General features: G+C 53.1%; 1 protein-coding gene across 1 annotated transcript; it reads left to right on the forward strand.

Annotated features, from left to right (window-relative positions):
• Window positions 1–18,098: 18,098 nt before the first annotated feature.
• Window positions 18,099–19,205, forward strand: LOC100907294 (innexin shaking-B-like). Its single transcript, XM_003747296.1, has one exon. The coding sequence runs from the start codon at window positions 18,099–18,101 to the stop codon at window positions 19,203–19,205; it is 1,107 nt and encodes a 368-aa protein (XP_003747344.1).
• The last annotated feature ends 52,687 nt before the right edge of the window (window positions 19,206–71,892 follow it).

The raw sequence follows: 71,892 nt of genomic DNA on the forward strand, positions 1-71,892 counted from the left end.
CGCAATTTCGGTGATGCTCGCCCGGGGGACGACGTATCTCAGCAGTTCTGGAATATGGGTAGCAGGAGAGCTCTGGGAAGGCTTCGTCAGCCGAGCGAGTCCGATTTTGGACGCGAATACAGACCTCAATATTAGCGTCAGGATTCGCCTTTCTGTACGGAATCTAGTTTAATGGCGACATTCCCCCTGTCCCCCGCCGCCTGAGTGTTTCCTGGATTGATGAGTCGCGGAAAAGTACCCGTCGGAGGAGGTAAGGTTTGTTCTTCTCCATTAGGAGCTTCTCCTCGGAAGGGGTGTCCAAGTCGCGGGAAGTCTGACCGAGAGACGTTGAGGACGAGATCCGAGCTAATGATTCCTGGCTTCCGATTTCCTCACCCTGTTGGTGAAACCGTCGCGCTTTGAAATGGTTCCGTCGAGGAAAGAGGGATGAGACCAGCAGCGTCCCCCCAACCGTCGGGCCGAGTTCCGGGCTGCTTAACAACAAAGCCGAAACAAATGACCTGATTATGACCATTGGAGGCCATTGGTGACACTCAGACGATGGCCACTTGGGCAGAGACAGTGCGCCAGCAGTTGTCATGTCGCTTGTTCGGTCGCTCGACTCTACTTTAAAAGACTTATTGCTTCCTCGGCCAGCGATCAGCGACGAGAACCGCGGCTCATTCCAGATAAGGAAACCGGTTATTCGTCTCATGACGTCGAATCCATTGTTCCGACATGACGCTTCGGCAGATGTCGTCGTCGGCGTTTCCTTGGAAGATGTAACGATACAGCTGCTAGGTCGATTAGACGTCGGATATCGTGTTTGGATGGGATTTCGCTCCTCCGGGCTTCGGCCGTTGAATAGTTCATGGATTCGAGCAATGCATCTTTATTTCCGTTGGAATAATTGCGAATTATCATGAGTCAATCCCGGATTCGGGTATACGGTGAAGATATTCCCGTATTCGACGATTCTCCACGTACAGCCCCGGAGAGAAACTCACGAGAAGAACGAGGGAACCGCGTGCTCGGAAACACGGGGCCATTTTCGACACTCATGAGCGGGCCCAGGCAGCTATCCATACATAGTTTAGCGAGAAAGTCGTCAACTCGACAGTAGGGTCGATGCCCATCCATTATGATGACTCTCAGACATTTTTTGTTGAGTACACTTTCAAGAAGATTCTTAACGATTACCTCGTTTGCGGAGGGTAGTTCTCGCTTCACTTTGACGAGTTTTTATGCTCATGTATTGCTTGTTGTTCTTGGAAGAGTTTCGCTGTAGACAGTTCCCTTGCGCACACTTACCAGGCAATCAGCGGAGAAAGAGGGAAACGTCGCATGTCAATAATTCGCCGAGGCAGGAGAAGCTCGAGTAATATAGGCAATCGGGCTAGATACTTTCGAAAAGGGAAGGCATGGGTATAGGGTTCGACATTTCCCATGACGCGGATTCTCTTTCTGTTTTCGCGTGAGCTTCCAGGAGGTCATCAGATCGGCCCTGACGATTCTGTCGCATGAGTATGCGTGACTCATATATGCGGGACTCCATGCAGTCCGTCGGCGAGGTTGCCGACTCCCAGTCATTCCGCTCTGACTCGGAGAAGACGAAATCGGAGCGGGAGAAACGCTCCCAGCTGGGTGCCGGAGACGGTCCGGAGCGGAACTTGATCGATCCTTCAACGAGAGGAGTCCGGAGCGCTCATAATCCGGTCGGACTTCACCATCCGGACTTAACGGCCCTCGTCGCTGCCGGAAAGAACATCGAAATGGGCGGGACAATTGAGCTTTAAACGGGAAATTCCCGATAGTAGTGAGCATCGATCACGTGCCCGCTATATCGCGGCCAAACTCGATCCGCTATGGCGTCGGATCTCGCGGCATTTCAGTCCGTTGCAGCATCCACGACAGACGGACACGAAAGACGACTCACTAAAGGCCGGGGTCGGGACTCGTTAATTTTTGTTCCCCGACTCGTGAAAGAGATCGGCGATTCTCCAGACGCGGCCATTTCTTGGCTGCCGTCTTGTAATCACAGGAGCGGTCACCCGACGAAGAGCAAGGCCGAGAGCTCGAGGACAGACGAGGCTCGAAGATAGGAGTCGACCACCGACCTCGATGACTCAATCCGTGGAGTTCGCACTAGCGGAGGAGGATAGGAGGAAGTCGAGTCCTCGTTAATCCCGAGCTTCATCCACGATGAATGATTCAAGAGTTCGCGCCTGCGGTCCGCTCGCTTGCATCCGACCGGGAGTAGACGGCTATACACTGTACAGAGGAACACGACACCCAGAAATGACGAACGCGTCAGAAGTTCTCGTGTCTGAGCCGTTCCGCGCTCGGCGAGCCCGTCGCTACAGCCGTGTGTATGTCCAGCCCTCAGTCGCCGTCCCAGATCGCTAGCCCTTCGTCTTTTTTCCGGACGCCCGGTCGGCAACTTCTGTCCATCCTCGAGGGTGCAATTTAAGCCCCGGGCGACATCTTAGCCACGGCCGCCGCCTCTTTTTTCTTTAGCCGCCTGCTTATTTGTGCTAGTTGGTCGCTGAAGAAGCGGCACCAGCTGACCCAATTAGCTGAAGACGCCGGGAACTATTTGAAAGATGCCACCAACGGCCTCGACGGGGCCATAAGACTCCCACGCGGACGCTCGCTAGCGGGCGAGTAAGCCTCCGAACGAATCTGTGAAACGGACAACGGGAAACGCTTTACGGCTGACCTGCTCGGCGTGAGCAGCCTTGCAAAGAGCTCCCCTGGAGCGAGGCTCCAGCGCTGAGCATGCGGAGGGTATACGGTAGCTTTCGGGAAAAACTTGATTGCCAACTATGGCGAGCGGAGGAATCCCCGGCTCGCGCGCGTGATTCTAGTTCGATTCGTTGTCCACTCCGGCGAGGACACGACCAAGCGGCTCGGACTGCGGACTCCACAGAGGATATCGCGAACTCCTCGGCATCTTTGGCCCCTCAATTCGTACGGGGCGACGCATTAGGACCGCAACAAGGTTCGCCACCGCCGCTGCTCGCTGGCCGCAATTAGGATAATGATTTTCTTGACGACCGCGCCTCGGGGGACAACAGGACAACTTCTAGACGATACGCGGAGGTTTTTCGCTCGTTTTCACCCCCCCCCCCCTCTTCACCTCCGATGAACTCCAAGCTCTGCAGTTACTTCTGATGATGAGCTCATTTGAGGGCTCGGCCGTGTTCCCTCTCCCGGCGGCATTCATTTACGTGATGCTCGGTTGATCGGACCCCGCTTGCTTGCTCCAATATTGCTCTGACACTCGTCGCATCCCTGACGGATTCTTGCGCTCCGCCCGTCTCCTGTCATTCCCCTCTCGATGTCTCCTCGTACTTCCCCTGATGAATCTTTCTTTTTCGTCTCCTGTCGATCTCCTACGTAGTCGTTATCGTTTCCATTGTTGTCGTGGTTATCGATGTCGCTCGCAATGATGCTCGGAGAGGACTTCAATGGGTCAAGGCCAGAGGAGCATTAAGGTCCCAGCCACACAGGTGCACGCGACATCAATTCTCGCCTCAATGGCCAATCGTTATCAGTATTGTAGCGAGGTCGAGTGGTCAACCTGGTTTCCGCGCATAAATGCAGCTTCTGTGACAGACAATAACATGTGTCAGGTTTCTCCTGCTCGACTAGTATTTGATCCCTGGATCGGAAAAGCTCTTTCCGCCTTCCTGGTTAAATTAGGGAACATGCCGCCGATACGGAGCGTGTCAACAGAGCCCTCCGGCGTCGGACAGATTTATTGGAAATGGCTTCTGAAGAAGACATATTCGGCAAAGATTCCTCTCGAGCGTCCGCGGAATCGAACTCCAACGAGTCTTATTCGCTTCGTCGTCCCGGTCACGTCCCTCGATTCCTCCATTGAGGAACGTAATTAGACTATCAGCTGTTCCCTCCGAGCGACCTCTTTCCGTTGACGCTGCCAGCTCGGGAGCAGCTGACGGCTGACTTCAGAATCAACGACCGATCCGCCGGACATCCGAAGTCACTGAAGGTCATTTTGGCTTTTGCGATTCTCAAGCTATCCCTACAGGAGCTGAACTTACCGAAATCCCCAGTTCCTCCCCTCACAAAGACTGAGTGCGAATTCCTGAGGGAGTCGCTGACTCGCGCCCCCCTCCCCTTCACCCGCCTTCGAACTCAAACGACGGCTTCCTTCCATACTCCCGCCGAAATTCGGCGGCGAATACAGATGATTGAGCGCCGGATGGAGCGTCGCGGAGGGGGAATGCCGTGACATTGAGTGACAATCGGATTGACTTTTGACTTCTCCTCAAGAGTCGTTCTCCCCAGTTTCTGGTCGCGTCTGCTCGAGTCGGGAGACCTAATGTTCGAATTCGGTGAGAGACATGTAACGAGCTCAAACACATACCAGTCGAGCTCTGGTTAAGTGTTGTCCGAAGTTTGGATTGACAAGGCTCTCGACACAGACTTGGCATGTGCACCGCTCTCCACGAAACGAACGTCCTTACGGATGTGAGTTCGCGTGAGGCTTGCGGAAGGCTGCGCGAGTGAGTGACAGCCGTCACTTTTCTGCTCGACTTTTTAATATACTCGTGTCGCGGAAGACGACGACAAGCGGCTGTGGGTCTTTCGCTCTCTTCGACGTATCGCCCGCATATTCAAATTTTCGGTTTCTCTGCGAGCTTTCTCCAGTCCAATAGGGAAACGTCACTTTATCTACCACGATCCCCAAGAGGCTAAGTCTCCATTATTCGCTCACTGTGTCTCCGTCCGTCCAAGTGTCGTGCGAGGACAACACCACCGACATGTCCACCTGATAGTGTCGATACCCGCCCCCCCCTTCTTATTCTCTTCGTACTGTTCTCTGAATCGAAAGCCGACCCGCGGTGTCTCGAGCTTGAAAAATGTTGTCCGTAAGGGAAGATCGTGTTTGTCAGAGACGCGAACTTATTCGAAGGATAGAGAACGGTGAGTCTATCGGAAACTGTGTTGCGGCGGTCGCTTGACTCTTCTCTCGTGTGAGTTCCGTTGAAGCTCGTGAGTCGACCGAAGTTTATGATCTTCTCTCCATGCAGGGCATGTGAGCCTACCGCCCTGGCCCTCGATGTCCCTGCAGCAGTCTCTTCCGTCTCGGTTCAGGCTCCTCGGGACTGAAATCAACTCGAAACATCGACCCTGTCGTCAGAATTCATCCAGCAGCGCTGCAGCTATATAAGCGAGACGTGTCGTCTCTCTACAGCCATGCTGCCGCTGCCGCCGCCGCCGCCGGAGGGGCCCCAGCCCCTCCTGCCCCCGCCCCAGCCCCTCCTGCCCCCGCACCCTCGATCGAGCAGACACACTTCGTCTCCACAAAATGCTCCGCTCGGCTGCGACGCTGTTCAGCTCTTCCATCGCTAAGAATTATTATTGGAAACACGGGAGTATCGCAGTAGGCGTCAAAAAACGAACCCTAGGGAACGAGCGACAGCCAGCGTCGCGATAGGGAATACGCGACAGCGGAGGCAGCCGAAAAGGGCGGGCGAGCGAGCGGGCGTAAGAAGCTACTAAGTATAGGCGGGGGCTTGCCACTCAATTTCACTTTACACCTCAATATATCCTCGAGACATTCATTCTTAGCTCGTGTCTGACCAAAAGTCCCAAGTGAGCTGCTGAGGTCAGAGGTGACTTGCGCGCGGGTGGCAACTTATGAATTTTCGGCAAGGCGTACGACCTTGGTCCTTAATCGATTTCGTGAGGCTGAAAATGAAACATACGCACACAAGCACACACATGGAGCGCAGAAGCAAAGAGAGAAAAAGACTGGGCCTGGCTGGTGTCCCTACACTTATAAATCTCCGTAATGGATTGAAAAAAGCCGCTCGCCGCGCCGTTTGCTAGCTCTGTTCGTAGGTCGCTCGCCCGCTCGCTCGGCCGACCAGCCAGCGAGCCCGCCGGGCCTCGACCGTATGATCAGCTGGTAGGTGACCACCGCAAGTTTCTTAGGTGGAGGAGCGGACAAGAGTCGTGGCTTCCATCGGCGGGGCTCCGTGAGCTAGTTGGCTGTAGGAAAACTTCACCGACACCATATATTGACTAGTGATGGCGGAGTGGGCGGCCCTGGCGAAACCCGAAGTGAGACTATCCTTCCCGGCCGGCACGCGAGCTCGACCTGTATTGTTTTCAGTCGAACGCTTCCCGACGGAACACAGGACACCTTCTTCGTGGTAAGGAAAGGCTCCCTCAATAAAGCGTAATAGACTCCTTTCGAAAAATCTCATCCAGTCCTGCGCATTGTAGTGTCGGGCGAATTCTGAATGCTCATCCTGTATGCCGTGTGCCGTATACATTTCCCCGTGGAAAATGGGGGCATGCATCAAATCGCAACAGAACCTCTAGATGGCCATCGAATGGTCGACCGGTCACACGATAAACGAACTGCGTTCCAATATTACGATCCAGTTTCGCGATGTCAATTCATTGAAAAGATTTCCGATTCGAGATCGCTTGTGTTAGTTGAGGGGTTCGGTGCTTCCGCCTTCTAGAAAAGCGAGAGGACTTCAGATAGAAAGAGGAGAAGTTTTAAGAGCTCGATCTTAGGAGCCTTACAATACTGACTTGCGACAACTTCCTTATAGTGTAGTGAAGGAGAGAGTCGTTCGGGACTCTTGAAGAATGCAGCCCCCGGTGAGATCTATCGGCTCTCCCGGACGCATACCACTCGAGCGGAAAGTCGCCGGCGGGATTTTGAAGTCCTGCCGCGTGGACCGCGTGATTTCACCGAGATGAGCAAGTTCAGCACAAATCTCTGAGCGGTCAACGGGAGCTTGCAGAGGAAACCCAATCATCGTCCCTGCAGTCGGACGAACTCCGAGTCGTGTAGAATGCGATCGTTGAGTATAGGCCATCGGGCGACACGGACAGCGTCGAGCAGCCCCGTAGCTGAGTAATTGAAGTAGTGATTTGTACTTAAGCCGTTCCGCTTTTTGTTTCACTTCTGTGTGAGCCGCTCTCCTCGGCAGAGCATTGTTTCTGCGGCGGCTTCCACCGACTTCGCTCCGACGGCAGCACCGACACCGCCAGTAACAACACGATTGCCAACGCCTCGGCTCCAATCAGATCCGTAACGCAATTGTTCCCCATAACTCGAAATCTCTCCGATCGAGCACTGTTCCAGTCGTCCCGTCTCATTCTGCGAGGCTTCGGTACGGCGCCACCACTGAGCAAGTAGCCTCCGACCACAGGGAGCGGAGCTTCATTTAAAAACAGTGATTCTGAGGTTTGTTCCCGCTTTCAGTCAGCCATTGGAGGATTGGACAGACTAGGGTGAGGACGGGAACTTCGGTAGCGGACGCTGCTTCGAGCTTAATCAGTCCACCGCTTTATTGTCCGTCTCGGGTGGGGACAAACTTCGAAGGTGTTTGAGTAGAGTTCCTAGGAATTTCTCCGCGGTTCGAGAATCGACGATCGAGTTTCAAGAAGCACCGTTTTATCGTTCCAGTCGCGAGTCCTGACACGACAAATCCTCCTCTGATTGCTCGCGATTCCCTCAATGGGAATGGGTTCATTTTGATCTCGCCTGTTCACCGCTAATTGCATGTGTGTATGTCTCGAGAGGGAATTATTATTGGATCAGGTTGTTCTCCACTGACGACCAGGTCCCGGAGCGGGAAAAAGTCGTTCCCTCGCCATTCGTATTCGAATCGACCATTCTTACGCTTCGTAGATTAGAACAATCGGACCGGTCTGGGGATCGCGTTCAGGAGAGTACACTCAGGAGGACTCGCAAATCGGCCGGGAACTGAGTGCGATGACAGAGCCGCGCGGTCGAACGGGAAAGCCGACGTTCGGAGAGGCTTATCGACTGGCTTCATTTGGGCATTGTGACGACGATAATTGTCAGGCGATCCCGCCCGCCCCGCTCGCGGAGGAGATATGGGGCCGCCTCGCCCGAAAAGCTTCGATTTCGAGTCTCGCTCGCCGCTCGCGAGATTACGCCGCACCGCTCGAAACGGCGGTGTTGCATTGATTTTCTCCCTACATTGTCCGTCGCTGGCGGAAAATCTTGTTCTCGAACGCAACCAAACGGTCACCTGATCATGAGTCGAGGGTCGGGATCGGAGCTTGCCGCGATAAGATGATAGGAACGATAGCCGTACCGACCACGGCTGGGTTCCGGAGCGAGAGTGCGTAGTGGCCGACGCTGACCGTGATCCGACTAATGTTTATCTTCGGAATCAAACAATTCAGTTTAGAAACTCTGTCTGTGCCAAACTCTGAGGATTTGAAAACGCGCCAAATGGACGGAATTGAACTTGCGGACGCGAGAGGACGTGCTAGAGCCCTGGAGAAGCGTCCGGAATCCAGACCAGTCCGCCGTGGATGGATTCGCGCCAGCTCCCTACCTCCTTCCACGCAGTCGGAAGTAAAAACAGATCAGTGGCGCATTTTGCCGCTCAGCCCCATTCTTTCACCCATAATAATTGAGCCGTTCGCGGCTCCCTCGACGGACAGCTAGCTCCATCCGATCCGTCGCATCGGACGGCTCGTCAACAATCCGAGTCCAGCAGTAGGAGCAGCTGTTCGATATCCAGAGAAATCGCCTCGACTGCACTCGCGATACACCATAAGGATTCGTAAGGAAAAACAATCGTATACAAAACCGAGAACCGTTCTCGTGCCTCGCGAGAGCGCTTTTTCCAGAAGAATTGCTCCCTCAAATCGCGACGTTGGCTCTCTCTGGAAGTCCCCCCGCCTTTCTGAAACTCTATGTCGGCGCGTTCTTCATCACGGTCCTTGATGATGAGCCCATTCTCGGGCTGGATCGCTCGTTCGTAGGTCTTCGCGGCGAACTCCAGCAATAGCAGCGATAGTGGCAGTACTGGCGACGGTAGCAACACGGGGAGCTTGTTCGTTCGCTATATGCCTCGTATGGACTGCTGGACAGCTAGACTGAACTGCCTATTGCTGAAGGTTCCGCCGCCGTCATTGCTTGCGAACGAACGAGCGGAGGAAGCCGGAGGCTCGGAGGTGTTTTTAGCATGGCGTATCAAATGGCCGCCCCATTTGGCCGAGTGTCACTTAACGGTGATTTTTATGCAGGACACACGCAGTAGCTGCTGCCCCGTTCATTCGTTCACCCGGCGACCGACGGACGTACCGATGGACGGACCGTTCGCTCGCCCACTTGCCGGCAAAGCTAGCGTGAGAGCCTGCAAGTTGCTGACTTATATTCCTGGAATATACGTCGGTTGCGTCGCTAAACTCGTTTCGGCGGTTTCACGCGTTGCGGCATCGTTCCGGAGATCGAATCGACCCTGCGTGACTTTTCCCTCGTATTTTCGTCCCTGATGAGGAAACATTCGGCGATGGCTTCCAGCAGGGTTCGCGGAAGAGTTCTCGAGAGAATTCGTTCTTGTGTGCTGCTCTGTCACGCTTGATCTGGCTTCTTTCACGAAGTTTCGATTTCCCGATCTCCGAGCATCCCCGATGAGAAATATATACGATGCTCTCGATAATCTGAGGAGCGGCGCTCACGGCCCTGAAGGATCGGAGACCATGTGGAAGACCGTGCGAGTCCCAGAGCAGAAAACGCCATGGCAAAGAAGAGGGAACGACCAAGGGAAGGGAGCGCGAGGGGCTGAGAGTAAGGAACAGTCGGATTGGCGGGAAATCCTCTCCTCGGGCGTCAGAACACACAACAACGTCATCGTGTTCGCCGTCGGTGTCATCATCCACATATTGATGGCCCATCTTCGCGAGACTTAGGTTCGCAGAAAACGCGAAGCTCACGCGGCGGCCGCGAAGACAAGCGACGGGAGACGAAGGAGAAGACGGCGGAAGCGAGCGAGATGTAACAACGGAGACGGAGGAACACTGGGGTCAATATATTGCGGATCGGATTGATGATTTACTGAACGTCGTTCGAGTGAACAGCGGGCCATCCAAGCGCCATCGGTTAGGCGAACGAACGAGCGAGTCCGTGGATCCACCCGAGGTCCGCTGCTCGAAGCCGACAACTGCTCACCGGACCTCTTGTCATCGCCCGTCCGCGTCGCTAGACGGCTGAGCTCCGCGCCGTTCGCAGCAACCTCCATAGGCATGAGGCATCCGAGCCACCTGCAGCGGATATCTCATGTTTCTTGAGCTTTCCAGACGAAGGTCCGAGATGAGCGTTCCGCGAAATTCCCGCGTCGAAATCCAAATTCCCTCGCGCCACGCTGCTGCGCCGTATCCGTTACACCAGGTCTCCCTCAACCCCCTGGCCTGTCTCGTTATTCATTACTATGAATTTCGAAAATACCGATGAAGACTCGCCGAGCCAAGGCAGTATGGAAGCCAGAGAGGATTGTATTCTTTCCCCGGGCGAGAGTCGCATTGGACTCCCCAGGCCATGGTCGACAAAACTTCCGCGCAACGGGCCCGTAAGGCTGCTGGCCGTGGGGTCGGAGGGAGGCGAACCGAAAGGAATGGATCCGTTTATCACAATTTGAGGAGGTTCAGTGTTTTCAGATGCGGATGTCCGACAGAATCACCAGAAGGAGCGCTCTCAACCGAAGAAGTTGAATTTTTCTCGCATGGATGACACAACAGCGCCTTCCAAGGGGACGGCTTGCTCGCTGTCTTCGCGGGTTCGCTCACTCCTGCGTCAGACTCTCCTCGGACTCGCCCGCCTTGGAAATCCGGCAATCTAAGCCGAGTGGTTCTCAAGGGGCCAATCAATTAAACGCACCAGATTCGCAGTGTTCGTTCTACACGGAACGAAAAGTCCCGAACTGCCGAGGCGTCTTCGAGACCAGGAATCGACCCGTGTATCTCTTTCGGCTTCCATCATTATCCTTATTTCCATGGCAATCAAACACTCGTTCGAAAGCCGTAGATGATTCGTCCTCGACTCCCGAACAGAATCAGGGGCTAAACTTGATACGCGAGCTTCTTGCTAGCTCGGGCTTGGAGACGTTTCAACGCAGATCTCAATGCAATTCTGAGAATCTGTTGCTACTGGCTCGGACTATCTTGAAAAATAAGACTGAAGGGGTTAGGGGGTCAGTCCGAGTCAGTTTTCTCGCGGAGTGGCCGGTGAAGTCTGTGCAACAGTTCGCGGAGCGACCTCGCTGGCAGTCCTACTCATAAATTGTAACTTGGCACTCACTGACGCTCGAGCGGACCTACTGAGCGAGTAGCCAAACTTCGAATTGCCTCAAAGACTCGATGCGGAATGGTTGCGATAAAAAAAATTCGCTGCGAACTCAACTGAGCTCGGGGAATCCATTTCAGCGCGATGGCCCCGGCCAGAAATAATAAAGTCTCTCCGCGGCGGAGTCGCTCTGAATCGATCTCGGAAGAATATCTCCCGAGTAATAAATTCAAGTCGGTGGTTGCTAGCGTTCCGTGGGTCCAAGGTGTTCGCAATCCCAGCAGAGATCCTGCATCATGTCAGGCCGGTGGATCCGAGCGGGAATGTACTGGGAGCGGGACGACTGATTGAACGGAAGCGTCTGCATAATTCATTCGGTGAATAATTTGCCAATCTTAAAATTCCTACTCAACAAGCTCTCCAACCGTCCCGGGTGTCGGGAGCTGGGGAACCATTTTTGGGACTTTTCTTCGTCGGAATCCAAACTGCTCAAGCGCGAATTCGCTCCTCAAAAACTGAAGGATCCGTGTTTGCGGTTCTTTCCCTTCGTCGGGACTCAGGTTGCGACGATGATAATCTCTGGTATTATCTAGTTCATCCAGTCCGCTCGGAGGAGAATTTATGCATGCTTTTGGATTTGATCTCGCGGAGTTCATCGGTACGTCGACGATCATTCGTTCTCGGGCTCGTTCCTCGAGAGAAAGTGGGAGAGAGGCCGAGGGATTGGAAGGGACAGGAATGAAGTGAACGAGAGAGCGATCCGGCAATTCCGAGAGTTCCTCAGGCTTCATTTCAGATTCGAGGAGTTTATAACCGAGCTTCATTTGAATTCCAGGTGAGTCTCTCGCTGTGCATCATCCTTTAGCTGTCGCAGGCGTCACGGACGGATTAGATCCGTTCGGAAGTTTCTCGGAATGTTCGCTCAGACGGCGAGGCGGGAGAAACTTTCTTGGATTTCTCTCGAATGACGATGACGGCTGCTTTTGGAGGACAGCATCCGGAGTGAGTAGACCCGCTCTGATTCCTTCAATGGATTGGCCTCGGAAATTACATACGGAGTGGAGCTTTTCAAGAATTTTCCTCGCGCCGTATCGTCGAGGTTCCAGGGAATGTGAGAATGAGCAATGACCTAATCGAGGCGGAGGCCATTTGGAGCGATGAAGTGTAAGATCGAGTCTCAAATAAACCTTTCCGATTTCGGCTCTTTCCTCTGGACTTACTCACAATGATTTCTGCGAAGAGTTGCGTGATTCTGATACATGCAATAATTGCAATTCCCGCGAAAACATTCAGCGAAAAGCGTCCCACAACGACTCGACTCTCAGCGAGCTTCTCAGAACATATAACCGGCGATTCTGCTCTATTCTGGACTGATTCCCAACGAGTCTGATGCGTACGAAAATACAATTCAATTTAACATGCCGTTCTTTCCAGCGCTAGCGTGCTCGTTGAAACGAGTTTATACTGAAAAAGGAAATTCCCTGACACCAGAGATCCTAAAAATAAATTTTCAATACGGCGTACTTTCTCCTTCCGATACCTCGGCTTGCTCGCCTCGAAGATCATATCGAGAAACATTCGTCACACAGAACATGCATAACGAGTTACGGAGCTTTCCGCTCGCGCGAGTCTCTCAATGAGGAGATCTCACTCTGTTTCTATAAAATGACAAGTGCTTTCAGGGGCGACAGATTCCCAAATGATTCCAATAATGCAAGAATGGGATCCTTGGCTTCACATGAGCGACAAAAGGCGTAAGAACTCACGGAATCGCTCCTCCGAGGCATCGAATTACTCCGATTGTTCCTCGTGAGGTTGGTCGGGAGCAAGAGATCGAATCCGAAAGGAAGTCGACGCAAGAGCCTTAGCCGAGCGCAGGAGGAATGGAGTCCTGGTCTCGTCATACGGGACTCGCGTGACCGTGACTTGGGGTTTGCACTGAGGATACGGGAGAAGTCTCACATAGCGTACTGCTCTAATGAATCACTAGCTCCATGTCGGGGTCCGTCTCATGAATCTCCCCACCGGAGTCGAGCTTCTGCCGTCCCAACGTCAGTCGCAAGAGTCTCGGAAAAACTCAATCGTCGAGGAGCCGTTTATGCCCCAGCAGTCGCACATGTCGAGTTTCTCATCGACAACGACAGTTGCCACATGACTTCGTTTGTGATATTCTCCGGTCATTGGAATCCGAATGTTCTCTGCGAAGACTTCAGGACGAAGCCATCTTAGAAGAGCAATTCTTCCTCTAATCCAATTTCTGTTTTTGCTCCCAGCCGGGATTTTCTTTCCCGTCGGGAAGCTCCGACGTTCTGCCGGCAGGAGAGAACAAGACATGTACTATTCCAGCCTGGTAGCTATTCGCTTTTTATAAACAGCGAAGCCCTACACCGTTCAAAGGGGCCGATTCGTGGTGCTTCAGCGGCTTCGCTGTGTTCCGAACGTGTAAACACTGAAAGCCACAGACCGTAGGTCCGTTGTGATGTGCAAGGGCTTCATTTCTTTCGTTTGAGGTTAAGTGTGTAAACATCTGTCATCTTTGCGAAGCGTGTCTCGTTTCCTCCTTGTATATCTATGTTTACCGTACCGGAGAGCAATCAGTGTCTCTGGTTAGTTTTGCAGCTGGAGTACATGGTGCTTTGCGGTAAGACGATCCGCCGTCTTGATTATTTCTCGGCAGCATAACTATTATAGATCTTGACTCGCCGCGTGCGGAAGAATTTCTCACGAGCATCTCGTAGATCATCGTTACCCACACGTAACGGGATAGAATTTCTCCTGTGTACAACATTTCCGGAAGCGTCGACGGCCTTCGGAACCGCGGGCCGAGCCAGATTCACATCGAGTCCGAGAGCAGACACAGATTCGAGCAACAATGACAAGCTCGGGCGAACCAGCAAAGGAACCGAACGCTCAGAGCGCCCTGACTGTGTGCAGTTATAAGTGACCCCCATAAATAAACTTTTATAGTTTCGGATAATAACAACAACGTCGGCGGCGGCGGCGGTACCAGCAGCAGCAACGAGACACTACCAACACGGATTGACGGCGGCGGCAACAGCCTCGGTCGGAGACGAAGCGACAAGACGTCGGCTTTACAAATGTTGGAGAAGCTTCTAGGAGGCGTTTTCAAATCTGCTCTTCATTTCGCGGCGTTGCCCCTCGACAAGATCCTCGGGGACCCCCCAAAAGCAGCTGGGGGAGGTCTCCCAGCTTGGCTCGTTCGTGGAAGAAAGCGACAGAGAGCGAGGCGGCGAGCAAACAAACCGTACGTCTAGATTTCGCAGCTGCGGAATTCCATCTCCTCTGCGCCTAACCGGAAGAACAGAGCGGGGACAACGATACCGTCAAGCCAGCCGTGTGCTATGTGGCTTGCTCAATACGTCGACGACGCCGACGACGAACCGCGAAATACCCAGTCTGCGCGCGCGAAACTCGTTCGGGACCCTGTGACATGTTGGAGAAGTGGTTTTGCTTCTTACTCGAGTTTCCTATCTGATCCATGCAAATGCGCTCGAGTCGCTCCGTAATCTCCGCCTCTTCCCGCAATAATGCAGCCGTGCTCGCTGTCAGTTTTTACGACGACGACGGGAACGGTGGTCCGTCGACCTTGCCCGCTCTCCCGGGTCAGGTGGCATTTCGTCCCTGTGGGGGGATAGAGGTGGGAAGTCTTCGACCGAGGCGTGTTCGAGGGGACGATTTCTTAGATGGATGAGAACCGACTTACATACTTACTTTGCAAAGCGATGAATTGGATTGACTCCTTGTCTTGTTCTTTGTCTTGCCTTCTCAGGACTTTTGTTGAGCGGACGCGTTCCCTCGCTGCCATACTGTTCAATTCTATCATGATCTCGATATTTCCATTCGAAGGCAGGAAGGGAGTAAGGACCCACCGAACCTTGCGCGGGGGTGGGATGACGACGTCGGCGGCGGCGGTGGTGGTGGAAGAAGAAAGAATCACGTTGGCTCGTTCCCATACTACCAGTCCCGTAGAGCCAGTGACAACGGCAATCAAGCAGACGGGCAGGCAGGCAAGCACCTAGGTCCTAAGCCCTGAACGTCTGTCTCTCTCCCAAGGTTCGGCGAGGGGTCCGTCCTCGCCCTCTGCCGCTCAAGTGAAAGGGTCTGGGTCAGCGAGCGAGCCGACTCGAGCTCTGCAGCCAGTTCGAATGGAATAGTGGCGCGCAGAGTGCGGATTGCTTGCCGTAGTAGTGATGAATGCGGGATGATACGAGATGTGAAACAGTGACTGTGTGTTTGCCGTTGGATGTGCTGCTGCAAGTCGTGTTGTCGTTGTTGTTGTCAATCATCCACGTCAACTGATGCTGCTTCTGCGACCGCCGCTACTGTTGCTGCCACCGCCACTATTAGCACCATTCAATAAGAAGGAACAGCAGGCGCAACCGCAACTGGTCGACCTGCAAGTGATTCTTAAACAGCAACCGCTGCTCAAACGGCAAGGGCGACACATTCTGCGATAGCGGCAGTCCAGCAGATGACCGATGACGACGACAGCACGATTGTTCGAGAAGCACGTTCACGTTCGATGATTCCACAGGGAATGAAATGACTGCAAGGTGCAAACTACGAACGAACGACTATTTTGGAGGGTTTGACGTCAAACGACAACAATTCATGGCCGACGGGCCACATTAATTCAGACTCGAGTCGATGCGTGAATGCGTGTGTTTCAAGTGTGAAGTGTGACTTCTTCTTGTTGTTGTTCATCTTCTCGACCGTATTCAAACTCCAATTTCCCCGAAATTCGTCCTCAACAAAACGGTGCGACGACTGCCGACGGACGGAAACGTTCGTGAAACAACGTCTGGATTCTTCCAGGGAACGGACAGGGAGGATTGTGTTGTGCGGCGACAACGAATCGGTTTTTCGTTCTCTGGAGCTGTGCGTGCTCATTCCAGTGTGTTCTCCTAGAACGAAAATCATTGGACCCTCAAGCCAGAGAATGCTCGTGATGATCGGGGGCGCCCACAGACGCCCTCCGGGCTAGAGGGTGCGCGATGGGGTGCTTCGGACTGGGATCCTGAGGTGGTGACGAGCTAGGAGAAGTAGAGTGACAGCAACAACAGCAGCAGCAACAACGAGGACAGCGATAAGAATTTTCGTCGATCAACAACAGCAATACCGATGGCGTCAGCTAGTCGATTGTCGTTCCGAAATCAGCTGCTGTCCCATTGAGCACAAGCATACCATAAACCGAACCCGGAAAAGACCTCGACGATTCACTGAAGCCTCGAGCAAGCCGACGCAGAGAGGAGCAAGTCCTAAAAACCGTGTCCCGATCCAAAGAGGAAGCCTCAAATCCTCAAAAACGCGGGGAGATCCTACGCGAGTGATCTATTCCCGTGTCCCAGAAGTCCGAGAACCGGAACACGGAGGACAGTGATACCCGTGTGAAGACCGAGTCGTTGATTTGTCAACAGACCAACGGAATTAGCAGAGAAGGACAGCGGAGAACTCCTCTCGCAGGCAGGCAGGCAGGCAGGCGGACGGACGGCGGGACCGAACGACCGAACGGCCGGTCCGACAAGCAAGCAGCTGACCAAACGAGCGAGCGAGTGACCAACCAACCGTCCGACAGATCGATCGATCGATCAATCAATCGAACGAGTAGAGAAACATACGACGAATCCGCTCATCTCACTGCTTCGATGCCATCTTGGGTTTTTCGGTACCTTGTTGCAAGGGTTGTTGTTGTTGCTGTTGTCAGGGCTTATCGGAAATCAGTTCAACAGATCACCTCAGCGACGCCTCGACGCAACTGTATGCTCCTGTGTTCTCGCTACGACAAAACATGTCATGCGCACACGGCAATCAGTCGAACATTCGCTGGTGGCTGACGAGTTCCGTTGTTTGCAATGCCAGTACTTCGACAACAAGTCATCATCTCCGGCGCAAATCTACCTCAGACACCGATCCTCAGCGAGCACCGCCCGACGAATACTACTTTGTTACTACTCAACAGTTCTTCAACAATTGCAGCAGCGACAGCAGCAGCTGCAGCGACAAACGACAAAGCAAACAGTGTACTTCTCCTTCTTCTACAATTATTACGACTATTACTACTTCCACAACTACTGCCTCAAACCTGTTCACAAGTTGTTGTTGTTGTTGTTCCACTGTGCCGATTATTTCTGCCAATATCTGTTGTTGTTCACCCACCTCAACTTGCCAGAACAACTACTCCGATCTGCACCACGAACGAATACGAAGACGACAACAACAACAGCAGCAGCAACAACAAGAGCAAGAATCGCAGCGGCAGCTGCTCCTGCAGCAGCCGCGGCAACAGCGTCACGAGCAGCTGTTGCGAGAACGTTACGAAGCCGCTGTTCCCTGCGGTGGTCCAGTGCACGTGGACCGGAAGGTCAGAACAGTTTTATTGAACTTGTTGAAGCGGATAGTTGCCTATTATTACTATTGTCATTTTTACTCGGAAACGAACGAAAGCAAGAAAGCCGGAGCGAAACAGAACTCCGTCAGCAGGGGCGTCGAGGGCCCGGGGCCCGAGCGCCCTCTCAGTCACAAGAAGTGTCAGTGTGGTCTCCAGTTTCAGCCGAACAACGAAAAATATTCATCATCAAGCTTATTACAATTTTTCTCATTGTCACCGTCATCTCAATCAAGAAAAAAAACATCAACAACAGCAAAAACAGAAACAACAAGTGCGAGGATATCGTCGAACGGAGACGTTCCGAGCAGTTATCAAGAAGTTGTTTCAAACTCAGTTCGTCAACGTCGTTGTCAAAGTCAACAGCAAGAACAACAGCAACTAAAGCAAGAAGATCATCGAGCGGAATCGCTTTCGTCGGCTCGACTGCGCAGAAAAGCGGCAGAAGCCCACGAGCGATCTGTTCTAGAAAATCAGAAAAGAAACGAGTTCCTGAATTGTTGTACTCGTTTTCTCTACGGGTGGTACTTATATTCCGACGGAATTCATCGTTTTGGGCCGCCCCAGCCGCTGAGACGGGCTCCACCACCGCCCGCGTCAGAACACTCGTCAGCCATGCTCGATGTTATCCGTTCAGTGAAGTCTCTCTTAAAGGTATCGCGAGTGCACATCGATAATGATGTATTCCGACTGCACTACACCGCGACCTGTGTGATCCTGCTTGCTTTCTGTATAGTAGTCACCACGAAGCAGTATGTAGGAGATCCCATCGACTGCGTCCGGTCCGCGGAGGTCCCTCAGAGCGTCATCAATACCTATTGTTGGATCCACGCGACCTACTCGGTCAAGTCGCTCATGCATCTAAGTCACCAAAAGGATGTTGTGTACCCCGGTGTGGGGTCAAGATCATCAGCGGACTCTTCGCCAAGTGACCACAAATACCATAAATACTACCAATGGGTGTGCTTCATGCTGTTTTTCCAGGCGACACTCTTCTATATTCCTCGTTGGCTATGGAAGCTATGGGAAGGAGGCAAGATACAAACGCTTATGATGGACCTGGACGTAGGAATGTGCGGTGAAACGGAGAGAAAGCATAAAAAGAAGCTGCTCGTCGATTATCTCGTCAACTCGCTACGTCAACACGACTGGTACGTGGCCAAGTACTTTACCTGCGAATTCATGGCCTTCGCCAACGTGGTCGGCCAAATTTTCCTTATGGACAAATTCTTCGAGGGGGAGTTCCTCACCTACGGACTTGAAGTGATTCGCTTCATGGACCAGGGAGACGAAGAGAGACTAGATCCCATGGTTCGAATCTTCCCGAGGGTCGCCAAATGCCAGTTCTATAAGTTCGGTCATTCGGGTACTATAGAGACCCACGACGCCATCTGTATACTACCACTAAATATTGTCAATGAGAAAATCTATATTTTTCTTTGGTTCTGGTTCATAATCCTGTCTATACTCACGGGGTTCGTAGTTTTACAACGAGTCATTCTGACCGCGTGCCCGCCGGTACGCGTCTACTTGCTGAACATGCGGTTCCGACTCGTACACTACGACCACTTTCACACCGTGGTGAGACGGGGTTCTCTTGGTGATTGGTTCCTGATTTACATGCTCGGCCAAAACCTCGATTCGATGATCTTCCGTGAGGTGATCGCCGATATGGCTAAGAGGATGACGGCCGAGCCTAAAGATTCGTCTTCGGCTGCATGACGACACGAGTTCCGACCGCTCCAGCACTGTCGGGAGGCTCCGCCACCGCCGGGGATGGTCGGCTTGGGTACTGCAAGGACGAGCTTCGCAGTACCTTCCCATCAGGAAGTCTGAAATACGGCTAAGTCGCTTAACCGTAGCTTGCTGATACTCAAGCGGACCCTTCTTCGAAACAATACTACGCAAAACCGACCACCGTCACGTCTTCTATTACTACTTCTACGACAACCGCCGCCGCCGCCGCCGCAACCAAACGAATGGGGATCGATTCCTCTCCAACCGGTTAATAGGTTCAGAGAGTTCCCGTTCGACCAGGTGCCTTAACTAGACGCGATCTCAGAAGCAAAACTTTTTCCGTTCATCACCACGTTTGCCTTCATCGATGAATCAGAATAGGAGGAAGGAATTCAACCGAATATGAAGAGAGAACGGAACTCTAACCAGGTCCGATCGATCCGAATAGTCACATCAAGCGATTCAAACGATCGATCAATGATGATGATGATTCCTATCAATCAGTGATGGAATGATCGAGATCAATCGCTGTTCATTCATCGATTCTTCATTGAAGTTTTGCAACTCAGCAATAACCGACCATTAGACAGCTAGCAAGCAAGCAAGCGAGCGAGCAAGCCAGCCAATCATTGTTGTCCAATTACCGTCCGTTAGTCCTGTCACAATAATTGTACAAAAGACGGAGCATCGAATGACGGAGTTGAGGTCGTCATGGACACGTATGTTTCATGATCACGGACATGAACGTCGACTCTTCCCGCCCGAGATTCATCCCATCGATCGATCGATTGATAGAACCATCAAGCGGTAGATCAATCGATCAATATCATCGACAGACTGCCTTTGTCGTACTCACCAACGTGTTGGTGATCATCATGTTCATCGTGATCGTCGTTTTCATTCATCTTAGCCGTAGCGCTCATCCTCGAGCTCATCGAGTAATGATGAAGCCATCAATCGCCCTAATCATGCTGCCTAACCGCCTGCAATACCCTGTGTTGTCATGCCTCCTTCTATGGTCTCATCAGCCGAACGAATTTTCAATGTCAGGAACGCGCGTCAAGAGTTACTCTGTCAGCACCGACTGACCGAAGCAATTATTGCGAACCAATTCATCCAGAACGGACAGCGAATTGAACGCGACGCAGAATCGTGTCAAAGTCGGATAGAACTCGATCTACGTTACAGCTCCTAATTTTCGACCGATTGACGTTCCCACCAACAACGCTCTCACAATGTGACTTCCCACCGAGCCGTGATTCCGAACCCGATTCGATCAAGAAGATACGCGACCGAGGAATCAACGGACGAAAATTTAGAAGAAAAATCAATCCGGGGGACGGTCGCAGACTCGCAAGTAACGTCCCCGCCGCCGAGCGTCGAGCGAACAACGAGACGACGCTAACGCGATCGGGAAGATTTCCATTCACACCAATTGTTCGAGACGGAGCGCTCTTCGAAGAGTTTCCGTGAAACACACCTTCCACCCTCCCTCCTCGTCTGTTCTCCTATTTTGAGAGATTCGGACGCCAACCGAGTCCGGAGTTCGCGCGGCGCCCGCAGACGCACGCGCCACTCAATTCATCTGTACGTAATTCGGTCCTGTAGCAGAACGTTCATCGTTTTTGCGTCGATCGTCGTCGCCATCGTCGGTCCGTCGATCGGACGGACGGACGCTTGGTCGCTCGATCGATTGACGTTTCTGCAATTCATAATTATTCCTGAATTTCTACTTCTCCCAAGAAAGGATTCCCAGTGATCGAAGCGAAGCGACTGCTAATGTCCTGGCTCAGCAGTTAGCACCACCGAGCGCTGCTACAACGTTCTTATTTTGACGGAAGCATGTTTGGACGGAAAGCTTACCGTAGCGACTACCTACCATGACCGCGATCAAGACCCGATCGAAATCATCGTTCAGATATCGATTTTCGAGACCGTTATCAACTCGAGAGGAAACGTAGAAATTGGAAAAATTCCGAACAAACACCGCTGACGCTGACGTCATCGGCCACGAGAGGGAACCGGGACTCAGCTGAAGAACCGAAGTTTCTGAAGAACTTCAGAAGATCCCGAGCCAAGTAGCCTCTCTGGCGTCAGGACGGCATGCGTCAGACTTATTGCTGGAGTTTCTTACAGCCGCATTGATTTTTCCACGTTTTTTGAACGTTCTCGCTCAAAGAGAATGAAGATGATCATGAGCTGAATACACAGCGACCCAAACGCCAAAACCTAAATCGATACGACGATTTCGAAAATCTATCCAAGGAAACGTCCTGAAGCAATCGACACCGATGATATCGAATTAAGAAAAAACGAACCGAACCAACAACAAAACGCAGCCGAATACCAACAACTGATTTCAACATTCAGAAAGCAATCTGAGAGATCGAAGCGATCTTCCCGTTTCATCGCAGATAACCTACTCCAGAACGAGTGGCGTGATTCTTCCAGTTGTTTCTCTCCCGACAACTCTCATCACTGCCGATAGCAACAACACAGGCTCATCGGCATGAGCCACGATCTTCGGGAGTCTGGCAACGGAAGTCGTTTGCTCTCAATCGCTACCGGAGCAAACGAACCGATGGAAATGATAAAAACAAAATCACGCCCTCGAGGTTCTTGAGCGGAGTAGAAGCGGTCGGATGAATGCACGAGGAAAAAAAATGATACGTACCAACACTTCCGAGATCGGATCGATGTTTCCCCAATGGAACCAAGCGACCTGCCCACCGAGCAAGCAGCCAACCAACGATCGGCCGCTCGGAGTCAGCCAGCCACGAACGACTGACCCGGGCACCGAGTACTCATTTGGAACCGCGGGGGAACGGTTACGGTCATCTCGACGAAACCACGCGAACTAACCACTGAAAGAGAGAGCTACACACAATGGAGACCCATCTTATACGTCTAAAACCCATCATCTACTGTATCTGTCGACACTTTTGAATCAAATCAATTCCGAGTTACACGTTGTCGTCTTCTCCTTCTCCTTATACACAAATGCGAACTCTGCCGTCTACATATGACGCCCTCCTCACAAACAGCGAGCGATGTGGAAAACTATGAACTGTGATCACTTACCTGGCCTTCCGTGCCCGATTCGACAGCGAGAGAAGCGCGAAAAAAAAACGCTCCGAGAGCCGCCGAGTGGAAATATTCCGCATGGGATGTCGTTCGAAATCTCCGCCTCAATCATTGGGCCGATCGGACATGACGTCAAGAACGCGGCTCCGTGTCGACGGGTTGGTGGTTGTACTAACGTCCGAGAGTCTACGCTGCGGGCGATAGACGAAAAAAGAATGCGCATTCCAAAATCGACGAAGCTTTATCCCTCATCGTCGAGTTCAACGGGACGGAAAAGCCTCAACACTGCCAGTTTCTTTCCGACGTCATTTCTCAAACTTTCAAAACACTGTCCGAGAAAGAAAGCCGTAGTATAAGCAAACCAGAACTCACATTTCTGTCGACATCTCCGGATTTGCAATCACCACCTGTGCGCGACACCACAGGCAGCGACACAATTTACGGAGAGAGGGAGTTGTGCCCCAAACCAAGGGATTTCCCCCTCCGCGAGCCGAATTTCCAAAGGCCTCCGATGCGCTGTCTGGGTTGGAAGAGGATCCGTGGCCGGCCAACGTCAGGATTCACGCCCCGGACTGGCAACAGCTCTCACCTTCCTTCTCGAACAGGATGTTTACGTCTTGAGCGGCGTCCGGTCAGCTGGTAGAAGGCCGAGAGCCACATTAGACGCTCACCGGAACCGAAGAAGATTCTTCCAGCCAAATCATCATGGAAGCCGGGAGCAATGTTTTTTCACGAATCGAGATCATCTCACTCTCGTACCAGCGTCGATTCCACATCCGTTCCGACTGCAAAATCCCTCAGCCCACCGTCGGTTTTCCATCCATCCAACACCGATCCATTCACATCGAACAGGCGGCAGAGTCATTCATCAGCGAAAAAAATCCCCAGACGAGGGAAAGAACAACAAGGAGAAGATGCGAAGACGAACAACTCGAATGAGATGGACATAACACGTTTGAGGTTTTCCGATGATTTTCCGTTTCGAGCTTTCCGTGACTCCTTAGTACGTTGCTGACGGAAGATCTGACCCGTGGAAACTCGCTCACCGTGAGTTTCCCGGAGCCTCAATGAAGAGTTAGCGGCCTCTTCTCTCCCTGAGGTGTTCCTAAACCCGCGTAGGCGCCGCTGCCGCCACAAACACCACCATCTAACAACAAAAGCCTCAACAACAACGACAGCAGGAGCAGCAACGACAAAAGCGATTCCGAGAAGCCAGCCAAGAAAGAGCAACAACAGAAAAACGTGCCTGCAATTGAGGTTTCAGATTTCTTGTCGGTGCAAAGCCCAGCTGAGTTTTGCACCTCGGGGAGACGGCAAGATGGAAGGAGGAGATACGAACCTGCTCCATCATCTGCCAAATAAAATTCAAATACAACAACGACGAGAGCCACAGCAGAGAAAAGGAACAAAGACGACAACGACGTAGACGTCAGAAAGGACGCCGCATTGAATGACAGAGAAATGACGACGACGACGACAACAACAGCAACTTACGACCTAAAAACACCAACCAACCACGAAGGACTGACAGGAGACAACTGACGACACATTACTGATGTTCTGCGAACGCCTACGTGCGAATGCATGCTTGAATGACGTTGAATAATGACCGACTTAAAAGGAAGAAGAATCCTGACAAAATAGTAAGCATGATTAAAATGGAGACGTCGACGACGTCGTCGGCGTCGACACTGACCGTCGACTGAGTGTAAACCATGTAGCCACACGAATCATGGATAAGGATCATCGTTTCGTACTTGAACGACGACGACTATTTGAAACGCTGGAGATTTTTGCTGAAGAACCGTGATATTTTATCGAAGCCAAAATAGAATAGATTAGTTCCTCGAGGCAACTGCAGCAAATGCCGAAATCCGCGGAGACCGTTGCGTTTTTGGCATACCGACGAAAAATCCAGACGAGGACGCGAAAGCAAATAAGGGACTCACCACAATGCCCTCCATCCTGGAAGTTCCGCCGTGACGGTTCCCCCGCCACATTCGATGATTCGTCGTCAAGTTCGGCAGGAGCGCAGTGTTGCACGATTAACGGTCGAGAAAAATGTGAAAGTCCCGTTAAGGGAACGAGAAGAATTTTCAAACACTGTTTGTATCGGCTCTCTGTACAGTACTTAAGCAAAACGAAGAACCAAGTGGCGGAATCAGCAGACGCCCCTAATCCAGAGCTCTAACTGCAACGTATCATCATTACGATCATCGTTATCGGCGTCGTCCTCACCAACTCGTCGAAGGTGACAGCAGCAGCACTTGTGACGAGTAAGTGCAGTCCACGAAACGAAGCCCGCTGGAAACACACTGGAGAGGCACACGTCACGCACTTCCCCCTCTGCCCGTTCCTCCATCTCCTGCTAATGTTTCTCCGCTATTGCCGTCAACGAAAGCAACAACAATATCTTCAACCGCGGGATCAACCGCCTGAAGAGTTCGTAATCAACGAACGCCCCGGTGGAATATTCGATTAGTGATGATCAAGTGATGAACTAATCGTCGTGCTCAGCGGAACTCCTCAGAAACAGCCGACATGAATAACCAGTGTGTCTTCCCGTTCGTACGTCCGTTCGCGGAGCTCACAGCAACGTTCGGCGATGGTCTGAACGAAGGACAACACCCGCCGGAAGGACTCCGCTACCAGTACAGGTGAGTAGCCCCATCAAATAGTTTTTTTTCTAGGATGACATCGTTTGCTCAGGAGAAGTAGATTTTTCTAATGGCCCCGCTCCTTTCGTTGGCTTCCGAGTGGCCGGGGAGCTCACCCGGGTAGGCTGGGCCGGCACTGGGGCTGGTGCTAAGACCGTCGCAGCTGCTCAATGGTACTCGTTAGGCCGACTCTGCTCGAAAGCAGCGAATGAAGGGCTGCGCATGTGAGAAAATGTCCTGCTGCTTGTTTACTGGGGGAAGACGAGGCCCCGGTATCGAACGAGACGCACGCGACCAGGGGTCCCCGAGACGGAATCGCTCCCCGTCGGAGTCATTCCCCGACTTCTCCGTTTTTCGTTCGGCGAGGGCGGAGGAGGAGGAGTGCGCAGCGGGCCCGGCAAATGGAGTGAGGAACAAAAGACCGCTCCCGAGATCGGAATGGGCGAATTTCGTGCAGAGGTTAAACACGCAGGCCTACGCCTTTCATTTCGTTCCCCGCCGAAGATTATGGGAAAACCATTTTCGCGCTACCCTGCAGCGCAATTAAGGAATCTCTACGTACGAAGTAGACGGCGGCAGTAGCGAGAGCGGGCTCGTCGTCTGCGAGATGATAATCGGTAGATCAACCTTCGCCCTACGCGGCACCATGCATATCAATGAGCTTATGCATTTTTGCAGAGCAAAGGAAAGCCCTCTGTCGGACATTCAAACCGCTCCCGCTTCCGCTCATAAATACTGATTGAGGGGCTGGCTGGCGGGCCGGGCGGGTGGCTTGGTTGAGTTCGGCGTTGAGCAGCCGCAACGAACGAGCATGAAATGAGTAAATGCGGTTTTTACGTAAAATTCTCACCGGTATTCGAGTCGCGTCATTCAGCGTTCCCGTCGTCGACGACGCTGCTGCTGCGGCTGCTGCCGCTCCCATTGAGAAGGGAACGGCAACGTCGACGACGAATGAGCCGACGAACGCAGTTGGGGACGCAGTTTTTCTCGTCGTTGTGCATCTTTTGGAGATGCTTTTTTTTCCATTCATCTCTCCATTGTTTGCAGCAGATGGCTTCTCTCTACTGCCACGAGCAGCGGCCACGGTGGTCGTAGCAAAACAACCCAGAGGCCGCGTGCTCCTCAAGTCTGTCTGCATTATTCCCACGTTTCGTCCCTTCTGGTTTCTCCTTCCTCGCGACGTCTTGTCCCCTCCCCGGTCTCCTGCGCGGCGAGGATATGCCCAACCTCTTTCCGCGCCCCCCTCCCCTCCGAGAACTCGGATCCGATCAAAACGAAGTTATCGAACAAGGGAGCCTACGGATCGCGGCTCGAGCCCACCTCGGCCAGCGGTGACCGGAGCGATGCGAGTAGTAGAGAGGCGAAGCCTAATTCCATCAACTGTTTATCTTCCCGACTAATTGGCCAACTGGCCGCCTCGCTATAACGCAACGGGTGGGAACTTACTGAGTGAGTGGCCATGGCAATTTATTCGGCCAGTTGTTGGCGAAGCTCAATTTGCACCTTGGCATGCTCATTTGCGTGGTCATGATATTTGACAAATGCATAGTGTGAGTGTCTCGCCTCGCCATCCTCAGCTCGCCGTCTACATGCTCGCCCTCTGACCCGGCTCGAGGAGTCTACTCTCGCTGACCGCGGACCTCGCCGAGACAGAGTTCAAACAGAGGCTATTCGAGCCCGACCCCGGGTCTGATCGATGTGAGCGACGAACACACAGCCAGCTTGAATTCGGGAGCCTCCGACGCAATGTTTGTGTCTGACCGATATTTAGTGTCCCGACTTCGTGCTGGTCAGTTGATACAGTTCTCGCTCGAATGCGAGCGCCCGTCTCATTTGTGGACCTCTACAGTGTGCAGCGGCGGTCGGATACATATGTATATTCTGTCGCGAGCAAGTGTTCACTGGGTCAACTAGTAGAGCAGAGATGAAACTTTCGAGAATCGCCTCATTCGCTAGAGATATATCAGCGTTCTATGAAAATATTTATCGGCCATCGCTATGATGGATACAAACAAAGAGCCATCAGCTCGATGGCTAACACGCCCGAGAGCCGGTCCGTAAATTGACGGAGAGAGCACCTACGGAGAGTCTGGGGCCACGAAGTCTCGACGTTTCCGTATTGGAACGGGTGCTCGGACGGTCGTTCGGGCAGTCAGTCAGTCAGTTGGTCGGTCGGTCGTTCGGCCGGTCCGAATCTCTATCCGTTCAACGTTTCGCTCGTGCGACGACGCTTTGTCGTACCCTGTGCGGCTCGACATTATTGGCAAGTGGTTGTTCTTTGCCTCAGAAGAAATCTCCCGCCAACGTCAGGAGAAGACAGCCGGCTAGTCGGTCGGACGAGCATCGCCGGACTAGTCGGTTTTCGTTCGGTCGACGCTGCTCCGATTGAGCGGTGAACTGTCACGGTGGATGGGGAATTTTTTTGGGCGACGTCGACGTCGAGGAAAAGTCACCCAGACTGGATCGTCCTTGGTAAGGGAACCATCCTGCAACAGCGCGGCTGTTAGGGAGAGCCTTTACCGCTCTTCCGATTGTGGACGTACGGCGGCGTCGGCGGCGCAGCGACGGCGTAAGCGGGCTGTGCGTCCCGATGTGTGTGCTCGGGGTGTCTTCGGACACTGTCGCAACCCGCTCACGTTCGCAAGAATCAATCACTGGTGGGGATATCAATACGGAGACGTCGACGGCGGCGAGCGACGTCCATGACAAAAACGCCACCACGGACCTAGAAGGGGTCTTCAGTGAAGTAGTAGCGGCGGCGGCGGAGGCAGAGCGATAAAAACGTATCAGATACTATATTGACACTTGGTCTGCTCTACTGAGTAATCGGCTATGTTTTCCAGAAAGCCAACGCGTCGCCGCCAATGTTGATTTTGGCTCAACACGGCGAGTATTGGCATTTCACCGCAGGAAGCGCTCGGAAACATCTTGTATTCGATTACCGAGGGGTCTAATCTCACAGAGCAGTGAATTCGACGGATTTATTCCGGCATCATTCATCAAGTTGCCAACATTAGGTGTCACGCCTGTCGCAGATTTGTATCCCGAGTGCATCAGTGTCAATCGCTCGGTCGAAAATGACACCTCGGCGCACGCGGAACTCGCCGCCGAAAATGCATCCTACGGTCTGAAAGAGGCACTTGAGAGCTGACCAGGCAGCGTTCCGGCTGATCACGCGGAGGAGGGGCATCCGACCTCGCAAGAGAGGGAAAAACGCGTTCTAAGGACGATGGAATGCCGACGGTGAACAGGTGGGCCATGTCCGGCTGATGTTTTTCCTCTTCACCTCCCTTGCAAGGATCCAGGCATGCTTAGCACGTCCGCTGTACGCCTGTTGTGCTCGCGTGAGTCGGGGAGAAGACGGCGGGAGCGAAGCTTCCAAGATCGAGGCGTGGCGTAGTGAAGAGAGCTACAGCGATGCTCGCTTGCCGATCGGAGAGGTGACCGATGAATGAAGGCAATTCGCAGAGCTGTCGCAACGTTTTTGAAATCGGGGGCTCTCACAGTTCGAAGCCGACGTCAGAATATGGGTCGATCGCGTCTCGTGGTCTGGCTTCCGTTCGGGTATGGCCAACCCAGCCCAAGAAAAATATTTTCGCCCAATGATTTCGGGCGATATTCGATACGCCTCTCGGGAGAGATGAACGCGATAAGATCGGGGAGCGCGTTCCGATAGAGAGCTTATCCGCGACGTTCCTCTTCACCACAGCGCGATACCGCATCAGACCACGTTTTTCTTCCCACCCAGAGCTCTCATCGTTCGTTCGACTCGTTTTGCAGAAAATATCAGGTAGGGGTTTTGTGCTATCATGGGATCAATATCCTGAACCCTAAATCTTTCCCGGGCCGCGCAAAGTCTTACGTAAGCCTCCGGTCAAAATTCCTCCTCGAACTCTACCGAGTCGCTCGGTAACATTTTCTCTCATTCCTCCACGGCGGCGACAGCACCTCCAGCAGCCACCGGAAACATTCTCGAGTCCGGGCCGTGTCTCTTCCGCTCTCGAGAGCCACAGGGAAAGATTTGTCAAGACTGTTTGACGTTTGCTTCAGTCGAAGTAGTTGTCGTTAGATGGGCCACGGTGCGTCCGTCATTGCGTTACTTCATTCGTCAGTGGGTGACTCAGCTTTTTATTCGAAGTGAGTGGGCTCTCTCGAATCTCACTCGGTGGCCGGCTCGGACGAACGGTTCGTCATTCGATCGCGTCACCTAGTTACTGCACCGTTCAAACTGTGGGTAGACCTGTCATCTACAATCGGTCACTGAATCGGACGAATATCGTTTTGGCGTGTTCTCCGACAAGCGTTGCTGAGGCGGGCCCTCGGTCGGGGTGACGGCGCGGCAGTTCCGTCATTCGATCTGGGTTGCTCCTGCAGCGGCGACGGCGATCGCTCGGTCGCTCGCACGATCCGGTTGCAAGACCGCCGATGAGTGTTGCCGACCGCAGGAGATACGCTTGTGCCGTCAGGCAGAATCATTGTTATAGGCGGTTGCAGCGTTCACGAGAGAGCGAATCGTCGACCCACAAAGTCATCGCACTCCGCTCTCCTCACGCCAGCATAGAATTGAACCCGCCCGGCGAGTCCATTTTTGCATCGCCGCACTCAGGAGAACGAAAAGGTAACGGCGGTTGCGAATGTCAATCTACTAGTTGGTTGGTTTGTTTCTGTCTGTCGGAGTTGCTACACGTTGCTTGATGGTGGCTTTGCGTGCGACCCGCAATCGGAGTCCTCCAGTAATGGTCGCAATTAAAACATCCGACCGATCAGAGCTGTCGAGAGCATCCCGCAACTCGACGTCAACACGACAGAGCTCGTGGACGGCTAGACGGGGTTAGAATCGAGTCACCAAGAGGGCGACCGCCGCTGGTGGTGGCGAATGGGGAAGCGGCTTTCGTGATCCTCCATCTGCCCGGGAGCGGCACACTGCTATTTTCTCCGCGAGCATTTCCACATGAAGACGAACATACGTTTTCCCAGGGTGCTCCCGGAAACCTGGGGATGGATGCGAGGGAGGGTCTGTGGTTGCGACGCTGATGATGGATTCGTCTCCTTCTGACTCGGCACTATCTGTCGCATTGGGACTCTGTTCAAGTTTTCGTTGCCGTCGTTAGCTGACGCCTAATGTTCGGTCCGCTAAGCATCGGCGCCGATGTTCGCTCAGCGACCAGCAATGAAGCTCTCGCCCCTGCCAACCCACAGACCCACCGAGTGGACGCTCGAACCAGCCGACCGACCGACTCACAAGTATTCGATGCCGCTATCTACATCCGTTCCCCTGCCTCGCAGCGCCGCGGGACAGAATTAGTCCTGCCAGGCATCATTTTGTAATTTTTCCCTCCGACGAGTAACAATCAGCTGGCTCACGCACGTCGAAAGGCGGAATCCCCGGTGAGGCTTTGTTGCCCTCAAGAGCTTGGAATCACAATGACAGACGGGACAAGAGACAGACAGGTCCGGCAGATCTTATTGAGAAATAGGAGGAAATATCGACAGCGAAAATGTCGAGAATAGATGCTCGGAGAGAATACCGAGCGAGTGTCGGCAAAGTCTCGAGGGCGCGAGACGGGAAGGAACGGAGGACACATGAAACCGTCTCCTTGATCCTGTCTCGTCCATCCAAGCGACGAGCGTACCCGGCCCTGATCTCTCGGATGCGTGCAATCCCGAGAATGGCTGAAAATAAGCTCTCACCGATGCCGAGGATGGATCCAAAAATCTTGCGCTCCACTCAGTCTGTCGGCGGGGAGTATTCGGGTCAGAACGATGAAATTCTTCAAACTCGATCATCAACGTCGAAATCCTGCATTGCGATAAGCAGTGTATGTACGTGGAGATTGAAAGGGAAGTCATTTCTCCCTCGACACGATCGTTGATACAGATGCTTTCTGCCAGCAAGATGATGCTCCCGCTTACGAACTGGGGAATATCCCAGATTGCTCAACTCCTCGGTGGGCAGATGGACCTGCGTGAACGTCGCGCAGCGTTCCGTGCGGATGCAGGATCGCTGTGACGTCCCGTGACGAAGAACGACGAGCTACACGGAACGAGCTGGGTTCGACGGTAGGAGAAAATGTTGGGAATTTGTTCCAGTGCTAGCCGGCAGACGCAACGAAAGCGGCGAAGGTGTATCCCCCGCTTCGTTGTTCCGGTATCGCTTCGCGAACAGCTTTGTTTATCGAGGGGCTCTTCGTCGTCGTCCCGCACGTCGCGGAACGGAACCATGCCGGAGCCAGAGCGAGAGGGAGGGAGAGACAGAAAGAAAGGAAAAAAAAGTGAGAAAGAGAGAGTCTACTACCGAGTCTACTCCTCCTTTCCTTCTTCCCCCGCTCGCCCCTTGCGTCATCCCCAATTTCCGTCCCACGGGCACCCCGGTCGCGTTCTCGGAGTTCCGAAACGGAGACGACGACGACGACGGTGGTGGTGGTGGCGGCGACGGCGGCAGCATCGTCGACTGCGAGCGAAGAGGACGGAACGCGAAAAAAACGTCTTCCTAATTTTGGTTCTCTTCTGAAAGCTCCCTCCCGAAAGAGCTCTCTCATACCCTGACCTGAGCAGGTGGCTTCTTGGGGAGGCATGCTTCTTGCAGCGTTCCGATATTCTCGACAATATGTACCGCAGATTGAGTGTCGAAGCGCAGTCCAACTGGCTTCGTTTAATTCGCTCGTCTGAAGAGACTCAACGTAGATCCTCTGATCTCGAACCTGGTACGGGAAACCGTAATTATCCGCCTTCGCATGCGCGTTCGAAGCTTCCTCGGCCGAGTCGGTGGACGACGAGCACAACGCTTAGAGCGAACGGGACGAGGCAGACGAAAAATGAAACGGAAGTTAAATCAAAAATTCATCCTTGAAACCCTCAGCGAGATTCGCGGCAAACACGGTGGTGGCGATTTGAGAGACGGAGCAACATTAGCCTTCCAGTCAGACGGACGAGCAGGCCGTTAGCTCGAAGTCATAAAACGACTATTCCGCTCAAATCTCCCGTGATTCTTTCGAAAGATAGCGGAGTAACGAGAGAGAACTCTCAATGTCTGAATGTTTGACTACGCGTCGGATTCGATTCTCCGGAACAAGAAGAACAGGGAAAAAACTATTCTCGCCCTCCGCTTGCAGTCCGTCTTCTTCTTGACGTTTCAACGTAAACAATGTCTGGAACCTCCGTCTGCTTGGCATACCAAGTCAAGCGCGGGAGCCGGAAATCTGAAGAAGTCGGGCAAGCCGAAGTTTCCGGCGAGGGCACGAGTGAGGTGGATATTTCAAAACTCTCCGCCAATGCGGCGGGAGCCAAAGGGAACGATACGTCGTCGGGCCTACGAGATCGAGCTGCTTCGGAGGAATAGGGAATGAAATGACGTGGTCGTCAACGAGTTCCAGAGCTCGATCAGGGGCTCGAGTTTACGAATGCACAAGCGTGCCGAGAGAATGGTGTTTCAAAGTCGAGAAAGCGAAGCGATTTCCTTCCCGTACGCTCGAGTGCAACCACCGGTTAGAGGTGCACGCTCTCGTCAGAGCCACGACGGACGGACGAACAACAAACTCCCTTCTCGAGTTGAGCTGGTGCCGTTCGTTCGTCAGTCAGTTTAGACTCAGTCTGTCTGTTGGCAAGACTCTTCTCAGCCCAGAACACCCGGAGAGGTGACGGCATCAAAGTAGATTCGTTCATTCCGAGCTGCAATGTTGGCCCGACTGCAAACCGCTCGGGAAGAGCATGCGAGCGAGCCCGTGTTTCGCCTTTCGATGCTGCTTTCCCAGTCGGTCGTCTCTTCCTTCGCCGGTCCGTTTCTTTCTCTATCTACCGAGTTCTCGCGGCCGGCCGGCCGGCTGACTTGCTTGCTTGCTACAATAGCATTTGGCAGGAGCTTGAGACTGGTCGAGAAAAAAGAGAAGACTTGCCAATGGCCGCGGCGGCCGCAACTTTTGGTTCGCAAACCAAGCACCATCTGGGACCGTTGGTGACCTTCTGACCTAGAAACAGCGCTTGACATTACAGAGCTGGCTTTCCCAACCTATTTGATTCTCTCTCCTTTGGCTAGGCCGAACGGCCGGCGATGCGAGTTTTCGTTTGTGAACTCGTTTCTTCGTGTGTGCTTCCGATATCACCTCACTCACGCAGTCTGAGAAAGTGGAAATTTTCGCGTGCGAGAGGTCGCTCGGAGCCAGACAACGCCCGGCCGTCGTTCGACGGGTCGCGCGTCGGTCGGTACGTCGACGAACGACCCGAGCTGGTGAACGACGAACGAGCGAGCGAGGTGTATAGAGAGGATATATTATAGCGTAAGCAACGGAGTACGTTGGCTGCTGCAAGCAGTAATTCATCCGAACTATGATGAAGCGTTGTAAAAGTAAAGAAGCTTCGAAGCACACGAGAGATAGAAGAGAAAGGAATAGCGAGTTTCTTCCAAAGAAGAGGCGGGACTGAGCTCTGGCGATTCATCAGGGTAATCTCTGCTTCGCTAGCGAGCCATCCGAGAGGCACACCAACGGGAAGCCGGTAGCAAATTCTGCGTCCAACGAATTTTATGAAGCCTCCAAGGGACCATTGTTGACTGTATCGCCGCCCTTGGTCGAGGTTCCCTATTCGATTCGGCCCCATTCGCCTCCACCGCCGGTCCCGAGCGTCGATTGTATGCGGTGACGCATGGCAAGAGTTTGCCGAGGAGGATCGCGTCGCCACGCCATTTCGTCTCTAGCTCAAATCTAGATTCGTTGTATAGAATATGGTACCGCAAAATCGGACTGAGCGGACGAGCAGCCCTCCGAGCGGCCAACGGAACGGAGCAAAATTAACGACTCGGATTGCCGAGGATCAACTAGGGACAGATCAGGCCACCGTTGAGTGGAGAGGCCCGGTTCGATACCCCGAGCATCTTCCCGATTCATGAATGTGTTGGGTCCAGACTCCGGGGCGATATCCATGTCAGAGTGCTCGGGTAACGGTGGTCGTTATAAGGAGTTTTTTTCCAACTTTGCATTTGGGCGTTTTTTGCTGAAGCCCTTCCTTGAGTGACGCTCATACAGGAAGTAACGAGGCCACCGATGCTCTTGCTGCTCGGCGCACCTGGAACGAAAAGGAAGAAAACGACAACTGGGGAAATGCTGATGCCGTTGGCAACGCACCTTGCTCTCCCCAATACGTACTACTGGCACGACGACCACGGTGTCCTTCGGCCATTAGCTGTTGGGTTTTCGGTCTTGGCAAGAGAGCAAAACGACTCTGTAAACACAACATAGAAGTTCGGCGTGCTTGCCACAGGTCCCCCAGTCGTCGGTCTCTTCACTGAAAGCTCGTCCTTGTAGTTGTTGTTGTCGTTGCCGTCAACGTCTTGTTACTTGCTTACTCCGAAAATCTCTTTCGACCGTGTTTGCTCGAGGGCGGCCATCGTCTGGTCAGCAACTGAGCGTCCTAGCAACAACGACAATTAACCATCAGACTCCTCCCGACTGAACGACCGGAGGGGAGAGGAGCGAACGAGAGGAATAAAATTCACACCGCGAATTCCTCCGGAGTCCATCGAGCTGTCTCTTTTCCACGAGCCAAGCCGGTAAATTGAGAGGTCCCTGAACCGCTAGAATGTGACGGAATCGGCTCGACGCGAAAACTCGCACCGAGCAGGACAGAATGAATCTTCGAATGGAATATTAGCAACGCATGGAGCAAGACTCGAGCAAGTTCTCGGGAACCCATTCAACACTATCACATCCATTTCGGAGAATCTATTTACTTCTGTCATTTCTCGGATGCTATTGTCGTTTGTGACAGTGTATCGAGCTCCGCGCATGGGCACTATGTTGTACTCGATCAATGTTCCTCGCTTTTTTTTTCTTTCTCAACTAGGTAGGGAACTCCCGAGGAAAACCATAAAAGAAGCGGCCGCTTGCCTGAGGCGCTTCCAAAGGCTGCTAGTTCCGCTTGCTTTTTCGGAAGAAGAACGACCGACTATCTGAGTTCCACCGCGGTGGATGGTGTTCGCCGCTGCAGCTACTGTGAGGATCCACAATTAAGTGTCCATGTAGTACGCAGTCGCTGCGAGCGCGGAGATGGCTGCTCTTCGGGGAAAATACGGACGGCAGATAGCGCAGGAGCGGAGAATGTACTCTGAAATGTATCTATCAGAAGTTATACCTCCGAGCACAAGTCCCTGTTCCGCGCCGGGAAATTCATTCCGCTCAGTGCGAATCCACCGATTTGGCTTTCCCGAAACGAGTCGTGCTCTTCGAGATTTTCGAGCGCCGGAACGGGTTGACGGTTCCGAGAGAACTCGTGTCGAGCACGTTTGGAATCGGTTTGTCCAGGCAGGCGAGATGACAACGAGCGTGAGTGCTTGCTTCGGGGCGATCGTCATCGCGTCCGCACATTCCTCTCCCCGCTGTTTCTGACATGAGGGAGCGAACATCCTCGCGGCCTTGCAGGCGATAACGTTCAACGAGTCCTCATTACCCCGGCTTGTTGTAGTTGTCGTCGTTCTCGGTGTCGTCGTCGACGGTGTTGTTGTTGATACTGTTGGCGGCGGCGGCGGCGGCGACGGTCGCAGAGAAACAGCTGCCCGAGTGCATCTGACTACCGCGGGATAAAACAAAGCGACAATAAGAAAGAGCGACACGACCGCCCACGATCAAACGCCCGCATCGATGAGACCCCCAATTCCGCCGGCTCATCAGTTCGCGATATACAATGTACCGATGAGTATCAGCAACTCTTTTGTCCGAGGCCCAGCTAGTCCGCGTGCGTCGGCGAACACCGAGCGGGAAGACAAAATTAGGAACTCGACAAAGTATGAAGGATGTGCCATCGCGTCATCCGGATACTTCGAACTTTTCTGTATCGCGTTCCGAGACGCTCCGGAGCGTCCGGGTCTCCAGCAGCCCCGACCCGGATCCCCATCGCTCACCACGCACCTCTTAACGCATGCCAGTCCATAGCCGGAATAGCTCCGGGTAGGTACTTCTGTTCAGTGCGTGCCTAGCAGGTGAACGGCACGCCCGCCCGTCCGTCCTTCAGGCGCTAAGAATTTTCTCTCTTTTCAGGACTTCAGACGAAACGAGAGGAAAGCCGGGCAGAGCTGAGGATCAGAGCACCTGGAGGGCTCCGCCTCCTTGACATGTATAGAAGACCACTTTATGTAATTAGGTAAACTGAAGGAGCGGAAAAGTTCAGAGGAACCTATATTCTTTGGCTATAGAGTCCGAGTCCTCTGAAAATCCGCATTGAAGCAAAGCTGTCGAGGAGCAAGTTTATCTCTCCTTCGTCAAGTGAGAGATGCGGTCTAGTAATTTTCAGAAAGTGGAGAACGATACGAAACTGCCCTATGCTTCCGTTTGATGCAAGATCGCATGAATATCGGAGCATTCTCGCTTAGTTGAAAAGGGTAATAATAATTGCTTCCAAGTTGGTCGTATACTTTCGTAAAAAGCATTCATCAGCAGCACGGCGACATACGGCGAAGAGTCTCGCTTTCACGACCAAATCAATGATAATAATCACCGAGGGAAATCTCGCCACTCCGAGTGTGGAGTTCTCGACCGGAGCATTATTTTATAAAGTCGACTGTTATTGCCGATTCGCCATATGTGCGCTTGTCAAAAACAGCAGAAGCAGCAGCAACAAAGGATAATATTGTATTCATATGAGTAACGATGATCGATACGGAAAATACTGACTAGACCGTCGTAGCAAACAATGTCATATAAATAGCCTTGACTGCCTTCATTCGGTCGACCGAGGCGCGTCTTCCATTGCCGGACGTGCAGCCAACGACCCTGCAGTAATCCGCAGCATTTCGGTACCTTATTATCGTACATAGAAAATGGGAAAGTTCATAAACGCGACGTAGTTATATTGGACGTTTCATGTGAGTGTTCTCTGGTCGAGTGGAGAGGAAGAGATCGAATGAATGAGTGAACATGAATGAGTGAGCAATGAGTTTCCTTCTCAACTACTAGACAAGACTGATTTGAGCCTTTCGATTTTCCACTCGAATCACAGCCGTATCATTTTCCAAGTTGGATGATCAGTTCCGTTTGGATCGAATAACCCTCAACTCGTTTCCATATTTCGGACCCGAAATCTAAAAGCCCCGAGATATCGTCATTCGGACGCTCCTTGTACCTCCCGCGAGCTTCGATTCTGCCTGGGTGACTGGACATCTGCCCAGTTGACTGATAGCGTCCGCTGCACCGGTCGAGTCTGCAGATCCACTGGTCGCTGTACTAGTACGACTACTATATCTGGAGAGATTCGTCCCTTCGTACGTTCGATCGATGTTCCCCAGTCGGAACAGCCGCTGCGACTGTTTGATAAGTGTCCATTCCTCCTCTGGACTCCGATGGACAAGATTCGACAGGAAAGAGGGTGGAAGACTTGCCGAGGAAAAAGTTTTGAGAGACCACTCCAATTCTCGAGTTGGTACAGGCCGCGCATGTGAATGGGAGACACTTGTGCTAACGCCGGATGATGATTCGAATGTCCTGGTTTAGGCGTTAGAAGCCACTCCACGACGGGTAGGCTCCAACGTCTTCCTCAAATACGAATCCCTCCTGAAGTAACACCAAGCCAGCCTGGGCTCACACGAATTCAGGGAGAAAATCAGATATGCGACCTGAACTTCCTCGACCTCAGTCCAACGAGATTATTCTCACTTTTTCCTTCTCCCGGAGCTCGATCCTGGGAACGGTTCGCTGAGTGAGTCTGAGGCAAGGGAGAAGGCGTGGCTCGCGGTACCGCCTGATGGTTTGACTCCTTTTGTGAGTGAGTCCTTTTTGATTGATTGAACCCCCAGAAACTTTCTCGAGATTCTGAGCTTTCAGTTTCCAGCGACAGCCTCCGTCGTCGGGCGGGGGGGGAGAGGATGAAGAAATGGAAAAGGCAGAAATAGTCCGAATTTTCGATTCGTTTGAAATCTGAGCTCGGTTTTGAATTGATCGGCCTCTGAAGAAGGCGGCCTCTATTTTGGGTGATTGCGATTTTGTCAGATGTGTTTGACGTTCGTCGCAAAACGAAGGAAGACGTCGCTAAAATGTGGTGCATCCTTGCGAGTGGCTGAGGAACAAAATAAGAAGACCGAAACCGGAGTAGAACCGAGCCGCAGGTTAGCTAGCTAGCTAGCTCACCATCCTGCCCGGTCGGCCGGCTGTCCGCTGCCCTTCCCCTCGTTCGGCCAGCTGCAAGCAGTCAAGCAGCTAAAAAGCGTCGTCTGCCTCTGGATGAGTGGCTTTAGTGTAGTTGTTCGATGTTGGAATTCTCTCTGCGGTCTCTTCTTCGTCCTTTCTGTGCCCCATCTTCGTCCCAGCCTCCCCGAGCCGGCTTCTCTCGGCTTCAACACGCTCCACTTGCTAAGGTATCAAATTTTCAGATAAATCGCCAAGCCCACTCCCTCTACTGGCAAAACTACCGTTTGTCGTTTTTCCCTTTTTAAGGAATCCGTGAACGTTGAATGGGTGACATATCATGTTCTGATGGGAGGAACGATCCCATCCGGTGGCCATTCGCCTTCGTTCATCTGGAACCTCCTCTCATCAGCAGGAGGACCGCTGGACTCCTTCAAAAGGTCGTCCTGCTCCCCGGAGTAGTGTGTGATCCTTTTGATTCCCTGGAACGTCTCTTCACATTATCTTTTCCGACGGTCCATCTCATTCGAATCTTTCCTCGACCCCCATCTGACAGTGATTGGCGATTCTCCCTTCCGGGCGTGCTTCGGGAATCTCCCGGGTCCCTCGAATACTGGGGGATATTTTCGGCTAAATCAATCCGGGATATTCGATTCGAAACGACGAAGAAGTGATCGAGTCGAGCAGCCACCTCACAATCGAAGCCCCGCATTCTTGATCCGTTCGGCGGAGTCCCCTCTGGCCAAGGCCGCACCAGTGGCAGCTATAGTCATCGCAAGCTCCGCGGAAGCGGACATTACCATTTGAGACGACAAAAGATCTTCGTCGCTTGTCGGTCCGCCTTCCCCTTGCTCGTCCCTTGATTTGCTCGTTTGGATTTTTAGGGTCAGTCAGCCTTGAAACGCTCCGACCTCAACCTAAAAATGTTACAATGCCTCCAGAGCTTCCATAGTACCGGCTCTACCAGCAGCAGGAGCACGACCTCGTTAGCGAGGAACACCTCGCCGCCGTCGTCGGAGGGCTTCCAATCACCGTTGGAATGTTTTTAGTCGAGTTCGATTCTTTAAACTAATTCCGGTACTCTTTCCGATGTCTGAAGGAGTTCAAGCTGGCTCAGGACACGACAACGGCGGTTGGCAGCCAGTCGACGAGCCAGCCAACTGAGTCAGTCTCCGAGACAGTCGGTCCGTCGATCAGTCAGTCTATTGACCAAGCCGGAATTACTTCCAATCAGACGAGTCGAAACAGGATAACGAGAGGCACGATGCAAAGACTGGAGTTCGCTTATGATGTAGACTTATCGCGTAGCTGATGATGAGGTGTGATCGCGGAAACGACCTTTACCTTCCGAGTGCTACTTTGGTACCTGCGCTCCTATCGCTTGCTTTCGAGACGTTCTTTGTCTTCGTCAGCTTGAATTTCTAGCGTTAGCTCCACTTTCAATACTTCCCTTTGTTCTCTTCCCTCTCAAACCTCGCTCAGACGACTCGCTTACGCCACCCGGATACGATAGCCGCGTCGCGCCCAAAAAGTCACGAAACCCTATTCGATCCGATCATCAGGCTCTCGTCGACGTCGTCGCCGAAGCTGGAGCCTTGCTTCGAATCCTCATTGAGGGATCTAATTCCTTCCTGAGATCGTCCTGGTGAGTGACCGGATGGTGGCTACGGCATGCGATATTTACGAAGTTTATCGATTCCATGCTGCTGTTCTCTTGATTTCTGTTTGGAAATCGCTTTCTTCTGTCCACCACCGTCCACAAAAAGCCATGAAGCCCCGCGCAAGGAAAATCCCCACGCTTGCTGCAGCGTGGGCTACAAGATACCCCGATGGGTGGCCGCGGCGCTGTCCGTAGAGCCAGCCGTTGGTCGCAGCTCTGGCCCCTCGCCCAATTGAATTCGACGATTTCGGTCAGCCTGCGTGGTCACGTCTCGACCTTTCACGCTTGCATGTGAAAGGCGACCCGCGAACAAGTGCTCCAGCGTCTGCAAAGTGGACCGGCCGCGTCAGGAGCTTACGTTTATGTTGCCAGAGGCACAAAACAGCTCTCCGGTGAAACGGGAGCTTCATTTCATTCTTTCCCTCGACGGGATTGAAACGAGAAAACGACAAAACGTCAAATAAGCGTGCTGGACACTCATCGGCCGCTTTCGACCCGATGAGCGGAGCCATGAACCCCATCTCAACCGTTGTTCCCAGAAATCAGCTTCTCGCCAAGCTCGTTTTGGGTAGATTCTCTTGGCGCTGGGGGTGAGACCGGACCTGGAGGAGAGTTACGCAAATAATTCCTCAACATGTCGACGTCGTCATGAGCATTTCGAACACGCAGAAAACGATCTGGACCAAAAATAATTTTCGGGCTGCGAAAACCCGAACGTTCTTCACAATCGACTTTCTGTCTCGGGAAAACGAGCTGGTTGCGCGACAGACTGACAGCGATATTCTCGAGTTCGAATCAGCATCGGGAACGATTCCTGCTCCCTCGGAGCCGCTCTCCTGTGCCGGGGAGTAAGAACAAATGTTGAGAGGAGGAGAAGCGGCGGCAGCGTCGGCGGCCGTGGTCGGAGGATGAGAAAAAGAGGAAAAGGGGAGATTCTTTACGTTGGGCTGGTGATATTTCTTAATACGGCTCCGTCCGTTTTCCCGTTCGGTGCTGCCGCTGGGCCCCAGCCTCTCCACCTCAGGGTGGAGCTGCAAAAATAACTCCGAGTCCCCGGTCCGCCTCAGTATCTCTCCAGGTTGCTTGCTGTCACGGTTACGTCTAAAGCATAGTGAGGCTCGCCCGCCTGCTAGGCCGCCGTAGACGCCTTGCGGGAAAGCCTTCCCATCTTTGTGAGATCGTGCGCGTACAAATATGAGCGACCTCAGCGACGACTGCAACTCCAGACTTTTTTCTCCCTGACTCCTTTTCCTTTTATTATCGAGGGGACGACAAGAAAGGCACCGTCGGTGACTTTGATACAGTCAACCGTTGAGAAGGTCGGGCGTTTCATCGAGCCGTCGGAATCGACGGTCGAGCCGGAGAGCCCTTGGTCGTGGCTCGCTACGTTCGAGTCGGGAGAAAGTGTTAAAATCAAAGTTCTCTCTCTCTCACTTCGGTGGAATTATCGTTGAAAGGAGTCGACGACTTATGTAGCGAACAGCTTGATCAAAGGGCGTCACACGGAATGTAACTCTCCTACTGGGTTTTCTTCGAAACGATTTATTGCTATCGGATATCGACAAGAGACAAAGGAGCTGGGGTGGCTTCCTGGCTGTATGTCCGAGAGCTTGAGAGACGACCGACGGACGGTCGGACGCTCGGATAGGCGGACGGAAGGAGCGACTGACCGACCGACCGTCGAATCAGCCACCCGAGAAGCCAACGAGCGAACGTCGGGACGATACAGGGAGAACGGTGACAGAGAATGATCGGAAGAGGAGAGCGCCTCACAAAACAACCAATACGGATACAATAATTCGTGCCACACTTTTCATCAAGGCACCCTCCGCTGTCACGGCTGCTCCCGTATCGCTTGAGGTGTGCCGCGAGCCTCATCTAAACTCGTTCACTGGGTCGTCTTCTGTCGACTATCGACAGACAACGGTCCCTTCGGACGGTTTTCGATCGTCCCTTCGGAACCCTAAATGACCCCGGTGGCGGCCACGGTTCGGAGTCCCGGTTGTCTTCAGAAGGTCCCGAGAAAAAATTCGTTTGTCTGAACGAATTCCCTACTGGTCTCTCAGTCGGGGCATTCGCTTGTTCCCCGCGATACTCCCTCCGACGGGGGATCTCCCCGCGATCGGACTCCGTGCGAAAAGGTTCGCTGGTTCCCGATGCTGCTGAAGGAGTTCTAAGTGGGTCCAACAGTTCCTCGTGCCCCTCAGCGAATCGTTCTCTGATGATCACCTGAGTCCTTAGCATTTCAAGAGAATCAAAAGCTTGCCGACTTCCCGATGTTGTCTTCGAAGGTCCTGACGCTCCAGCCGGGGGTCCCCAGTGACTGTCGAGAATTCCGACTCACCCGCCTACACCGAGCCCCGTCGAGCTGCTCCTGGGTGCAGGAGACTCGAGGAAAGGCCGGCCCGAGAGCCAAAAAATAAAGAGGAAGGTTGGCGAACGGGAAAAAACTCTGTTCGAATAAATACACGCTGCCTGCCACCCAGGTCTTGTTCGTCCGTCGTGTAATAGCTTTCTTCTCTCGGTAATCATAAACATGTCAACCTCGTTCGCCAGCCATCGACTTACTACAAATAACACCTGACTCTCTCTGGCTGATCGACTGCCTCGTTCTCTCTCGCTCGCTGCCTCGAAGACAAGGAAGGCCAGAGGGCAAGACCACCGGCTGGCGAGCGGGCGAATCAAAACCCCACCTCCACCTATCCGTGATGAGGGCCGTAGCTGCCGACGACGTTGCCAACTTTCGAGCCCGATGGAACGTTGTAACAACAGCCGACATCGCCGAGGGAGTCCAGCGGCGCTTCCTCGCTGCGTTGGAATTCGAAAAAGTGGAACAGTTCACGTGGTTTGTGGGGTCAGCCGTCCGAGCTGGAGAGCAACCTTCCGACTCGCTGCGACGGCGATGAGGACAATGTTAACGACGACGACGGTCTCCGCGACAAGAACAACAGAGGAATGCGACCCTCTCAAGTTCACCAGCAGCTCGATAGCCCGAGGCTTCTGCCGTCGTCGGTCGGCTCAAGGTGCAGCCCGCTCGAATCCGTGAAAGTCATGGAGGCCAGCGTGGCAAGGGCATCGTAATTTCTTCGAGGTCAGGATCGCTTACTCCTCAGAGTTGGCCAGCGAGATCGGATATGTATTCGCCTCCAAGTTTTCTTCATATTCCGTTTCGCGATCTGTGTCCCGTACGGAGAGCCGCCGAGACCTTGTGGATAGACGGAAGCCCGCGAGAACGACAAGCAGTTTTCAATATTCGGATCGTTGAAGCGTTCTGCATTGGATCCCTCCCTATTCTCCCGAGGGGCGTGGCGGGATATCAGACTCTTTAAGCAGTGGAACAAGTCAAGTCGCGAGCGCGTAGTGGATTCGGCTCCTTCCCAAGGTCAATCCGGAAAATTCAGTTTCGCCGCTCCGTTGGAGGCTCTTAGTAAGAAGCTCTGCGATGGGGGATTCCTCACGCTCCGGGCGATGCTCCGAGAGGAATATCTCCCTTTCTCTCTTAGCAGTTGAGGTATCCGAGTTCAGGACAGTTGATTTCATACTGCCACGTGTGTTGCCATTTTTGACTTATTGATCAAAGAGAATGAATTTCCCCTTTGGTCGTGTGCTTCAAAAACTGCCGATAGATTTTTTTCGCCATTCTTGCATCATGCCAATCTAGAGCTCTGGGGCTCGGAACTCTACATTCGTCCTATTGGACGGTCCCCAAGTCTCCCGATACGGTCCGGATGGCCATCAGCGCCGACATCAATGTCTCGCGGAAAAGTGAACCAGTCTAATCGGCGCAATATCTGTGAACGAGTCTGGGAGTGCGTGAGAAATGCGCAAAGTCTCTCATACTCGAGGCCTCCCCGACGATCAGTTGATGGGTTGGCGAATGATGCGTGAAAGAGCGTTGAGCGCATCAAAGGAAAAGCAACGGTACGGAGCCACTCCCCCTATGCGTACAGTCATACATACCTACTCGTAGGCGGGGGAAACTCGAAATTACCACAGCGATCATCGAGAATCGAGCCGGCAGCAGCTCGTGGAGGCAGGCGGGGCATTAAGTCGCAGTAAAGCGAAAGAACGCTTACTGCTCCATTTCAATCCGTCCTAGCGGGCTCGAAAATCAGCCAAAACCAGTCGCCTTGAGAAAGTCTGTGGATGTTGAGCGTGGGCGACAATGACGACGACATCGACAACAGCGACCGAAGGGACGCCCCTCGAAAAGGCTTGACGAGACTCGGAGTCGTCTTCCTGGTGTGTCTCGGGTCTCGGGCGACCACAACTTGGTTCGAGAAAATTCCGACCAGTTGAGTGTGACATTCGCGCGGCTGATTTATTCTCCCAAATAATTTGGGTTTGAGTTGCCTCTGAATCTGCATGTCTACGATTATACACATATCAATTTGCGGAGGAAATGCGCGCGTGTAGACAAGCGTATCCTCTGATCATCGTTAACCCCGACCAAGAACTATCATTTTCGATTTCTATCCTCGACGATTATACCTTTCGAATTATCATTCCGGAGTCCGCCTGGGTTGCTGTGGTGCATCCTTGGTTCGTCATGCGTGGATGCACGTTTTCCGGTGGGTGATTGGCCGATTGGCGGATGGAGTGATTGAAATGTGTATGTACCTTCGTGAGACACCCACTCTGGGAGAATGATTGAAAATCCTAAGGGCAATATACACGGACGGGTTTTCGCAGATCCTAAATGACAGAGTCATGGGGCTGTGCGCGATTCCTTGCTCAGCAGCACTGATTCCTGGTTTCCGAAATGTAGAGATCGACGGGCAGAATGAATATGGTGCGGTGTCAACCCTGAAATGGGCGTCCTTACGTTGACAAAGCTCCCGCTTCATATCGGACAAATTATGCAATGATCTTGTCGCATTGAACTATAACTTAAAAGTATGAAATGGACTCACTGGGTCAGTATAAATTTCAAGAAATGATTGCAGCAGCTGCTCCTAGCAAAACTTCGCGAATCTATGGCTAGAGTTTATCGGGGGTACCGTTGACGTTCCAAATCATCAGCTCGCGAAGTACCGCCTTCTCAGTCAGTCGCCGTTAGTCGCAAATGTACATAGAAACATTCAAGAGAGTCTCTGCCGTCGACGGAGGAATCTGCGCCATGAGTATGAGATTGATTTTGGCGACTGTACATGGAGCCGGGTTTTCGAGCATCACTGGAAAATTGTAAGTCGAAAATGCCGTATGAAATCATTCGCCTGAGGGACAGCTCAAAGGAAATCGAGGTTTCGGAGCCTCAGTTGATCGGTATTGTCAGAGTCGCAGAGTCGATCAGCAAGTCAATGCATGCGGGGAATAATCATCAATGGAATGAAAGAAAGTATGACGGCATCGGCGCTAGCTTCTGATGATTTTTGCCGTGCTTCGAATGATAAGTTGATGGGACCGAGTCTCGGAGCGCGGCGGAAGGCAATGTTCCAGATTCGAGCGACGGATAAGCGAGAAAAAAATTGTTCCTTCTCGCTGTTTGTTCATCCTTAAACATTTTGGCCCTTCTTGTGTGGATCGAGTTTTTCGACATCTCGTCAATCGAGTCCGCATCTCATCGATCTGAGAGTTCGAAATTGATTCGTTCAAAAATCAACTCCGACGTCTCGGTCCTGTGTTAACGACGCACTCAAACTCTCGAGATAGCGGCGCCATGAGAAGAATAGAGATTCGAAAATGGAGCATCCGTGATTGAAAACAAGGAGCTTCGCTCGGAATGGCTTGTGCCATCTCAAACCCAATTCTTGACGGGTCTTGCGAGGTTTGGAAGAATTTTTCTGGAATGAGGTCAGATATCGGGGACCGTGGACGAATCAAGGCGATAATAATCCTGGCGACGGTCTGAAACAAGAGGAGGAATCTCGAAAAACGGAGCCAAATGAGCGAGCTAGTGACTCCCGGCACCGTTCCCACAAATGCGACGTCCGAGTGACATTGTACTCGCGAATATGATATATTTATACACCGTGCCTGCGTGGGTTCGTTCACGGCTTTTTATCATGCCCTGTCGCGTTAACCTTTTGCTGGAGGTCGCCCATTGTTTTTGGAGCTCGATTTTGCTATGGACAGACTTGCAGGAAGTAAACAAAAAGAAATACAACAGGTATTAGACATGTGTCGCTGCTGATCTATTTAGAAGGATGTTTCACTTCTCCCAAGCGACGAAAAGCTTGACTGGACAGAGGAGCAAGTGAGAGACACGAGAACGGGTTGGGGGAATGGAGACAAACAAACGTATGAATTGAATAAACCAAAAATGCAATTAGGATCAAGACTAGGTAGAATATGATTGACGTTGAAGCAGGAAATTACGTAGATCGAGCGACGCGAAGAGAAGCCTAAATCTTCGCTGGCAGTTCTACTTTATTATACTCATCATCATAACGAATCATTGATACTATTACAACAATCATTATTATCATTGATACTATGATTATTATTACTAGGCAATCGATATCGATTTAACCAACCACCCGACCTAACAAACCTTCCCGCGACAGAACTAGAAGGAGCCGGCCTGGGAAAATACGATGATCCTGTTACTGATGATTGAATATACGATAACTATGCTGAACTATATGACGACGAAGATGGATATGGAGAATAATTATAATGACGATTGAGATGATAATAATGATATTATATTGTAATTAAAGACTTTCCTCTGAGTTATTATAAAAAGCAAAAACGAATCGATAAAAATCTAATAAATTTATTGAAGGTTAATACGTACCAGTCGGTGTATTCTGTCGAGCGATCCACCCATATGCATGAGCATGCATCGGATACCTGATTGATTTTTCCTCGATGGCGAAGCACGAGATGATTTGTTCCAGTGGTCGGGTCGCGCGGGCGGATGATATTCCTGATGACGGTCTTAGATTCGATCTACTCCAGTGCAGTGCATGTTTCTACCGGAGAGTTTTTGTACGTGGATGGAATTGTCGTGATAATCAGGGTGGCGCCCGAAAATATCTTCGCGGGACACCGGAGAGCGGCAAGAGCGTGCCGAGGCATGGAGTGCTTCCATCTCACAAATTCGGAAGAAGTGTTCGCGAGCTCTTAGCTCTTCCGCCTTCTCAGCGAATTCATCGACGGATCCCGGGAGAGGCACTCCCTCTCTTCATGCAATCTCCAGGAAAATTCTCGGAAAAGTATAAGCTCCTGAGTCCTGATCCGGAACGCTTCAGAGCGTCATCCTCGGGAGCTCGACCGGGGAAGGGCGACCGGCGAACCAGACGATGCGTCATGGCGGAAGCGAATGAGAAGCGGAACTGGAGACACACGAAAAGCAGAATGAACGGATGGATGGATGGACGGACGAACGGAAGAGCGGATGGAGAAGGGATTACACTCCTGATTAAATCCGCTTACAGAACTTGTGTTAAGTGGCTTTGTTCTTGGGAGAGCTCGGCAGAAGCAGTCGGACGCGACGTTATACTTGCCCGCCTTGGGCAAGGGGCAGGTCTTTCGCTACGTTGTCGTCGTTGTCGTTGATGACGATATCAGCGAGTTTCGCCCGTTGTGAGATCCACGCTTCTTCAGAACGGAATCACGCCGCGTCGCTTGATCCAAATCCGATGCGAGTTCCTCCTACGGTGTATTAGTTGCCGATTATTATAAATTCTCTTTTGGTATCGCTGTGCTGCCAACAAAGGCGAGGATGAGCGGAATATCCTCGTACGCGGAGCGGGTGCAGGGAAAGGCTGCATCGATATGCCGCGCCGGAAGAGCGAACATGGCGGAGAGGACGCCGAGGATATTTTTCTCGGTCTTCTTCTTCCTTTCTCGTTCCTCAACATATTGACTGTCAATGATAAGATGCTTGTTCGCGGATACTTCTCTGATTGCCGAACTGCCTCACTACTCGCTCCCAGCTGGTGGCTCATTGAAGTGTCAGAGTCCTCGGAAACTGACGAACTGTCACGACTACACGGCTCGTGCTCATCCGCGTCCGAACTGTTTCGACTGCCGCCTTTCCCAGAGCTGGCGTCCACCGTGGATGAGAATCTCATCCGAGTCCTGCTCCCCGCTGTAGATCGCCGGGATGACCGAACGAACTGGATTCGCGAGATCGCTCTTTGTCTCGCTGTTCCCGATCGCGATTGCTTAGTTGCGGATGGCAATCACGTGCTCCCTTGATCTGTAGCGAGATTCGGGGCGGGCAATGGGATGATTCCCGCGGAAAATCGTCAAATCACGCCAGCGAAGCGTCGTATATCACCACAATGGATCGGGAGCGGACGCGAAAACGACGAACGCGTCGTCGGAATATAATCACCCTGACCCCCCCGTGGAGGTTGGGAGTGGGTCTCACAGTCTACAGCATCGCGAAAACGCGACACGGTATATTGGAGGAACTTTCCGTTCCGAGCGGTCGTCGACCAACTCCACAGTTGGCCGGTAGACAAAAAAAGGCTCGGAGAGACGAGCGCGTGACCTCTGCACTAGGCGGTGGCAAATTTGAATTCAAAGAGCGCTAAAGCGGAAATCGTACCGTTTCGACTACTCCCACTGGAACGATCGTCGTACCTTCGGACAGAGGGTCGGAGTTCGCTCATAGGACGGCGAGCTCCCAGAGTTCATGGCCCGGGCCTCCGGAGCCACTTAACCGGTAGTCGCGTCGATACGTTTCGCTAAAATCCCCGGACATCCTACATATCTCGTGGACTCGATCCCGAGAGGTTTCTCGCGACATAGAAGTTGGGAAACGGCGACTCCGGGAAACATCCGACTTTGGCAAGCCATGAGCAACAAGTTGGTCACTCATGGCTCGCGGTCGAATTGGTCATGGCCGTCGTTGTCGTTGAGCCAAGCGACGACCGCTCCAATCTGCAGCTCGCCAGACAACTTGACAGAGCCAAGCAATGCTTGCGAAGCGACTCGACCGAGTCTTTTGTCGGTTGCCGTTTGCTCCTCAGCTCATTGGCACACGGAGTGAAAGCATTCTCTACTGAGCACCCTCGAGGGTCATTGCCAAGTTCACTTCACACCGGGAAGGCTGGCCAACCTATTCACTCCAGGAAGCTTGACGAGATCCACCGAGCTGACAGCTAAGAGCAAACCTACTTAAGTTGCGGATCGAATGGAGGAGCCCCGCTGTCGATTTGTCGTGCCAACAGCGGAAGATGTGTAGCTCACTGGAAGTCGAGAGTCGTTCCCAATCGGAAGCTGAAAGGGTCGCACACTTTGTCCGGGAAAGTTCCCTCGTTTACGCCGAGAGCCATCCGATGCAGAGTCCAAGTGTGGAGCTTCTAATTATTCGTGAGAATAATCAGAGGCCCTGGTCTAATCATATGTACCTTTCTGAACGCTAGAAATCACATCAATTTGAGGATTGGAGAGCAGCCTTATGTATTCTCCGGTGGGCAAAGTCGAATCTGGAATCTACCCGCGGGAAATGCGGTGGATCGCCCTCTGCGTAAAGGAGTCTTTCTCGTTTACTACATGCGTGCTTTCCGAAAATGCGGCCGAGCCCGATCTGGTTGCGTCCCACAGGAAACCGGAAGTGATGCGCGTTCGTCTTTTGAGTCTTTTTGACAGCGCCGCTCCAGCGTAGCTGTCTGTCGATACGAAAATGTCCATCGGAGAATGCCCGCTATCTCTTCTCTGTCAATAGCGTGCTTCCATGCTTTTTGCAATGTGACAGTGGCATGATTCCCTGAAGGTCGCTATCCTCCGAGCTGGCGCGGCGAGCACGTCAGCATGAGGCTTTGCGTTGCGGCGTCCCGGGAATTTCCGCTGTTCTTTCCATTTAATTTTTTGGGAAGTGGCGAAAAACCATTATCGCTCCGGTTTACGGCCGGAGCTCCGCAGGCTGTCTAATACCAACCGGAGCGATAAGACCGAAATAGCTGGAAGTCGCGAAGCTCGTTCGGACTCCGACGCTCTCGACTGCATGGGATGTGTCTCGGCCGCGGAGTCGAGTTTCCACGCCGAGCCAGAAGTGTGCCTTCCACGGCTAACCACCTGTTCCAAACATTAGAGATGAGTGAATGAATGTAGGAATGGATGAATGAAAACAACCGAGCGGAAGCGGGCGGGAGAGTTGCGGGCGGCAAGACGCCTGCAAAAAAGCAACGACTCATTGCCCAAAGCTCGTTGCCACCACCGAGAAAAACTGAGCGAGTGAGAGTCTTAGCGAAAGTCCGATTTGAGCAGCTGAGTACCGCAGCAACTGCTTTCGCCGAGTGGGCCTTCTTCAAGGATCAAGAGGTAGAGCCTTGGCCTAGTTAATGGACCACATTAGTTAACAGCATAACCCTGTTACCGTCTCTGACTGCCATCGCGCGAATCTCGAGTTTTACTTCGCTGATCTCGTCACAGGCATGGGAAATCAGACGAGGGCAGGACAGGCGGTACAGAGGGAATACGGGACGCACCTCCAGAAGTTTCTCCCTCACATCGACCCTTGATCACGACCTGGGGAACTTCGGGAATTAATCGACTTCAGACAGACTTTATATTATTTGACTCCCGATGATGATTATCCGAATGGCGGACCCTACCCCCTAACACCTAGATCTACCCCGCCTTACTCTGAATCAAGCTCCTCTGGCTGAGGGGGATACACGGAAAACCGCCGACGCGACGCTACAAGGGTGAGATTTTTGGTCGATTTGTCGAGCAATCGGTCGAAACTCATCTGATCGCCCGGTCCTGCCCTCCATACGAAAGCAGCGTACTCCCGAAAGATCTCTAGACGCCTCGGCTCGATGTTCATCCTGTCGCCGAGTCCGGCTGTTTGGTCACAAATGTTCGGTCATGGGATGAGCGTCCAGGTTGACGACATCGATACCGGACAGGAATCCAACCGGACCGATTGGAGCCTCAAATGAATGGAGTCGAGTCGTGCTCACACAGAAGACAAGCGGAAGACTGCGCCGCCGGTTCGATTCAACTCGAAACTCGAATGATGGGCTCTATGCCGATGGCGCGGCGCGGCGGTGATGGCAGGCCGGCCAGATACGCGAAAATGAAGCAGAGCCTCGGGAAGGGGAATCACGAGCTGCCCGAAGAGACCAATGCGGCTCGAGAGCTCTGCTCCTTTATTGATCGAATAACTGAAATTGAGTCTCATCGGACGAAGATTCGTCGGCGCGCTGGCCACTGTGCCCATGCCAGCGTCGCTGCGGTTCTCAATGAGCGAATTCGGAGCTGAGGAACGTCGTCCTCTCTCCCTCCAAGGTAAGCGAGCGTAAGTCTACACGCACGCAAACACTTTCCGAGATCGTATCCGTGTCCGACGACCGATGGAGGACTGCCCGCAGTCTAAGACATGTTGCTATCGGGGGTATCTCTGGGCTGAGGCTATGATCCACATGGAAGGAACGCTCTTCCGATCCCGGCCTTGGTGGAAATCGTAATCAGTCCCTATGTGTTGTCAGCACGTTGGGCGACTGCATCGACGGGAGAAGAATCAACCGAATATTGTGCATACGGAATTCTGCTCCCTCGAGGCTTGAATGGCCAAGTTCTCGATACGTGGGCTGCGAGGCGAGATGGGGGTCGAAGGCCTATGAAGGAAACAAATTTATACAGATGACACCGCAGATGCATAAAGTCAGCGAGGAGATCGCAGCCGAAGGACTTCCGGATTCTCGAACCGTCACCCGCTCGACGGTCAAACCGTTCAAGCAGCCGTCCGACCGAGTCGTCGCCATCGTGCCCGCTTGTTCCTCATTCTTCGGGTTGGGAACGCGGCGACTCGCCGCACTCCTCGACCAAATGACTCAGTCAAGCGCATTGGGTACACGTGCCTATCAGAAAGTCACAATTTTTAGAGTTATTCGTCGGCCGGCGTCTGCGTTCTTGACGATTTTTCCTATTCCTCTTCTCGCTTTGCCCCTCTGGTCACCACATTATCCTACGGTCTATTCCGATACCACGGGAGCTTTCGCCGTAGGTGCTGATGGTACCATCGTCGACGTCGCTGCGATCCGACCGCAACATGCCAACAGGAGAGTTGCATCTCGGCGTCACGATATTTTTTTCCCTCTTCCTTGAATTTCCCCGCAATGCCACGCCGTCAGCGCTCTCGTCGGAAAGCAAGCAGGATTCTAAAATCGACTGCTGCCGCTGTCGAACCCGTCGCCAGCGGCGTCTGAGGCGCTCGGTCGGCGGTTTTTTAGGCGACGACGATATTTGGCATAAAAATGCCATCGTTTGGCCGGATCGCGTGCTCATGAGTTTCTCGATTCCCCACCACCTTGTTCGCTCGTTCACCGGCTCGCCTTCTAGCCATTCGCTCGCCGTCGGTCGTTCGGAGCTCCGGCGAGCGAGCACGTACTCACAGCTCGTACGTATGAAGGATATTTTCTACGTGAAGTACCTCGATTCGCTCGAAGCTGATCCGGAGCTCTACTCTCCCGCGAGGGTCTCTCCGGGGTTTATTTCTCTCCCTAAAGCCTATCGCGTGGAATCGAGGGAGCGCTCATTTGAACTCCGGCCGATTCCATTTTGGACGAGCTCCCTCACGATGATATTCGACCGAACGAATCAATAGCGGCTTCTAATATTGTTCACGGTCTAACATCGACCTTGAAACGGCGGCCTGTTCCAGAGCAGCGATGTTTGTGACGGTGCATTTGTTCGCCTCGTACTGTTGTGCCCGGATCGAAAATTAAACGCATAAAATCATCGCTTGCATAAATGCATGAACGGGATCGCGCACCTATTTCCAGAGCTACCTCTCAATCGACCGCGAGAGGGAGCTCTATCGGCTTCGGATTCTCCATAGAATTCAGGAGAACAGCTCAGGAGTCATGAGCGCTGCTCAGGAGTCATGAAGACCCAGTAGTGTGGTCAGTATAGTCGTCGCCCCAGACGGGGCGCTTCGGGAGCCGATCACCGTTCTCGTACAATGGGATCGATCAGAACCCGTTCTCGGAACTTCTTACCCTCCACTCCGAAGATCGGGTCCTTGTCGGCTTGTCCATTCCTTACCCAACTCCCCACCCTCAACCAATTGTGCTGCCCCGACAGTCCGGCTTGTGGTAGAGTGTGCCGATCCCTGCTACGTACCCGCATCCGGACCCTGATTCATTACAACACGACAGCCCGGCTGATCCGCGCTATTCTCCATGAGCCACCGCCGACATCCGGCTTCCGTAGCGATTCACGAGTTTCGAGCCTTCCTTCCCGGCATGCCTCCATCCAACGTCTGAGTTCTCATCGATTGCCAATGAAGTCAAAGTCGGCGTGGGCCTGCAGTGGTGCAGCGGATCTCTCTCGTCGTCGTCGGCAACTCGTATCCGGATCTACTGAAGCTTCCCTGGTCGATAGGTTCGTCCTTCCTGGCTCACCTGAGTCGACAGCCGACCGACCTCGTCCTCGACCGGTCGTCCGGTGGATTCCTTGTCCCCCGAAGTCCCTCGGTTTCCTCATTCTGGATTTTCCTGACCATCGACCCCACGAGAGACCGAGTTCGCTCTTCCTCGCCGAGTCTTTGTCTCCCGAAGCCATAATGGCGGCAGGAGAGGCAGTGAACGTGGCGAAGCAATCTCTATAGAAAGTCAACCGAACAAACAGGAAAGACTTCTTGTGCTCGTCGGTGAGGCTTAATTCGAAATCGAAGTCGAGTCGATTGCGGTCGGCTAGCTGGCGAGCACCGAACGACGAACGAACCGACTGACTAACCGTGCCGGATTGGTAAGTGCTCACTGCGGCCACAATTGCTCCGGGGGTGGCCAGGTTACATGTGCCGATTCGAGTCGGTTCAAGACGGCGTCGTCGACGTTCGGGCGCCAATCGGAACGAGCCACATCGAGAAGGCACAAACAAAGCTCGGGACGAAGCCAGCTGAGATGGCGAGCGGAGGGAAATAGAAAGAGGGAACGCCGCGTCGAAGGTCCATTGACGGAGGGCAACCGGGAGCCGCCAAGGCCGGCCGCCACTGCGACAATGAGTGGGATAGGACAGCAAGCGCAGAACCCAAGCACAACGCGCCTGTTCTCGGCCTTCATTACCTCTTGCGTATTCTCGCTCATTAGTGGAGGCAACAATGTCCTCGCATTTCGAACCTCTAACGCCTTCTAAAGGACAAGCGGAGAACAAACGGGTAGAAGGATGAATGAATGTAGCAAGGAGCGAATGAAAGGATGAACGGCGGGCTTCCGACCGATGGGAATACGAACGTTGCGAGCTCTTCACACCCCCGAGTCGCAGCTGACTAGCCCGATTTTCCGTCGGGCGGTGCGAGGTGACGTCGCACCTCCGATATCTCCGCGCGGTTTCCATCATCCAGATTTATGGTCGATGACGATATGCAAAGTTTTTCGCGATTTTCTGACTTCCGATTTTCTTCTCCTTCAATTTCCGCGATAATTTTATGCTGTGATTTATTTTTATACTCCTCGATGCCAGAGATGGTTTCGTCTGGCGTAGATCTTCCGGGCGCCGTCAACGGTACTCGAGAGCGTCGGATACTCAGCCCGCACTCCCGGAGCCACAACCCAGGACCGAGACATCTTGCGGAGTCGGGCCCAGTCGGCCTCTCCAGGAACGGGGAAAAGATTTCGGTTGCGCCGCAGAGGAGTGAGCCGCTCGGTCGATTGCGGCTTCTCGCTGCGAACACATAGGCGAGATTTTCCATTCGCTGGCTCCAGAGCTTTTAAAAGCTCCGGATCCAAAGTGACAGCCCATGGAGACAGAGAATCAATGATGAGAAAAAAGCACGATCAGTGAGGATTTCGAAGTTTGTTTTGGGCCTCGCTATGTCGGCGAACCGGGGATTCAGATGGATGTTGGTCCGGAGTGACACCTCACGTCAACCAGCGTCAGCCCCCGGAGATTTCGACTCAACTGTCTGCCGGTTCACTCGGCGCTACGTATGACTTCTTCAACTTGACGGATTCTGAGCGAAAAACGAAACGACCACACGAGATGTTTCCGCCGAGCGGAGCCTCGAGCACGTCCCTCAAGAGTGGCGTGGTCCGCCGGGAAAATGTCCCCAGGACTGAAGGAAACTCGTCGAGTCGCAGAACGCGCGGATTTTTGTCGGGATTCACAGTCTCAGTGACGGACTTGGACGCTTGGCTCGTCAGCTAAGTTCCTCCTGACAATCATGAGACCACCTCTCCTCAAGAATCACCGTGACTCCTACCGCGCATATATGTACGTATTTCTCGTGTCCAGAACTGGAGTCTCCTGATCGGTATTCAACCGGACTTGAGCTTTGTTCGACCGCAAGCTTTCGATGATTGAGCATGCACATGCATGCAAAGGTGCACAGCTCCGCGGGCGGTTCCGTGCAGCGTCAAAGTTTTGTAGCGGGAAATTACGTATTCACAGAAATCATTACATTGTTTTTGGGGCGGTCCCGCGGCAACTTTTGCCTTTAAGCGACGACCCGGAGCACTTATTCGAGGGCTCAACAGTGGGTTTTGCGGGCACCCTTGCCATGGCCGAGCGACTCTGGCGGGCTCTCGAGGATCTTGGTCTCCGAGGAGCGGCAACAGATCGAGCATGCCAGCGGACCAAGTGTTGAGTCAGCTGGCGAGCGAGCGAACTACATCAATCAATGAATATTTAATAACTGTGTGTAATGCCGTAATGAAAACGTGCATGCCAGTCGAGCAAAGACGGACTGAGGGGTAATTGCACCCCTTCGTGACGATTCAAGTCGTTCACCCAGTGGTGATTGAGTTCAGCGAGGGGGTCGAGCAACCTGTAGCCGGCCGGCCGGCCGACCGACTGACCGAGCGGACGGGTAGACAGGCGGACGAGTAGCTAGCCGACCCACCGTCCGAGTCGGCCTTCTTCTGCCCCTTCGGACAACCTGTGTGGCTGCCCTCTTCAGGCTCCCCGTCCGCGTATCGCCCGCCGTAACTGCTCAGTGGGTTTTACTAGCTGATCGCAGCTGGCCGAGACACGAGGTGGCTCGTATCGGAGCAGAAAAGATGAAAAGGACAGAATGATATCCCAGGCAACATGGAAGATACCCACTCCGAGGGAGTCCTGCGGTTCCGAGCCAGCAAGCGAGCCCGCCGACCTACTCTTCTCGAGCGTTGCACGACCGACCGACGGACGGACGGACGGACCGGCCTACCAGCCAACGATACGATAAAAGTCGACCTGGTAGGCAGCTAAACAGGCTAGCAGGTAAGTCGGCAGACAGACAGGCAGGTCGGTCGGTCGCTCGGTCGGTGGGTCGGCGCCGAACCAAGGTGACGCCAAAGGTGGAGTCGATCCGCACGCGACCTGTCGGAATGAGTAACGATTCTATTGTATTTTTAACCTCGGCAGCTGTTCCTCACAACCTCTACACCGACGTTGGTCAGTCAGTAGCTCCCGGCGTGAGTGAATAGCCAAAAAAATGCTCTTCGTGGCTTAGTCAGTCACTACTTGATTTCTCCATCAACAGATCACCCGCTGACCACGTATATCGATGACTGATATCGACTTCGGAATTTCACCACGGTGAACGTGATAACAACCGTTCGCTTGAAGAAGACCTTCATCCGCTCTCTTCCAGTTCCCGGCGGTTCGATGAAGTATTAGGCCCTGGCCTGATAGAATAGATTGCGAAACACTGCGCCAAATAGTGAGAAACGAGCGCTGGCCCGGACCGCGAACGAGCTCGAGTCGGCACGATGGCGGGTGATCCATCCGCGAATGAGCGCGACTTTCGCCGGTGGGGCATTTGCGGTCTTGGGTCGGAAAATTCCGAACTGTTTTATGGTCCGTATCCGGAGCGAAAAGGGGCATTCCGAGTTCTGATGAACCGGTTCCCGCATGGAATGCGAGAGTGAGAGGTGACCGCTGCTCGTCCGGAACAAATCTCCCTGAAGTCCACCCCTGTGTTCGACTCGAACTTCAGTCATGAAGACACTGCATTCTTCCCACTCACTCACTCGCTCGGGAAGGAAAAAAGGGAGGGAGGAAGGGAAATCACGATGTCCGTGTGGTTCGGGAGTATCTCGACCAGCCTGGACGTCACCCGCCTCGAGGTACGATAGCGACTCTGCGTACTGATCGGAGCCCTCCGTTATTCTTCTCGATCTTCAGCTGAGAAAATAGCTGAGCGTCTCCACCGGTCCGTGCTCAATCAGGAGGAACCGCCTGGTCATTCCAGCGCTTGGTTTCCCTCAATAGCTTATCCTGACAATTTTATAGATTCGCGCTCCTAATCTGGAAAATGTTCCCTCCGGTCGCTTGCTGTCCCCATTTCTCCCGGCGAGACGTTCCTTGACGTTGACAGTCCGGCTGATATCAGTCGAAGGGAAGAAATCAAGCTCGTTCGTTGCTCCGTCCGCCCTCGAGCACCGAGCCAGCCCGAGATATGCACGGGAGAACGAAACCATAAGGAGGAAAATGGCCGCAGCACGAAAAACACAGGGAGCTTTCGTCGTGGTCGTTGTCGCTGCCGCCACCATCGTCGTCTACGTCGGTCGTCGTCGTCGTCGTCGTCGGGCTATAACCATATGGTGATGGCGGCCGGCGTCAGAGATGGTGGTGGCGGTGCAAGCGCTGCTGCTGCTGTTTCATTTATGCTGGAAGGGCGTAGACTATCTAGAGCGGGGTAAGCTCTTCCGTCGTCTTAGCGAACAAGGAGGCGAGCCAGTCGCGACCCAACCCGATGGGTGCCCGGACGAAGCCTTTCGGTAACCACCCATTCAAGGAAACAACGGAACGACTAGTACGCTCCTTCATCGTCGCATGTTGTGTTCCGCTGGCGTTCCGAACAAGAAGCGACCGGATCGCATCGGCTTGATCCTGCGCAAGGCTAAGCCCTCTGCGTAGGCGCGACAGAAGGAGAACAAACGGACGAAGCGGAAGCCTGCTGCTGCAGTCTTCGACAAAGCTCTATCGTGCCTATCCTTGTCGTTGGCGTCCTTAGCTGAACAACGTCCCCTCGTTCAAGCAGATCCTCCGAATGAGACTAACATTTATTAGGATTAATTGTGTCCACTGGCCCGTCTGCTGGAGCTCTGGCTCTGCTCACGACTCTTGCTTGAAATCACCTGATCGAGTGAAGCCCATTTGAAGCCTATCCGGCAGCAGAGAATGGAGTGATACTGTCGACGGAGGAAACTCGATTCGTCGTGGTCGGCGTGGGGGAATTAGGTTTCGATTCGATATCGCGGGAAAAGCTCAAGACTATTCCTCTAGGCACGAGAGCCTGAATGCGATTCCATTAATTCCGGGATCTATCCTTCCCCGGGAATTTTCCAGAGAGAAGCAACCACTGGAGAGACGTCGGCCCCGCAAGCCTCCGGAGACTGCCGGCTGAGGGATGATCCGCAGTCAGGGCTCGGGAAACCCGGTCCAGCTCATTCTCCCTAGAGCGCTCCCCGGGAAATGAGGCGGCCCAGTCCGATTGCTAAATTATTATTTTTTGTCCGTGACCTCCGCCGAGCTTTCGATCGCTCACCGATTGTGTCTGCGTGAGCGTGTCACTCCGCTGCAGTGGTCGTCGACGTCGTCGATGAACCGTTGACACTGCGGCTCGGGAAAGAGATAAAGCGTAGCGGGGCTCAGAAAGAGTAGATCATATTAATGATCCACAGTTTGTTCTTCGTCGCCGTTGCAACTTATCTTGAAAGTAGCGAGTTTCGAACAGAAGCACCCAAAGCAGCGGCATCAGTAACAACAGCGACAGGGACGGCGAACGCGGCTCCTCTTCGTCCTTGTCGCAGTTTGGCTCCTTCTGAGTGAGGACTCAGGCGAGCGGGACGAGATAGAGGGAGAAGGGAGAGTACGTACGATGCTTTATCATTTTTGTGAAAAAATTGCTGCCGCTTCGAGGCCCCTGACCGTTTTAGCCTTTTTCGTACCGCCAGCTTGGCCCCCGCTCTAAGCGGCTGTCGAAGTCTGTAAACATTCAAGAGCAGCGGCCGCGGCGGTAGTGGCATCGGCAGCAGCAACAGCTCATCCGAACGACATCCTTAGTCTGCGTTGAGTTTGTTGTTGTTGAGAGCATGATCCTTAACAGCACAGAAGAAGCCCCTAGTCTCTCTCGCAGCTACTTCCATCCGCATTCGCCCGCCCCCGCGAGTCAGACAGCGGGCCGGCGGACCGAGAGGCACGCACGAAAATCTTTGAACAGCAGAATCGTTCTCGGATTTAGTGTTACCGCCAGTTCAGAGCCAAGCCTGATTGGACGGACCGCTTCTAGCCTCGGGCGCTGCTTTTCGTGCGCGTGTCCGCGAGATTTTTTCCTTCCCTCCTCCTGCTTCATCATCTTCTCCCTTCCGCTAAAATGATGGATTGCTTCGATCAGACAAGCTTTAAGACGACAATCCTCACGGCTTGCTTGCCAGAGTGTCCGGCGTCTTGTCTTACAACGTGTTAGCCACCTGGCCGACTCGCTGTGTGGCGAGCTCGCCTTTCCTGCTGCGTCGACGATCTCTGAGCGAGAACTACTCTGAGTACTGCCCCCAGTTCTCCGCTTGTCCCTTGTCGAAGAGCCGGAGACACCGTGACCTTGGTTTCTGGCGAGGGCGCAGGAGAGAGGCTCCGGTTCTGTCGGAGAGCATTGTTGAACCGGAGTTATGAGGACTCAGCGATAGAGAATTGGAATTCCAATCCGAGATATCACCGATACTCACAGAGGTCGGAACTTATCGAGAAGGAGCCGGCAACAATCTTCGAAAACGAAATGAGGCGCCTCTATCGATATCACAAGTTCAGGGACGCCCAGGCGCAACTCTCGGGCTGCATGTGCTTCACGGCTGTTTCCTTCATCGAACGCGGCGATATTCGGCTTCTCAGCAGACCGATGGCATTTTGGAGAATTCTCGAGAAGCTCATGGTCAAACACGGAGTCCAAGCACAGTCATGAATCGCTCCGCCTGACGCAAACAAGTAAACGCACGCTCAGAGAGCTCCATCTGGACCTCCATGGAACTCGATGCAAACGATGCGAGGTAGGTCGTCGAGTGGAAAGGTGCACAGTGGATAACGAAAGAAGATCTTCCAAATCGGGAATTCAGTGAAACCTCGTTGAACGAACGCCTCGCTTGACAAGCGTTTCGGATAAGCGAATTTTTTCGAGTGAAATTTTTTTCGATAACGAAAGAACCACGTTCCGGTTAACGAACGTATTCCGTCTTTCCTCCTGAGAGACTTTCTTTTCGGGAGACGGAATTCGAGCCTCCGACCCTGTCTTCTATGATGCCCACGATCAGACTCAAGAACTCCTCACCCAAGAGATAGAAGCGAGACCGTGCCATCGAGTCGAAAAATTTCGGGTTCGGACAACGAATTTTTCGCTTGACGAATAGCTCTTCAGAACGGATTAATTTCGTTAAGCGAGCTTCCACTGTACAGTACTTCTGATGATATCCAGGTCGATAATCGAAACGAGAAGATGGAATCGTGGAAGCGATTGCGGTCCCTGTATTTGCGAGCTCCGAGGTCTTCTTACCACAGATAGGCCTGCCATCCCGAGAGCAAATATGAGTGAACGGCCTTATGATTGAAGTTCAGTCCTCAGAAAGAAATCTAGAATGCGGAGGCTAGCATTGAGTCCAGGCTCGCAACCGAGGTCTGCTCTTGGCCTCGTCCCGCATTTCTCGAAGTTCTCCTGAGAGACACAAGGCAACGAAACCCAGGAGCGGAGAAATGACGGTAGCGGGAAAAGTTGCGTGTGAGGAGTCGAGTTGCACGACGGACGCAATCTCCCAGCTGTGGAAGTAGATAAGTACATCGAAGGCCTATTGGCTGAATTATGACCTGTCCATAGTCGACGAAGGAAATGTTAGTCGACAAGCAAGGCGGTCAGTCAGGCAAACGAACAAGCAACTGTTCCGGTGAGAAAAACTGATGTACCTACAGAGTTCGCGTTCTGCTGGCTGCTGCTGGCTGTGATCGAGCGTAGAGTCATCCATACTGAAGTCCCGTCATTTCGGGAGGAATACTCGAATACGGTCAGAATTCTGATATTCGAGGGATGAGGATCGTTTCATTTTTTGCATACCGAACGAAGAATGAGGGGTATGAATGTTTAATATTCGAAGGCCTTGAAGATGACGCACGATTCTCGCAAATTGCGAATGGGTTCCGGACGGAGTTGATGATGAGGATTCCATGAGCTCCCCATTCGGAGCTCCGTGCATTAGTCGGCGCTTATGAGTCCTCGACGTTCAGGGTTGCAGGTTTCAATTTAGAAACTAAGCCCTTCGTAGAAGCTGGACGACGAGTTAGCTCGGATGCTTGAGATAAAATACATTCCGATAAGCCGAAAGTCTTGCGCCTTTAGACAGAAATTAAGACAAGAAGCCATGAGACGGCCTGACGGCAGAAAAAACTCAGAAGAACGTCTCAGTTAGTACTTCCCCATAGCGGTCGCCGGCCGTCGGCGTCGTTCATGGCGTCGACGTCGCCACCTTTCAACGGGTCTCCGGGGGCTCATCGACTTCGAGCAGAGTTTCTCACCTTTGAGCCGTGCAGCGGGGAAGGAACTTCACGTATTGGAAACGAACAACGAGAAGGGAGCAGGGAATCGGCGACAGCTCCGTCAGTTGCGAGGAGCGAGCGTTCCCGAGCAAGCTCTCTCCGAACGGGCTGCTCACGAGCGGCCGCACACCGGAAGGAGCGCAGCGATGTGCGGACTCAATGGAGAATAAGACCTTCACGGCAAGTTTCGCGGATGGGACGTTCCTTAAATATGTCGCTCGTTCGAACGTATTGGAGTTTTCCTTCCTTTCCCAGGAGGTTTTTTGTTCCCTCCATTCACTCGGACAGCTTGGATCAGTAGCTGCGTGAGTGGCGTGGAAAGTGCTCTGCTTGGACAAGTGATTTAAAAAGAACTCTTCGACCGCATCAACGGCGCCCGGCTCATTCGCATGACAAAGCTCGTTTCCCTCGCCTCCGTCTCTCATTTTTCCTTCTTCCATCGCTCATTCCTAACCGACTTTTTTGATCCGATCTTGACCCGGACGGATCCGACTCTTTTCTCGATCTCTCCCCGACCGACTTCGGAGAGCAGATTCTCGAGGAAGAGTCCACGCGCTTCTTGGCAGTGTAGCCCGTCAATGCCATTTTTTGTTCCTGCCAGAATCCGGATGCTTGCTCGCGGAGAGCGGCAGCGGACGTCGACGTCGAACGACTCCGCGATTAGTTCCGCAATCAACCCGTACTCGATTTGAAGTCAGCTATTCTTCGGTCGAAAATCCCGCCGTACGACGCAGCTCCATGAAGATACTCTGTTTACGTCGTCATTAATTGTTCGCTGCTCCATGTATCAACGGCGGGAGGAGGTTCATCCAGATTACGAGAGCCTGTTCACCTGATTTCAAAGGACACGGGAGGATTAATTAAAAGCAGGCGATGGAGTGAACGAGCAAGCAGGCGGACAAGCGACCGAATTAGGGCGGGTCCTGAAGAAAGGGCCTCATGTGTACTCTGGTCGAACTTGTGCGGGGCCTGCTGCTCTAATCTGAGTGTCATTCGGGCCTCACGCGAGTCCCGTAATAAAATTGTTGCCTTCTCCCCGAGGGGCGCGAGGATATCGTGCGGCGCGCCGCTCGCTCGCCGCACGAAAGATCGATGAGGGCTCCCCGAAAACCATTAAAACTTCTATTCGGACAAATTCTTGCTAGAAACGATATCAGCTGTAACACCAACCGACTGCAAGACCGATACCTCAAGCGACCTCATTTGTGGTTGGCGCCGCTCGCCCGAATTCGCTTGTCGAAATCCATTTCCCGAGGGCAAGCCGAGCAGCGCCGATGATTTCGATGGGGAGACCAGTTCGTTGGCCATCGATCCAACAACAAGATTCCCTGACAGCGATGAAAGCCGACGGATCGACACCTGCACCCAGTTCAGGAGCGTGGATGGCCTCTCATACGGAGAAGTTGTCGCTGCAGTCCTTTGGGAAGAACGCCCCGTCCGAGTTCTCTGCGGTGGATCGGCTCGCTCGCTCACTGATGCCATCTTGAGGATTCCTCACGCATACCGAACCCGGAACGGAATAGCTAAAGGTGTCCGGACTGGTCGACTGTCGTTGTACGGAATCTGTTTCATTTGAGTCAGCTGACGCGAATACATCGATCCGGCCCCGTTCACGTGATATACTCCATCGCTCGCACGCCATGAGACTCGCACGGCACGTTCGGATGCATATCCGAGAGGCGCCTCCGTGGGTTGAACCACAGGAAATAAGATCTGAAACGTGTTCATGATTTCCGCACGTGCACCGATGCCGCGCGGAAGAATGGCGAGCGAACGACTCTCTCGGTCTGCCGAGACATCGTGAAGAATGTGCCTCGGCCTATTGATTGCGCACAGGAAAGCATCGAAGCATGTTTATCTTGGATCATATTCATCAATTAGGGCTGAATGTTAATTTCGGAGCCCGTCGCCTTCGAGGACGAAGGGAGGAAGGAGTCAACATGCCGCTCCGTCGTCTCCGGCTCCTGGGCCTTCCTTCTCGAGCTTGCGTTCCTATCTCTCTTGTTTCGGTCCAGCGTTAAGCGAAAACTATTCCGGCCCGGAACTTATCTGCCCGTCTCCCCTCACTACCCACCTACCCGCCCCTCCTCTCTCCCTTCACGAACTATCGTCCCAGCTCGAATCATCCTCCGCCCGAGCCTCAAGTTCTCCTCCTTGGCCTGTATCCCCTATTTCACCGCGGCTCGGAGCTCGAGTCCCATCAAGGCGATTCGACATAGAAACCCTCGTGGACTGGCAAGCGTGGCGCGCTAGAACCGCTTATCGGCTTCTCAAGCTCGCTGTCAAACTGCCAATTAGCCAAAGCTCGAGAGAAATGGAGAGAGGGCGAGGGCTAAATCTTCTTTGGTTCGTCCTTTCTTCCATCGTTCGTTTTCTCCCGACTAACTGACGAGACAGCACTTTCCGAAGCTTCAGCAGGTCTTCTCACCAGCAGCGTCTTGTGTTGACAACAACGACTGTTTTTTATTGCTTCGGCTCTCGCCCCCGCTGCTGCTACTCCTATTGCCGCAGCTCCTTCCCGCTCGCTCTCTCCCCCTCGAATACGGCCGCTTCCGGTGGTACTGATCTGCTGTCCTTATTCTTATTATTGTTGTTGTTGTTGTTGCCGCCACTACTCCTGACGTCATCGTTGCCGGGAGAGACAGAACTGCGGAAAACAACGGCGGTAGAACAGGAATCGAAGACAGAGCCAGATAAGTGGTAGTAGGCAGAAATTCAGCGATGAAGGCAGTTGAACTAAGCGAAAGTGACCAGGAACGTGCTCGGCGTGCCCCTAATTCGAAACAGTTTGATTTCGTCGAGTGCAGACTCAGCAGCCGTCCCCCTGACCAGCAAGCGGACTGGGTGACATGCGGGCACACGGACGTCTCAGACTGTTCTTCCGAACCCATCGACTGTGGGCAAGAAGTTGGAATCCAGGGGGAGACGACTCCGTGCATGCGTGAGTACGTCGTCCCTGACGCCAGCGTGGACGCTAAGGGCGTCCACGTCGTTCGTTCTCGATGGCGCTTTTGTTGTTGTTGCTGCTGCTGATGTTGTTGTTGTCGACACGAGTCGGAAGCCTCGGGCAGCTGGTTAGCGGCAGCAAGTGCAGCCGCAGCAAGGAACGAAACCAACAACAATACGTAGAGAGTCGCTGATGACAGTTTATTTTCAAAGAGAGAAGAGCTCACTCCGAGAGGAGTTGTTTTCTCCCAGTGGGGAAGTTTTTGTTCGGCTCCCTCGTTCATTCGAAACGCTGCGCATTTTTCCCGAGCGCCTCGAACTGCCCACAGAGTGATCAATGTACATCGGGAAGCCCCTTGACTGAAAACTTCGACCCGTCGTCGTTGCCGACGAAGCCGCGCCGTTCTCTGTCTTTCGTCTTCGTCCCTTCTCGTTTTACACTACGATGATCGGCAACAAAAGATCGCCCACAGCTCCTGCTGCAGGTGGCTGATTAAGGGCTCGATATATCGTCGGATTCATGCTTTTGTCGACAACCAACCAACCACTTGGTCAGACGTCAGACCCCGGCGAAGACCTCATTGAGGAAGCTGTCACTCCAAAACCGGTCAAGGGAACGAGTTCGCACACATGCAGCTAGGCGTGGGAGAATCACTTCACTGTTCAACCCGGTGCCGCCGGACTCTCCTCCTCGATAAGACGCCGTCGCGTGATGGACGATCGGCACTCGGGGTATTTCACCGTCGACCAGCGAATTGCGTATGCTCCGGTCAATGTGTACCTCCATCGGTGTTCGTGTCTTTCCGCTCACATTCTCCCGGTCGGCTTTCCGTCCGTGTTCGCTCCTTGCATTCTTCCCCTCCCTCTAGCGGTCGAAGAACCGGTGAAGACGTCGGGACGGCGTCTTTCTTTTCTCCTTGACGCACCGGGAGAGCCAGCTTGCGTGGGGGGAGCGCGGAGTATTCGTCGAGCGTTCTGCTCGTTGGAAAAGCAAGTAAATTTCGGCCTTTGGGAGTTGCTCGCTCGGTTCACATACAGGCGTTGGCTGAGCCGCTGCGGGTGCTTTGACTGGCCGACTCTTCGCTCGTTGAGTTGGAGGGAGAGGAGGACGGCGAAGCGAGGGAACGAGAAGGACGACGACGGACAAGCTGAACCAACACCGGCAGTGGACGATTGGTATTCGATGACGAAGCGACTTTTGAACGAGGCTGTGGGGGCTAGCCGACCCTGCCGACCAGTCCGCTTGCTTGTCTGCCTGCTTCGTCCCTTTTCCTGCCCTCCTTTTCGTGTCATCGCCGTCCTTCTCTTTCTCCCCACTCCCTCTCTCCTCTTCTTCTAGTTCAACGGACAAAAGTTTTTTTTTGAGTTTTATTCCTCTCGAAGAAGAGGACCAAAGGTCGAACGGTCCCCAGCCGGTCAAGAGGACAACCTTGCGAGCAGGAGATAATAGCATTAAATAGTTGCTACGCGAAACTTGCTGCGTCAACCGCCACCATTGCGACCGGAGGCCTTGTCGGCAGTGGTAAAGGAGTTATTGGTAGTCCATATGTTTGCTTGGTCGAACACATTTTTCTTTGTGAGAGACGATATCCTGGAAGACGGAGGGAGATCCGAGAGATTGAACGTCCGTCCTCGATAGGAAGTTCAGGTTCAGAAACGCGGCGCGAGAAGAATTGGGACGTCATGTCTCGTCTCTTCATATTTGATCTGAACCTCTAGTCCTCTGACATGCCGTAGACCGGGATCCCGTCTAAAGTCAGAGCCCTCCTATCCTCGAGCCTCGAGAGTCCGAGCCCGCCCAGGATTGGTCATCGATTCGGTCAAGCCGACGAATCGGACGAATGTTTCCTCGTCACGACAGCGTTCTCCCATGCTCTCCTCGATTTCCGGAAAGAGAACCGCACATCTACCGCTAACGTTTCACAGAGCACAGGGTGTCGGTCCGTTCGTCGTTTCCACTCATTCACGCCGTTGCGACATGGAGCTACAAACAGTCGTGATTCCATCGAGCGGAGAGGAATCGCTCCGGGAGTGATTTCCACGGGAACCTCCCGTGTCTCGGTTTCGCTCCGAGAAAAATTACCGCCGTTTTCTTCGGATTTCTGTCCGAGCTTCTCACATGGAATCAACGGCAGCGCGGCTTGATCTATGACTTCCTCGCTCTGGCGCTCTCTCGGATAGATGCAGCTGCCTTTCTCAAACCAGAAAGCAGGATGCTGCTGTTCTTCAGGTGGGAACGAAGACGTTCCCGAGTTTCCGTCGCAGCTCCTCTTGCCAGAATCTTCTCGAGCTAATGGATATGTCTTGGGTTAGAGAGAACGGTGGCGGTGATTGACTCTCGATTAGGCCGCGTGGTCGCTTTGCTCGTTTGCTGCCGTCTAACCGCTGAATCGGAAGCTACAACAAGGAAAAAACGGACGAGTTGCACGGGGCTCGATCACAGTGTACACCGTTCTGCTCGTAGGGCAGGATCGTTGGGATTTGGGATACGCGGCTTTTCTCGCAGGGAACACCGATTGATTTTGCGGAGCGGGGTTCGTTTCAGCCCAAGAGGTCGTGAAACACGTGCAATTTTTTTTCTGATGAGAATATGTTGTGGAACACGTTCGACACGAGTACGTGGCGGTCGTTTCGTCCGTAGAGACTGTTTTCGATGGCAGAGGTTTCCAACATCGGCGGTTTCGACTCTCGGGGTCGGCGGTCTACGGAGTTTCATCGGACGCCGCGGATCCTCAATCGATACGAACGTGCTGAGTTGTTAAGTAGCAGTCGTAGCGTGATCCATATGCAGTCAGCAATCGACCAGAAGCGTTCCTCGTTGGCGGGTCGTTCTGTTTTTCAACGCTTATGTACCGGGAAGATGTGAAAATCAGTCCAGTCTCACAGTTTCAATCGAGCCGTCTATCAGGATCGCAGCAATCTTGCTCTGACGATTCACCTAGCTCTTTCTTTCTCGACTACGCCGTAGGGGGAACCTCGACGGGTCCTACTGTTCCAGGCGGGTCCAACTGAACTCAAGGTCACGCATTCTATAAAGGGTATAAATCGCACGCGCGGGCGATAAGGAAGAATCTCTGTTTCCACTCCTCTGTTTCAGTGATCCCCTCCTAGATCATCTTCGTACACTGAACGTCGTGAGCACAAGATCGACACGTGGAAAGATCGGAAAACTCTGGAGCTTGTCATACGAAGGATTCTTTCCTGAGCTTCAAGAGCACGGCCCTCGTCGAGGAGCAAGGCTACATAAAAAAGACGGGAACACGCTGCTGTAATCCCGGAGGATGAAAGCTTACCGTGGTCAGTTTAAAAATAGATGTTTTGAGCTATTTCCGTCTGGAGTATTCCAGGTCTTCGAGCTTCGTCGCCTCTCTACCCCTTCGAAGATTGAGTCTTGCTCGACCTCTCAACGAAGCACTCATTCCTCGAAAGACCGCGAGGGGCAGTGCTGCTACTTAGACGTCAGGGTCTTTTCGCTGAGATTGAGATGGGGACTGAAGGAACGCATAGACCGCGATAAAGGAGTCAGCACAGCTCTCACAAACATTTATCCCGCAACCGAGAGCAGAAAGGTTTCCTGAAGATGCAGGCGATGCCGAGGATCACGGGACTCAACGGCGCGGCGTCACTAATAAGGCCGGGCTATTGAGCGAAATCTCACGAAGATCGAACGAGGGAGTTCAAGCTCTCACGGATTGAAAACCGCTGAATACAGGGCTTTCGAGCCGGGTTTCTCTACTCGCGTGAATGCGAGGAACTCGTGGCGCCTCTGAAACAGATGGAGAAGAGGAACGATAGGGAAATTTGTTCTTAAAACTCTCGGTGCACGGAGGCAGCTTTTTCCGGGGTTTCCCGAACATATTTCTCGGGAACAAGGTCGCTGGGCCCAGATTTTCGAAAAGGAAACAGCCCGTTCGCAGGCATCCCATCGGCTGCGTCGTCGTCCTCTGCGTAACATGGGGCGGCAACGCAGGCATGTCGGCGGTGGGAAAACCGGTAGGTGAGCGGCGAGGGCGGACGGGCTGTATCGAGAAGCCGGAAAAAGGCGACGGTTGCCTTCACGCAGCCAATCTGGGCAAATTTATAGCGTTGCGCACGACGACAATAGGACGAAGGCGTCCTCCAGCTGGCACGGAGACGCACACACACGCTCACGCACACCCGGCGACACACGCAGGAAGCTCAGACAGCTAGGGGAAGACCTACCGTCCTACCTGGTCGTCCGGTCGGACGCTGGCGCAAGCTTTGCAGCAGCATTCGTGGCAGCTGCCCACCTACGTCTTGTAACCAGCCAGCAAGCTGAGCTTCTATTTCGCCAAGAGCTTTTATTTTCTCCTTTTGGGAATGACGGCAACGGCGTCGAGGATTTGTCCGGTACGGAATTCATCAGTCATGCGATTATTTTTGAGTGTTTGGCACTCTCCCACGGGGGGATTACCGGTTTGTTCCGGTGTCTAAGTGAAGCCCCTCGCTTCCCACCGCGCTCCAACCCGCTTATCTTCGGCCGGCACAACACTCGAAACCTATGGATTGCAGCAGTCCCCAGCGCTAAGGAGACTGTGTCTTTCGAAATCTGTCTCGTAGCAATCGGACGCATTTCGGAAAAATCCGGGGCACGTGGGAGTTCGGGAAGGATCTGCGAATCGATCTTCGCCATGATGCCGGGCTCAGTCCACTGTTCGACTCGCTCGCCTCGAGCTCGTGTGTTCCTTGATATCGTCCGGTCATTCTTTGTCCCGTAATGTAGGCAGCGATGCTGGACGCTCTCGCATTCGGCTGCAGAGAGGGTGACCGCGATGTGATTTCGATGTTCCGGTGGCGTCAGGAACAGGCGGAAAGAAAAGTACAAGAAGGAGCAGGGAAAATAGGAAGACCAATTATCGGACACACGCGCTCGCTATGCTAACTGATGCCGTGGTCAGCGGTTCGTCCTGTGGATCGGCCGGTCGTCACCCAGCTGGACGAGTGGTCGCTCGCTCTCAGGGACGATGAAAACCCTATTCACGTCTGCGAAGCCTATTGAGACCCGCCACGCCATTACCTAGTCGGACGCTGCCTCTGCCGTAGAGAGACCGGCCGGTACTATCGCTTTCTCTACCGGTACCGTAACCGCAACTATAGGCTGCTCGTGCCTGACTGCATGAGGAACGCCATCACTTCCGTCACGTTTCCCAGCATCGTCGTCCACGCGAGCGGTATCGGCGCACGCAGTTTTAATTTAGCTGGAATTTGGAGAAAAACTTCCTTTGCTTCATCAAGGCATCAAAAATCCTGGCCGACGAGGGAGAACCGGAGACGTATATCTGCGTTTCGTCCTGTTGCGAGTCTCTTCAGTATGTTCCGTTTCTCGCCTTCCCTTCCGCTGAGCCTCTCCGATCGTCCGCTGTTCCACGCAATGCTCTGCCTTCGTCCAGCCGTCCGCCGGGAAGAGACTACAGGGTCAAGCAGCGAAATAATTACTGTGGAGAAGTCATCGCATGACTCGGTCTGTCGCAAGGCACGCCCGCGAACAATCTAAGGAGCACACGAAGGCGAAAGGACAGTGAGATATCTCCGCTCTGTTGCTCTTCCCTGCGCAGATAATCCCAAGGCCCCGTCAACTATCCTCGGGGAGCTCACCGAGAGAAAAACGTGGGAACAAGAAAAACGAAGATTTGATTCCACGGAACTCATCTTCAATTAGGGAGATATTCGATCGATACTGCGTATCCGGTTCCAGCCCGTGAAGGCACCCGATGCATCGGGTCTCTGAGCTCCCGCTTGCGGTCAGGTACCCGCTTCCAAGACCCTTTCTGGGGCGATTTTCGACTCGACGATGAGCTTAGGGCATCCAGATAATTCTCGCATGCGTCGGAACGAGGAGGATGAAATATTCTCCCGTATGCTCAGGGGAGATCCGAGGTGCGCTCGCATTCCTTCCTGACCAGCACTCAGGGCATTGAGGGTGGACTTCCAGGAGAACAGCGGGACTCAACCTCCTGAAGCCTGATCGAGGTTCCCCCCTTTTCTCGGCGAGATTATCGGGTTTTCTTAGAGCGCAGCTTCTGATTTCATTTGATTCCTCATCCGGTACCTGTAGACTTATTTGTCTATTCGCGAATATAGAGCGATGACGCAACGTTATCGTCACAAGCTAGGCGGAAATTCGTTCTCGCTGGCACCTCAACAAGTATTTGCGACCGTAAGGTCATTTGGTCCCGAATACTCCGATTTTGCGGAGAGCCTCCACTCCTCTCCGCCGAGGCCCGGGTTTGGGCCAACTGTTGATGCTGCCTGGTCCTCGTTGCCATCCTGATAGTGTCGAGGTCGTTTATCGAGAACACGCTTCTTCTTTTCCGTCGGCATCCAGCGAGTTCGTTTGTATGTATTGTTACTTTGTTACTGTTCATAAAAAAAAGTCAAGTGTGTATCGTCGAGATACGCGAGCGGGAAGCGAAACATTTTCCTACGCGAACACGTCCGCGGAACGCATGACGTGCCGCTACTGCGACCGCCGTCGCCAGTGCTGATGTCTTCGACGTGCGGGACGACAGACATGCACAAGACGACATTGACCTCGATTTCCATTCAACAGCGAAGCCGAATGCCAACTCTCTTGTGCCGACTCAGGAGGGGACTGCGACAACAAGCGGGCGCTGGGGAGAAAGCGAAGAATTGACGGAGAGGAAAAGAACCACGACAACGGGTGCATATCCTCGATGAGCTGCGATCGCGGATGAGTCATCTATTCTTCCACGGTCGGGGAAGAGCGTCCGCGACGGAAGTCTGCCTGTGAGCTCCACGTGCTTTTGTTCGGATAAACCAGAGGGGAACTTGGACCCTCCGACAGAGAGCGGGACTCTCAGCAGAATAGTCATGGAGCACAGAACATTGGAGGAGCGGATGGCGAGAAGAGGAATTTCGGCTCTTGATCTCTGCTCTCTCGTCCGCGCCGTGGTTCCCCTCGGTTCCCGCCTTTGTTCCCAGAGTCCGGTTCGAGGCGCGAGATTCTGTCTCGATCGCCGAATCTGTCTGCTGTGAGTGAGGCTCGAACTGAGAAGGAAATTATTGAAATCAGATCATCCCTGATTGTGGATCATTAATCAAGTCATGAATCTTCGGATCTTCGGTGGCGATGGTCGTCGTCGTCGATGAATTCACTCGAATCGTGTTCCCCTCGGGAGCTCTTTCATTTGATAGTCTACCACGGGGTTACCCATCAACTAGATCCATGGGTCGATTGCTCTTCTCTCGTGTTTTTTGCAAAGCATCGTTCCCGGACACCAACAAAGACAATAACGATGACTTTGTTCGGGAGGGAGCACCGTGCTGGGGTTAATGGTTTCCCCCTACTGCCTTTCTCCTCCCTCGACGTTCGCTACCGCGTCGAGGATAAACGAATAGACCGACACCTGGAGAGTCAACCGGAAACTGGGAACCGTGAATCCGGGAAGCGGAATATCTGACATTCGACGTGACCTCCGTTCTTTGATTCCTCGCCGTCGGATCCCTCCTCGTTCGACGAGCACGAAACTCTCGACTCTCCGGGAACAGAAAATCGACCTAGCGGCTCTATAAGAGGCGTTATCGCCGCTGCGACGTAGACGGCGGGAGGAGAAGACAATTCTCTGTACCAAAGTTTGACAAATACGCCGTGCAAGCCTCGACAGAGCTGTCAATCAATGCCGCGAGATACCTCGTCGTGGTCGGCGGAATTTCGATTTATTGTCGGATGTCTCGGGGCGCGGAAGGTGACCACCCATAGCTTTCCCAGAATCAGACGGCCGAGGTCTGTGAGGTCGAGCGCGCGTGAAACCCTGCTACTCGGACCGGGCAGCTGA

The sequence above is a fragment of the Galendromus occidentalis genome, unplaced genomic scaffold (assembly GCF_000255335.2).
Source record: "Galendromus occidentalis unplaced genomic scaffold, Mocc_1.1 scf7180000077515, whole genome shotgun sequence".
Taxonomy (NCBI): Eukaryota; Metazoa; Arthropoda; class Arachnida; order Mesostigmata; family Phytoseiidae; genus Galendromus; species Galendromus occidentalis.

Bases quoted from the DNA above. Each gene is read 5' to 3' on its own strand.
- LOC100907294 (XM_003747296.1), top strand. From the start codon at position 18,099: ATGCTCGATGTTATCCGTTCAGTGAAGTCTCTCTTAAAGGTATCGCGA.